This window comes from Megalops cyprinoides, chromosome 17 (assembly GCF_013368585.1).
Source record: "Megalops cyprinoides isolate fMegCyp1 chromosome 17, fMegCyp1.pri, whole genome shotgun sequence".
Taxonomy (NCBI): Eukaryota; Metazoa; Chordata; class Actinopteri; order Elopiformes; family Megalopidae; genus Megalops; species Megalops cyprinoides.
This window is the reverse complement of record NC_050599.1, coordinates 27,961,061-28,022,008: the sequence shown is the minus strand read 5'-3', so window position 1 is coordinate 28,022,008 and position 60,948 is coordinate 27,961,061. Positions and strand designations below refer to the sequence as shown.

Below are 60,948 nucleotides of genomic sequence, written 5' to 3'. Positions count from 1 at the left end.
GCGGACAATGCAAGAAATGAATCATAAGGCAGTCAAGGTGAAAGAAGACACCTAAGGCCTGCAGTGTTCTGTAGATCTTGCTGGATTGTGGGAGAGCTCTCCTAGTTCGACCGACGTACAAATTAGTCGCCGCGGGATACAGGCTTGATTCACAATGTTGCGGGTATATTGAGAGACATGCTAGCAGAACGTTTTGAAAAGTGGTGGGGACAACGACGGGTTCGACGTGTTCACAACTAACTAAAGGCTTTCAAAAAGTGGTGGGGACGAAATGGGCTACGACAAAAAGTGGTGGGGACAGCGTCCCCATCGTAAATGACGCATATGGCCATATCACTGGCACGAAAACGGGAGTGTCTATTTAAACAGTACTCCTTGACCTAATCCCTGGGAAAACATGACAATGTGACATCACAGGTGAGGAACTGGGATCACAACCAGGGGGTTGTAGGTTTGATGCAGGAACAGAAATACTACTGTGTTACAAAGAGGAGGAAGAAGAAGAGATAATAAAACAGAGAAATCATCCATCTGCATCCCTGTATCCCTCTCACGATTTGTGTCGATTGTCTTCATAAATCTAATCATAAATCAAATCATCGTGAGATTATGTGCACGTGAACTCCCACAATTGTTCTTATATGGACCGAGACACGCCTTTACTTCGTCGAATTAGCATATGAAAGATCCCAGGTAAATCTGAGTGAAAAATCTGATGTCGAGGATCAATGGCAGGACGTAAGAAAAGAAATTATTTGGACACGGAGATAGAGGTGATTGATGAGGTGGAGAGGAGAAAAAATATCGTTTTTGGAGGCCAGACTACTGGCGTTTCAAATCGACGGAAAAATGTGGAGTGGCTGAAAGTGGTGACTGCTATGAATTCAGTTTCACCAGAGGTGCGTACGGTGGAGGAGAAGAAAAAGAAGTGGTGGGATTTTAAACCTGAGTGTCATCGCACTCTAGGGAATCGCAGCACTCGGAACGTAGTTCTACAAGACGCAAAATAATATAATTTATGAGCAATTCTGACCACTGAGAGATGACTGCTAAAATCAACAAAATAATAGCCAACAGTGTCAGGGTCATTAAGTAAAAAAACAAAGATAATCAGATCATTTTGTCTGTCTTTCTGCTCATGCCATGCAGCTCTCTTGCTCGCTGGCTCTCTCTCCCTGTCTCTCGTTGACCGAAACTTTACTTCCCTGTGTCTTTTCTGTTTTAATACTGGCTTCACCACTGCTGTGAAATAAATATATTATTTGATTTTGAAACAGTAGTCTTGTGTTGTTATTTAGCCTTTCAGAGGCTAAATGAATTTCATTAAACCTACCACCAGACCAATCTTAGGTGGTGACCTGGCAATCTTCCCCAAATATACCTTCATACTTTCATATTATGGCCATGACGCACAAACACATGGAAAAGGTAAGTTCGCACCTAGTCAAAACGCCACTATATTGCCACCCGCAGGATGAAAAAAATGCAGAAATAGGCAATAGTAAGATGATAATCTACTGTTTTACTATATAAAAAGATTTGCCCCCTCGCCATTTAACTGCCCCCTTAGTCACTTCATCCTGGCGCGATAACGCTCATCAATGATTGACACAAAACCCGTTTACTTGCATCACCGTTAGTTCCTCTTGGTGTCGCCAATCTGCAAATTACAAATTTTATGCGTACACCACCTCGAGACCATGCGCGGAGGTACGCATGTTTTCCCAGGAAGTGTCTTTTCATAAATACCGTTTTACGTGTAGAAAAGTGTTCAACACGATTTTAGTGCGTACGCATAGTTGATACATGTGGCCCAAGGACTCTTAAAAAGAGCATTTTGCAATGTGGAAGTTTAAAAGGTTTAGTTTTTAAAAATGTGTCCTAGCATATGTTGAGCTTGCAAAGAGGCAACAAGAAGCTCTACATTAGCAGTAATCAAAGAAAGCTTTGACAATGACAAAAGAGTGAACAGTCATATCTACCACGGTCAGACTGACCTAATTACAGCAGAAACCATATGGTCTTTTTAATTTTTAATTAATTGATGTATTTTATCCAGACTACCATGTGTATAGTTGTACAGTTAAACAAAAATAACACTAATTATCCCTAGAACCATACAAAAGACAGCAAAATTCAAAACAGCTCTTAATTATGCAGAAATAAAGAAATATGTCCATTGTTTCAAGAGCGCTAGGCTAAGAAAGCTTTTGTGGTTACCATGGCATTTCTGTGGGTCATTTTTTCAGTATAGTTCTGTGGGAAAAATACATCGAGGGCCTTTTCATGGTTGGTTTCTGAGAAACAAACTTTGAGTGTAGTTTCACATTTTGCTTCTCACCGAGTTGACATCTACCACTGACATTCCAAATAAGTGACGATTACTGATACACCAATCATTGTTCGTGACATCACAATAATAACTCTAATGCTAAATGCAAAACACTAATGCAATGAAAGCAAAACAAATTTCACGAGACTTGTGTTCAAGTATTAAAGTCACCTTAAACGCAATCTTTTTTTATTTTCAGATGAAGAACCTTATGATATGGGAACATTTGAGAACATCAATAACTTGGTATGCACAGCAAAAATGCCATTCAAGGCCTGTCTGCCCCGTTTCAATGTATAAGGCTGTGTGCTTCTGTCAGGGCTACACTGAGATGCAGAAAAGCACAAAAACCAGTCACACTCTGCTGCCAGTCAGTCTCAATGTAAGCACGCCGCTCTTTATTGAGTAGAGAAACATACAAGAAAAACAGAAGTCATGCAGTATAATGTAGATATAAACAGGAGACCTGTTGTTACATGGAGAGTTCTGGATCACGTCTGAGGTAGAGCGGAACATGGAACGTTTCCAAGGGAGCAGAGTTAAAGAACATTAACACAGCAAGGAACAATAAAATGACCCAATCTCAAAAATTGTACTTTTGAGTTGATATATACAGCACAAAAAGTGTCCTTTCCTGTGGGAAACCTACCAACTCTCTCTGTGTTTCACATATCCTTTTTAAGGCCTGTCTCAGGTTTCTGGCTCTAATTCTGGTTTCTAGCTTTGATTCTGATGTGTGGCTCTGTTTCTTTTTTCTTTGGCTCTGTTTCCCATTTCTGCATGGCGGTTGGCACCAATTTTCATGTCTGCCTCTGGTTTCCGGCTTAGTTTTTATATTACTCTGTTTCAACATTCTGGCTCTGTTTCTTGTTTCTCGCTCTGATTATGGTTTCTGGCTTTCTTTTTTGATTTTTGGCTCTGATTTCTTGCCTCTGTCCCTGGTTCTTGACTGTGTCTAGTTTCTGGCACAGCCCCGATATAATGGACCCAACAAACACCCTGGAGGAGAGGAAAGTCAGCTACTCTTGCTCTCTTCCTCTCTCAATCACTAACCTGTGACATAATTATCATCATCATCAGTATCTAGTCTTAGTCCTCCTTTGGATCACAGCTTCAGATCTGGACTTAAATACAGTGGCTTGGTTAGAGAACCTTAAAAGGCACCTAGGGTGGTCTTAAAAAAGAAAACCAAGGGCAACCATTCAGTTGGACATGCAAAGCATTTAAAAGTCAGCCTTGGGATCTCCATTTCATCCATACTACCAACTAAACAACCTTGAGGTTCATTCTGATACATTTTTTAGGTAAAATTTGAAATTAGTTTTAAGATCCAAACAGGTACTGTATACACGTGGCACTGTAATAAAGTGTAAACTAGAGAGAAGCCCAAGGTGCCCTTTAAGTGCGTTTAGGATTGTACAGTCTGAAGATGGCATGGATCAGAGAATGCAGTGGTGAAAACAGCTTTGGGGGCAAGGGGGCTAATTTGGACCAGCCTCCTTTCACAATGCAGGCCATTGAACATAGAGAGGACACTGGCTGGACAAAACTCTCTACCAACAAACACCTGCTCAGGTCAACATGAACAGCTACCTCTCTTCAAGGGCTGGGCAGTGCAAGCTTCAAGTCAAACCTTCCACTGTGTTAACCATCAGGGACCAGTCATGTTACTAGGTCAATGCAAACTGCTTTTTTTTAGGAGATCTGATTGGTAAACAGGGCAATCACACACATACTCAAAATTCAATTAAGGACAGCAGGGTCAGGGTGGATCCTGTGCCTGCCATTCATGTCTTGTTTGTTAGCATGCTTAGAATATATAATGCGTAAATATACCATCAGTTTAACAGTCATCTTCAAAGCTGTCTGTCAATGGTCAATGTGCTTGTAATGTCAGCTGTAATATATGCCAATCACCAAATCAGTTGTTTTTTCTGTTATTGCTTTGGGAATATCCAGAAGTGGATGAGAATTATTTTCTTATGTTGCCAGACCAAGGTAAAAGTAAGGAACATCAATTAATATCAAAATGAAACATGAGAGGAATATACATGTGCTCGTGTTGCGTTTTTTGTGAAACAGGAAGGTCTTCTCTGGAAAAATTCAATCTGACCTCAAGTCCAGTGAAAGCCGTGAGTCTTGCCAAGTACCTAAAAAAAGGCAGGAGTGACACAAAACTCCCCTTTTCCAAAGGAGAGTCACCAAGCGCTCTGACTCACAGACTTATTCAGATGGAAAATTCAAGGTCTCGGGGCCCAAAACCTCTTTTTGTTGCATTTTCGGCTTCTCTGAGCCACGTGACAGCCCTGCCTTGCTCTGCCTGCTGCCACCTTTTGGGTTTGAGGCCAATGAAGCTACAGCTGTTGGACCATTAAAATCACGCTAAAGCCCCACAGTGGGGGCCTTCAGTTCAGCAGTGTCCCGTAGAGCTGCGCCTTGGTCAGACTGTCCTTGCGGGTCAGCCCCAGGGTGCCAAACACCTGGTATGGAGGCGGGGTCTTGTTCATGGGGGAGGGGCTCCGGTGCTCCATGGTGTAATCAGGCAGGTCGGCTGCCTCCAGCGAGTTGTGGGCGAGCGACTCAGCCGAGCTGTTGGGGCTGACATCCACATACTCCTTCTTGGCGCTGCCGGAGGTGCTCTCCTTGTCCCGGGAGCTGCTGGAGTGGAAGAGCAGGCTGTGCTCCGACTCCTGGCTGTCCTCCTTGGCCAGGTACATGGGGACGCCCTCCTGCGTCCGGAGGGCCCCCGGGTCCCGTTCAGGGCTGGGGCTGGGGCTGGGGCTGCGGCTGGGGGCACCGAAGCAGGGGTCCAGCACACCGCTGCGGTAGACATCCCCACCCTCCTGGAAGCTGCTGTAGAGTGGGCCCAGCTTGATCTTGGCTGGCCGGATGGCATAATGCTGCTCAGAGAAGCTGTAGGGCGAGACACGGCCAGGGCTGCGGTAGGAGCAGGCGCTGATGTCCTCGGCACTCAGCTGCCTCCAGCGGCTGCCGGGTTCCTCATCTGGGACATCCCGGTAGAGGAGCGGGGAGCTGACGCCACGGGATGGTGTGCGGTGCGGCGAGTGGTAGGGCTCGCTGAAGCAGGACGAGGCAGCGCGGGCGTAGACAGGGCCCGGGTCACCATTCTGGTGGCCAAGTGCCCCCTGCTGGAAGGCGTGCGCCTCAGCAAAGCCAGCGCCATCGTCCTCATAGGAGGAGTTGCTCTTGCGCTCATAGTCGCTGTCTCGCCAGTCAGCGTAGAGGGCCTGGCGGGGCGGCGGCGGGGGTGAGGGCGAGGCGCCAGCCCCCTTCTCGTCAGATGCACCACTGAAGCTGGAGTATGAGCTGGAGGCCTGCAGCGAGCCCACGAACTCGGAGAACTCGGCGAACTCGGCAAAGTGCTCGTGGGAGGAGCCAGCGTGGACGGCCTCATCATCCTCGGGGTTGCTCTCGGTGGAATTCTGGGCCCAGAGAAGGCCCTGCTGGTGCTGGTGCTGGTGCTGGTGGTGCTGCTGCTGCTGCCCGTGCAGGTCCACGCTCTGACGCCGCTCGCGTGGCCGTTCGTCCGGGCAGTACAGCGCTGTGTCGCTGCAGTACAGGTCCGACCAGCGGTACGCCGCCCGTCTCGTCAGGGTCTCGCCTCCACCCTCGCCCTCGTCGCCCGGGCTGGCAGGGAGGAAGTCAGGGTCCTGGGGCTGCGGGCTGGCGCAGCGTGAGGCCAGGCTGCTGCCCGGCTCTGGCTTCTCCAGCACCTTGGCGATGACTGTGGTGGGAATGGAGTCCGAATATGGAGAGTGGCAGATTGGCAGGGACTCCATGTGAAGGCTCAGACGCTCCTGGAAGTCAGCAGGAAGCTGGGCAGAGAGACACAGGGAGGGTGAGAAAGACAGGGAGAGTGTGAAACAGTGTGAGAGGGATGAGGAGACAGAGAGGGAGGGAGAGGCAGAGTGGGGACGAGTGTGAAAGGGAGAGAGAGAGAGAGTGAGAGAGAGGGAAGAAGATGGACAGTGTGACGGAGAGGGAGGGAGAGGGAAAATGTGACAGAGAGAGGGAGAGGGAGGAAGAGACAGAGAGAGAAGGAGAGGGAGAGAGAGAGGGAGAGTGTGAAAGAGGGGGAGCGGGAAAGATGGAGTGAAAAAGGAGGTTAGTAGACGGAAGCAAAACCCATGTAGTCTGATTGAAAGGGAAGGAAGAGACAGAAGCCTGAGCTAGAGGAGTGAGGAGGCCACCATGGGGAAGGCATGGATTTGGGGGTGTTTCCTGCAAGCCATGTGACGACGAGCTCATGCATAGAACATCAAAGCTAACGGACCCATCTGGCTCTGCAATGTGCACGGGTACAGCAGACGCCTCAGTCTTCTGCAGGTGTCACAGTCTGAGCTGTCACTCCGACTGATGAAGAGACCTTACAGAAAGAGGCACAGGTACTTGTACAAGCCACTCTGTCCTCTCTGCTGTGGAGCTCCAGTTGTCTAACTCTCTGGTCTATGATTGGTGCTTTAGGAGAGAGGGCTTTTCCAATGAAAAGCAAACAATTTCCTGACACTCTTTCATTGCACACATGCTGTGTCCAAGACACTGTTTTGAAGGTAATTGTGACATCACAGACAGAGCGAGTCACAGTCACAGCTGCACCACAACTACATCATGCTTCACAGTTCCCTCCTCTTCTTTCCCTCTCTGCGATGAGCGACACTTCAGCCAACTGTGACAATCAAAGCAACGTGTAATTTCATAATCACTGTGTCAGTCATACCTAGCAAGCACGGATGCCGACCCCTTGCTGTGACAGAGACAGAGAGAGAGGCCTCTTCAGGGACTTTAAAGGAGGGAAGCCGCAGTCAGTGGGGCCAGGCTAACACTCTTGGTAAATGCCAAGCGGAGCTGAGGAGCTTATCTCTGGGAGCAGACCTTTTCGCTGAAGATTCTGCCCCGCCCGCCCAACAGGCATCTGAGAGGCGTCTCTCTTTGAAGACCAGTTTCCACGTGTGAGCCAGGGGAATGAGAATGGGCAGATTTATCTTTGGCTATTCTGCAGGGGGGCACTGTGTCCCAGCAGCACTGAAAGCATAAACTCGGTGTTTGAGGTGGTGTGGCCTTGCTTTTATAGATCTCTAATACACACCTCCTGACCCAAAGTTCATCTGTGGCCACGTGTTCACAGTCATCTCAATTGCCATGTTTGGTACCCATACCAGAATTTTTTTTGGGGGTGGGACCTTTTGGACAGTGATGGATTCCTGTCCACTTGTTGTAGAAATGAACAGCTGACACAACAGAAATGAAATTAAACTCAGTGTACAGAAGCAAGAGACCTGAATGGCAAACAGCTGGGCCAGTGCAGAGTGGACTGCAGACGGTATCTGAATGTCCCCTGTTGCTGTGGAAGGCTTGTTAATACATGTGCATAAATCTGAGACAAAGAAATGTTGCTCTTTGTTATCATGGTCAGTCAATCTCTGCACAGCGATATAGCTAGAAAGGTTTTTCAGGTTGTACTGCATGCTATAACTGGTGTAAGTCCAACGGTACCTTTTTTCACTTTGATGTTTAATCACTAATGCACTTACCGCCTAATTTGTATTTAGCTGATTGATTGTTCTTTTTGCAGCCCTGACATGCACATGACAAGCACTTTTTTGTTTTTTAGTTACTCTAGAAAAGAGTGTCTCCTGCATAAAGAAATCAGAAGAAATGGTAATAATAAAGAGGAAAAGAATCGGAAGTAATATGTGATACCTCGGACAGCTTGAGAGCTCTGTGGTGGGCTTTGCTGCACTGGAGCAGCTGGGCAGCCAGGTTGCAGTCCTTCCTGTACATATCCTACAGACAGGAAGGGGAAGAGTCAGCTTTGGCACAGCCATGCCCATAGGTGGGTCCAATCAACCAACCAAATGATTACATTTTCTGTGACATAGAGTCCATGATAAAAGAAGTTGTCACAGAGTGCTTCACAGATTGCTTTCCATTCAAACAACTCCTACAGCATCACCTCACATATAAAAATATAGTATTTAAATGATATTATACAAAGGACATAGACATAAATTATGCTTTTTGTTTTTAGAAGAAGCACAACAAAGCCTTCAAACAACGGGAACAAAGGGAACATTTCCCCTCTGTCCGTGGAAATCCAAGGTAAATCTTTAACAGCAAATTTGCGTCCTCTGTGTGAGTAGATTATGTGGATTAGATCTCCCTGAGGGCCACTCTAAATTTTAACATAAACACAGTTTGCAGTATTCTCAGGTGTTCTGAGCTTTAGTCAATGAAAACAGGCACAGGTAAATGGGTTGACCCCTTTCCCTTAGGTGGTGACAATAGTCAGTGTGAGGAGCCCTCTGGGATTGTTACTGTAGGAGCAGCTGTGGCCCCCAGACAAACATTTATGCTTAACTCTAAGGGCTCATTACTGTTGTTTAAAAACTGGCTACCCATATGTTGCTGCGAATGGTGTATTGCTTTTAGTTTGAAAAGTGGTGGAGCAATAAGGAGGTGGTGAAATTCTGTTTTCCATCGAGAGGAGGCACTCACGTTGTCCTCACGGAGCTTTTCGATGGTAATCTTGGCCTCAAGGAGATGGTTGTTGAGGACAATGATCTCTCTGCTCAGGGCTCTTCTCTCGTCGTCATGGTGCTGAGACTGTGGGGGCGAGAGAGCTTGTGAGTGCCCACAACAACAGTAACAACAACAGCAGCAGTAACATTAACAGCAACAATACTAAAAGTGTCAACAACAGCAATACTAACAGTATCAACTGTAGTGACAGCAACAGTAACAACAGCAACATCAACAGCAACAACAATTACAATAACAGCAATAACAATAACAGAAAGCAACAGTAACATTAACAGTAACAGCAACAACAGCAACAGCAGTAACAGCAGCAACAACAACAATCTTCTGACATCAGCTACAGGCTACCTGAAATCAACACATTTTTATCAATCAACACGTGGTTTTTACCCCTTTATACAACCCTGTTTTGGAATCGACAATCCCATATTAAGCTTGTCTCAGCACAGCACACACTGCAGTTTTGCAGGGACGCTGAAGCAAGACAAATGCAATCCTTTGATTCACCTGGAGCAGTCCCAGAAAAGACCGTTGCTTCATTTTTTTGTTGTGAAATGCATAATTCACAGCAGAGCTGGGTTTGCAAAGAACAAGCATGGGCTAGTGGGAAGAACAACATTACCAAAGATGTTTTTCCACCAAAATTTAACCCTACTTGTGAACTAGAGAAAAAAAGGCCACCATGGTGCATGATGGCCGTGTTCTCAGCCACACCTCCCTAGTACCTACCCACACAGACAGGAAGGGGAAGTGCAGATGTGCTCCTGTGATCCAGTCTGATTAGATCACTCGTTTTCATGCTCTGGCTAATGACATGGTCCTGCTTTTTAAACTCAGAAAACAAGCGATCTGTCATGTAAAGTGGGTCTGCCAGGGCTTGACTCCCAGAGTTATTGTTTTAATAAAAATGTCTGCCTTCCCTCTTTTTTCCATTAAGCATTTTATTGCTTAAGCACTCTGGTGGGAGTCGTTCTTTTCCAAAGATTCTTGTGATGCGCTGTGGACCGACCCCAGAGTGTTTGCCGAATGTAAAACTTTTACAGTCCATGCTTTACAAAGGTTATGTACATTTCTATGTAATTACAGTGCAGTAATTACAGTTTTGCAGGTACAACCACAATTACATAGAGGTCTAAGCTTGGGGATAGGTATGCACTTGGAGTTACATTTAGGCAATGGATATGGCAATGAGTAGGGCTTATTCAGATAATCTGAGTAATTACATATTCTCCATTAGTATTAGTGTAAAAGGTTTCCTCTACACAACAGGTTAATCAATAGTAGTTACACAATGGCTAATGTAGTCCACACTGTAAACCCATAGTCAATACTGTAATATCCCTTAACGCACAAAGTTTCAGTTCATCATCTTCTGCTGCCACAGTAGTGGACTATTAAAATTGTTCAGAAAGAGCCCAAGGAGCAAAGTATCTTTTGTCCTTGCCAAGTGCTTTTCAAGGATTAGCACATGGAGTGACTAACAGAAACTCTCAGCTGTTCCACAGTTCCTCCTCTTAATGTCACCATCACTGTGTGACTGTCTATCGCCACATCTACTGTATGTCCCATCCCACAGGCTTGTGGTACCCAACAAAGGCAGACCAAGAGCCAAGACAAAGCGGCTCTCAACTGCTACGGTTGCATTAAAAAAAAAGGGGGGGGGGGAGTGGTGGGGGTTAGATTTGCATAAAGTGAAGGGAGGTGGTCACAATTCAAAGTGCAGGGACAATTTCTGACATTAATAGTCTAAAAAATGAAAACAGACATAAAGTCTTTGTCATGCACTACAGCATCGCTGGCCTTAATATTATTAAGATCCCCTTAGATCCAGATTGTTTTCTGTCTAGCCTACTGATTATACGTGTGCATATGGGACAATCTGTGTTATGTGGTTTTGTCTGCAGTGAAATAACAGCCAATATTGTGGAGCTGGCCGAAGATCCTAAACAAAAAAAATGCAGTGTTGTTCTATCTGGGATGTGGTTTCAACACACAAACCTCAGGCTTTGCGTTTTGGAAGAACTCCCTGGCGTATCAGCGTGTGGTTTCCGTCATGATAATCTCTCATTTAACAGAATATACTGTTAAGCGCTGACAGAACAATGGAAAAATACCAGATCTTCAGACTGGAATTGCCGACACATATTCAGCTCCTGCACTACTTAAACATTCTTTTTTTCCTTTTGCCTTACACCCTGTGGTACACTATTTTGCATAATTATCCAAAGACTAAAGACTTATCCTTCATTTCTGGTTCGCAAGCTCCCTCTCCCTCCTCTTATTATTACTGTATGTAGCTCAGCAGAAACCACTCTCTGCAGCGCATGGCACACATTACTACATACATGTTTACATAATCACAAATACAGACAAATCAATATCAATAACAGTAAAACATAGCATAGAAGGAAAACAAACCAGTATGTGAAGTCGTAAAATAAGACATGTGCACATGCACACACTGTATGTATCTATGTATGTACGCATTTATACATTTACTGTAAGTTCTGCTCTAGCAGACATGTATACATTCTTTTAGGCCTTTGAACGCTCACATAAAGAGGTAAGCTTGGGGTGAGATATAGTATAGTGCAAAATAGTATAACAAAATTTAGTACAGTGTAATATAGTACAAATGCAGCATATTATAGATTCATTGTGTGTCCCAGTTTCAGGCAGAACCAGGAGAGCGAGGCTTCATGAACCCCATGGGTGGGGCAGGGCAGTATAGTGTAGGGCAGTACAGAGTATATAGTGTAGTACTGCATAGTACATTATAGTGCATTAGCATAGCATATATGTGGATAGAGGGGAAACAGAGGAAACCAGGGCACAGTCATAAATCTGAACAGCAGTGCTGAGGCTGCCCTGGAGATGGAGTCTCCTCACTTACCAACCCACCCCCTGTGCTCCCCTCTGTGGAAGCCAGCTTCACCTGGTTCTGACACAGGGCGAGGACGATGGGCTACTCTATGAATTTAGAGAGTGCACCTGTTCTACAAAACACAGAACACCTGCTCCCTCCATAGGGGGTCCAGGTGAGCCTGGATAAGTGGGGCTGATGTCACAGTACAACCACATCACCAATGGACTAATGACCACAGTTCATCTTTTAAGCCAATGGCAAGAGTTTTAAGCTTCACAGACACCCAAAATAGGTGGAGCTATCATGTGCTATCAGTGACACACACCAGCTGATCCAGCCAGTGTTTTAAGATTGGCAAAGTACTTTGATATGGAGGGCTGCATTTGGATTGGTTTATTCAAATGAGTGGCAGCACATACTCCTCATAGAAGGTCCAGGTGAGCCTGGGCGAGTAGGGCCGAGTATCTGTCCCTGTGATCAATATCACAGTTCAACCACATTGTCGTCGTTTAAGCCAATGGCAAGAGACTTAGGCTTCAGAGACACCCAAAACAGGTAGAGCTATTACATATTATCAGTGACTCACACCAGCGATCCAGACATAGGTTTTTAATACAGAGGGCTGTATTTAGTTTGTTTCTTACAAGTGAATGGCAGCATGCAAGAGCTCCAGCCATTGTGGGGTTCACAATGCCTCTCTTCCCTAGTGCTGTCTTAAATCTGCACGCAGTAGGCACCTCCCAAGCACTCAGATGCTCTTCACTCTGACAAAGCCTGTGGCGTGGGCGTGTGGGCGCAGGCGTGGGCAAGCGTTGAGGGGGTTGGGGACTGGAGGGGGTGGGCGGGCAGGCACACGGGGGGGCGTTGGCACCAGGAGGGTGCGGCAGTTTTCAGATGGGAGCTGGCACTGCGGATGGCTGTCTCCACTAACAAACACAGCCTGATCCCTCAGAGACACAATTATATGGGAGAGCGAGTGGGTGAGGTGAGGACGCTGTAATGAGCTCTGAGGACAAACACGGATAAAACACTCCGTACCCTCTCAACAAAAAAAAAATCAATCAGCTAGGAGGTCCTAATTAATCAATCTGAAACAAAAAAAACCCTCTGAAAGACCTGAACATTAAAAGAAATCTCTTTCTGAAGTTTTATTCATTATGAGCCAAGCCAAACCAAAGGTGAAGTGACAAGAAGACTTTCTGGGATATATGCCTGAGGCAACATATATAAATAAATAAATAAATAAATAATTACATAACAGTTTGTCTATGAGTGGCAATCAGATGCACGCAGTCACGTCTGGAGTCTTGTCTATGAGAAGACAGATGTCGTTCTTTCCATCCCATAAGGACTCTATTGTCATGGAAAACAACAGATTGCTCCCCATTTCAAGTATAATAAATAATAATCTGTTTTTCAAAGCCCTGGGGGAACTGTAGTTTGTGTGCCTGGATGGTTATGGTGAGCAAAGCGCGATCTTAAACAACAACAGCACAAGAGGGAGGTTGTCACTGCAGTGACGTCCCCCGCATGTCGTGAACCCTTCATTGAAAATCTCTGGCTTTTCGAACAGTTGTGGGCGCTACTTTGGAGTAAAGTCATCTTGCGAGCATGTGTGTGCAATCTCATGCCCAAATGGGAGCAGAACAACTTCTTTTTGCTTTCATTTGCCATGGTAGTAGCATTATCCTTTACCATTTTCCAACGTCCAAACAGAGTACATATTATAACGATCCCTGTGCTTCACTGTTCCAGCAATGACATTTTACTTTCACCCACCCTTCTCCTACTGCCTGGCTACTTTACTGCCCCCTTTGGCTGGAGGCTGAATTACAGTGACTGGATGTGTGTTTGATGGGGTGGTTTTGAAAGAACTAATGAAGGCATAGTCGCATGATTTCCAACACAATAAATATTCATGTGCACATCCTCGCGTGGTAGGTGCTAAAACATAACTGAAAGACAAAAGATCCCCTCAGGACCAAAAACGATCTCCGTATTATTAGCATGCTCAACTAAAACCACATAGGAGTGTTAAAATACTGTTTTCTTTATTCCAATCATTCGACTTAACTTTTCTGTCTTCATGAATGGGTATACTATACTGAGTACAAAACAAGACATTAAAACGAATGAACTTAGGCTATGTGCTAAGTTTTTCCTGTGCATATAGCTCTGTAAAGAATGAACATAAGCACATGTAAACGCCAAAGCAGAGCAGTACCCAGGTCACAAAGGCGTCTGGGGGTCACTGACCCTGACCCCCTCACCTGGCTACCTTCTGTTATACATCCAAAAGACTGTAATTCAAAGGACGAGACAGATAAACTCATTGAAACTCATTGAATTTCCTGGATGAGGTTTGTTTCAATTCCACATCCTCCCGCTGCACCTCTGAGAGGCAGATCCTTGCAGCGTTTAACACCGCACGCCACCACCTTCACAGCCTGCAATATTAGACGCTTTTTATTAACGCCCACAATAGGAAGTGTTGATTTCAGTGTGGTGTGAAATAGCAAATCTCTCCCTTTTTCTCTCTCTCTCTCTCCTTCACATAGTCATCTTTGTTTGAAGGGGATGGGATGGGGAGTATAGAATGTACACTGTGTGGTGAGTTTGTGGTTGTCTGATGAAGAACCTATTTGGTTGTTTTTGGAAACCTTTTAAATTATACATGAAGACTTGAGAAGGTGCAGTAAAGAGCATCAAAAGTCAAAGTCTCCTCTTCTCCATCTCCCTCTCCTCCTCCCTTTGTGTCATGAAGCCCAGCAACATATGCCATTAAATCAACAGGCAGTGTTTAAACATTCATACTTCTGTTGGTAACAGAGACCCTTCATTGGGCTGAGAAACCTTTTGGGGAAAAGATTTCTTTCAGTTCTTTTCAAAATAAAACAGGAGCGATACTCTACATCGTGAACTGCAATGTTTATCAAGCTGAGTATGGCTTTGTGTGTACACAGCATTGAATAGCTCAAGCTCAGGTGGAAAAAAGAACAGAGCAGAAACGTCTTAAAAACCTGACTCAGAAAATAACATTCTTTCCACTTCAATGTTGCACAGAGTAATGAGCTGTTGCAATGCGTGTTTAGAACTCAGCCTCATTCCAGACAGAGATCCCTTTTAAAATCTGACTGTCAGATGCTGGGGGGGTAACGGTTTGGGGATGATCAAATCAGCAAAGGGCACCTCCCTGTATGAGCCATGGGTCTGTTTGTCGTTATTATTGTCTCTCTCGAAAGGGCAGGCTACTGCAATGCATCTGCCCAATGAGACACTTTTTGCCAGATCTATCGTGACATAAAGTTCAAGGCAAAAGTCATATAAATAGAGCCGCTTCCCAGAAGTGCAGACCCGTGACTGCTTTGAAAGTGGTCTGGGGCTGACCGAAGTTCACCACGCCACGGGGCTGCTCTCTGACCTTTGATTTTCGCTCCCACTATTCAACCTTGACACTCATGCATTAGTGAAGAGGACAGGAGCCGCAGCCTTTTAGGCTTTGTGAGCTGTTCCCCAGAAAATGGTGAAAAACTTCTGGACGTGGCTCGAAATGGACAGCCGTTGAATGCCACGGTGAGATACTGGCTGAGAGTCACCAGAATTGTACCCCTCATTCTTTTGTATAAAACTGATTTTGAAATTTGCCCAGGGATCAAGTAAATTGTTTCCCTGATGATGCTAGCGGTATTTGTGCTCATGCTGTAGCGGATGCTGAGAAGCTTTTTAAGATATGGATGAACCAGTCTGTGTAGCCAATGTAGCAAATGTACTTGTTGTCTACTGAATTTCCTTGCCATGAGATTTAAAATAAATTTAGCACTATTAACAGCACCAACTATCATCATTTATCTAAAACATTTTTTCAAATCAGTATGTTTTGGAATCTAGCTTGAGAGCTGTATTAATCTGCTATACTTTGCCATTTCTGTTGAGAGCATTACGTCCTCAGTTCACTCTTGCTCGTGGTTTAAGCATAGGCACTTATTAATGTGCACCTATGTGTCTCACATTTAGTTACTGAACTGTGAGCCTCACAGCTACGATATCTTCGCTGTCATTTATTACCAACAGCTAATACAGAAATGTGACTGGACCACAACCAATAAACCCACACACCCCCACACTGTGAAACAGTGCCTGTGAGACTGGGCACAGAGGGACATCTTTATGATTGGCTGGTCATTATGATTGTGTTTTGAGCTAGTTTGCATAAGAACACTTCAGCTAAAATATACAAAGATGTATTGTACTGTTGTGATGCTTTTGAATTGATATCGCAAATTTAACACTGGATGTGTAAAGAGGTTCTGAAGAGTGGCTGCAGAATTTACAGATATCGTTAAAGTTTCCCATTATGATGTCACTATAAAATGTGCAGCTTTGCAGAGGTCCCTCTATGAGGTCATCTTGAACAAATGAAATATTGTTAATGAAGCTGAAAACTCACAATCATTTTCAAGGCCGCACTCTACAGGCTTGACAAAATAGTGAGTTCATTTTCAGTTTTGAAATCCTTTAAGGCCTTTATACAGCATTATCATTGTGAGTCTCCTTTAGCCTGGCTGAGATGCTTAATAAGCCTCTAAATGTCAGACTCCAGCAGCTCTGGAGATCCGGCACTGAGCTCTAACTGCAGCTCTTTGAAACCTCAGCTGAGCTGACAAAGAAAAGGACAGCGCGAGTGACACACTGCCAGTGTTGGCAACTGTTCAGAGCAGACGGTCTCTGGTTGGCCCCACAAAGGGACTTTTTTGCGGCCAGACATGGCTGGTATTAGGGTTGAGGGTCATTCAGAGGGAAATTTAGTTCCTTTTCTTAATGTGTTCTGCAAGCTTTTTGAGGGGTTGCCCTGATAAACATGCAAAATCAGTCTAATGGAAGTATCACAAGGATCCTGAAAATAGCACCTCTAGATTTGACAACCTGACCCACTTCTGCTATTAATTCAGGTCCCACTATATTAGTTAGTGGAGTATAATAAACTGAGTTAAAAAAAAAAAAGAATGATGTCATAATGCATTATTTAATCACAATGTATTATTGTGATATCATAATCAAGCCCACTCACTGTCCTGTGGATCTTTTCCTCCAGGTCCTGATTGATCCTCTGGAGGGCAGAGTAGCCACTCTGTATCCTGGAAGGAGAGAGGACCTGTGTCACTGTGGTTGCAGAAGACAGGCACTGTGAGCTGGTTGCTGAAATTAACTACAGTTTAACAAACTTAACATGTATCTAGATAGAATTTGTTACTCAAAGTAATGAAAAAAAAAACAAGTTGCTGCAGGAAACTGGAAACTGCCCCTTAAGCACACACACACACACACACACACACACACACACACACATACCTCAGTTTGTTATGTCATGTGAATGCGCAAGTGTCAACATCGCAATCATGTCAAATTCGAATTTCCCCAGCGAACAAGCATCTACCGCGAAAAGAACTGTGCATGAGGTGAATAAGCTGATGCCGCTAGCAGGGGGCGACAGAGTCACACATGGGCATGTATCACGCCATGGCGTCGGGTGGCAGTGTTATCCGGTGGTTAAGGGTTAAAGACCTACGATTATAATCAAAATTGTGTAGGTTGGATTCTCAAGCAGTGCGATTGCTATGCCATTTAGTAGGCTACATACATCAGTAAATGTCCAGTTGTGGAAATGGATGCCGTGTAACGTCTAAAACTGATAGCTATGTGTGGTTCTCTTCATACATAATGCCCCATGGTCAACCATTGAGTGTGTTCCTGAGGCTTATGAGGCTTTTAGCGCAATCAACGTTCGTTGTTACACGTTTCACGACAAAACCATCTTCTAGCTACCACGTCATTGTTGTGTTCCGTTTCACTCCGACAGACTGCACGGTGATAACTTTGATATGAAACCCATGTGCGCATGACACCCCCACACACGATGGCTTTTAAGAAGATGGCGTTTAAGAAGTGTACGCATTCTGGGCGTAGGGAAGCTTCGAGCGCGCTTGGTATCCACAATCGCGCAACCAAAGCGGAGCATCGCATTGGAAAAGCCCTGCGGCGATTATTGCGGTCGAGTGAGAACGCATCGATGACAGCCAGGGAAGGGTTTTTAAATGCGCTTTTCACGACTGCACAGTTTTCCTGCTCAAACCTATTAGCCTCAGGAGAGTGCGAGACGAAGCGATTTTAATTAAACAAACCGTGAGGCACAACTGCAGTCAGCTTCTGTTTCAAGCGCCTTCACAATGATCTCCAAACCAAAAGTTATAACCACCAGTACCACCACCACTCTTCCCGATGTAAAAAACAAAAAAAAAAAAAAGGAGGAAAGAAACAGGAGAGTCGATGCTCATAGGGGGTACCCCCTTGGTGCTGCTCCCCTTTTTCCGAAGGATCGAGGAGGGGGAAGGGTCAGTTTAAACTTAAATATTTCATTACCCACATGTGGGTCATGGGAAATATGAACATGTGTCTAAATAATGCCAAAACTGGGAAAATTATATTTATCTATATTTCCTCAGTTTTTTTTCCTTCTTGAGCGTGACCCAGAAAAAAGAGGAAGTGATTTTTGAAAACCCATTTCAATCTTTTCCCTCTCTCCTTTCTTGGCGGTTTGGAATTCACGTTGCGTTGGGAGCGCGCGAAGCTCCTGAAAAATCAAAGGGATTCCGACCGTTGCTCATGCGGAAAAGAGGCTTTCCTCCGATCTCCCTGTAAATGAATCACAATGGGAACTGTCAGATGCTCCGGTCCTCGTCACATCAAAACGCTTCGTGCGACACAATCTTATCGCTTCCAGCCTCCAGTGAATTCACATCATATCACGTCAACGAAATCTTATGAATCCATATCACGTTAATTCGTATTCTGACCCCAGCCTTGGGTCAATTCTGATACGGTACTATAGAGCTATTAGTCACACTTTAAACGAAGTGTTGCTTATAAAGGCTTTTTGAAGCATATGTAAAGCCTTCATAAACACGACATAATGCCTTCATAAACCATACACAAGCAAATGTCATACTTCATAAATGGAGACATAACACTTTCTTATGCAACACTTTATGCCAAATGTAACATAACCAAGAATGTCACCTGCATTTAGCCTTTAGCCGTACATAAGCCGTTCTTACACTTCCTGTGATATGCGGCTAACATGCTTAAAAACTTTGCAATTCACTCAGGATATGAGGATTTGTCAAATAAATGACATAGGAATGGAAAGATCAAATTAGCCTCTCATGGAGTCATTTTCTAATAGGAGTAGGAACTCATTGAGATCAATTACCTACCGATAATCTTTATAGTTACATTATCATTATACTGATTGCATGGTTTGTATTGTATTGAGGTCTTCCCTCCCATGCAATTTAGATGGGTTTTTTTCACAAGATAAATTAGATAGTTTGGAAACTAAAGAGAAAATTCACATGAACAGAAAGGTTTTATGGTGAATCAAATGTGTCAAAGCGAGGATCATGCACAGACCTCCTGGTAGCCTTAGTCAAGGTGTGATTTGAGTTGAGGCAGTGTACTTCATACTGCATATTAGTTGCAGGTAGTAATGGGTTTCATAAAATGTTAAGATGTGATAGCCTGATAGGGTCTACAAAAATCTGTCTATCTGGCATCAACATTGATCTCCTGGTAGAGGGAAAATCGTGGGATCACAGCAGCTCATTACAAGCACTGGAGCCTTTATGTGACCTTTAAAATAATGTGTTCTTTAATACAGATCAGTCACTAGACTGTGAGGCATCTGAACATGCAGGCCCAGAGCAAAGCCTGGGCGCAGAGTTATCACAGCACCCAGCCTCACTCTCTCACTCCTGGGGTAGCATGGTGGGGGGAGAGGGGGACAGGGCGAGGTGGAACCACTCTGGACATACCGGCGCAGCTTGTCGGTGAACTTCTCCAGCTCCTCCTGGGCCCGGCGCAGCTCAGTCTCCAGGTATTGGCGGGTGGAGTCGAACTCTGCCTCCAGAAGCTCCAGCTTGTGGGTGGTGTAGGACAGCCGCTTGCGCAGGTCCTCCTTCTGCTCCTGCAGAGAGCTGGGCAGACAACAGGCTTGTAATTATCATGATAATTATTAATTATTATTATTACTACAGGAGAGCCTCACCATTTGTACAAACATTTGTGCCAAGCAGAACTCTGTGTTCCCACTCTGCAAAGTGCCGCACCAACACCTACAATGTCACATTTATTTTCCAGATGAATTAACACATATATATATATATATATATTACATATAATATTACATATCCCTTGCTTATGGCATTAGCAACAGATTCTGTTTGTACAGAAGAGAATTATTGGTCCAGTGCAGTATTTGCAGATTTTCCTGGGGGGGGGGGATATGTTCCTTCGATCCCTGCAAACTGCAAGGATCTCGAATGTTGTCACAAACAGAGAACTTTGACTCAAACTGTATGATGTGACCAATGAGAGAAGTTAGAATAAAAAAAGACTCTAAATATAGAATTCTAATGCAAATGTAATTCACATGCAATTAGTTTAATATACTGTGTTATGGAAAGTATCTTTAAGGTGAAAAAAGGGGATTTTAGAAGCAAAAAAAGGCAAGATAAATAACTTTGTCATTAAATGAAGTGTGAACAGAGAAGGAATCAGAGGATGGGGCATTACTGGGGTATAATTTTGAGAGGTAATGAAAGATGGATGAACAGTGAGACAGTTGCCATAACACCAACACCACTTGCATGAGATGAGTGATGAATAATGATTATGGGATGTATTAATATCACTTCCTTAACACACTCCTGGCCCTGGCAAACCACAGATGTTAGGGGTCATATAAGTACAGGATAATCTCAGTATTAAAGGTCACACTCATGCTGTATCCATATAGATGTTCCTACTTGTGCATGGCTGCTGCCACCAAAACCTGAAGAAGGTGGGGTCTACTACATAATGTCCCACCCCATCCCACCAACTATGCCCACAGTTCCTCCCTCCAGGTGAATGCCATTCTCTCAGGCTGGCCAGAAGGTTTGAGGCTGGGGTATAGGGGATTTACAAGGGGTATTCTTTGAGCTCGTCCTTTGGACTTGTTATTCTTTTCCAACATTTTCTTTTCTTGCAGTATTCAGTAGAAGCACACAGATTGGTTTCTATCAGGGCCACCAGCTCCTCTTTGATTTCTGTCCAAGTACTTGTCTTTTTTTAACAAAACGAAGTCAGACAAAGGAGTTGATGAAACAAATGCCTCAGTCTGGTGCTGTTTCTTCTGTTCTGTGTACTTCTTCATGCAGAGACACCTCACCCTAAATATAATGTCATTGTTACCCCACATTTCCCTCAGATATCTGATTGGCTCAATGACTCAGATGTGGCTCAGATGTCTCTTGACACCTCCCATCCACTTCCATGTACCCACACACATTGGTCTCTGATTGGTTCAGAGATGCCTGATACCTTCTTGACTTCTCCCAATGACTCCCGGCCGCCTGTGCACATCAACTTGGCAGGTCCTGACCACAGTCCTGCAGGGTGTGATGTAACCAGGCCTTAATGAGGATGTGGATGTGCTTGGGTGAGCACTAGCTGCAGCAGACTGCAGTGATGCCCTGCCGGAGTCACACTGGGCTCAAAGTCCATTCAGATAACATGATGCCACTGAAGTGCCTCACCTGCTTAGCAAACTGTTCTGTTTTCAATTACCTTTAACATCTGTCCATCTGGCCTCATCCTGAATAGTGCTTTGAGATTTCCCTGCACACACAAGTAGCAATTGGAGACTGAGGCTTCATTAGCAAAGGAAGGGTGAAAGAACAACTGGAGCTTTCTTGTGCTATCATGTGTGACTCACTGATTGTGGCCAATCACATCGTTTTGGCATGGCAAGAAACATCTTTTGATTGGTTCACCAGTGACTGACAAGGCATGCTCTCCCCTTTGTGGGGTTCATGAAGCCTCATTTTCACTGCATGAAGTGTGCTGTATAAATAAAATATGTATCACTCTAGTCACGAGGCACTGCAGACATTTCCTGCTGCAACGTTTCAGTCCAGTCCTAACTGCGTCATGGCTGGGTATCTTTTCCTCATCCCCTAAGCTTGTTGTGGGTGTTTGGATCTGAGGTGTCTTAATTTGATGGAGAGGGACATGGGGTTTTTGTGTTCATGGGTGTCAATGCCAGTGCACTAGGATGTGTTTAACACCTCAGGGTAAGCAGGAAAACATCACTGAATCTGGTGTACCTCCATCAAAACCCAGGTTTAGTACATGCTTGCACTTAAGTGAGAAGCAGAATGTGCTCATTCTCATAAGAACACATTTAAACTAGAGTCTGGAAATCAAGCTGAGTGCAGAGCTCTGAGTTACACTGGCAGACAAGACGCTTAGTTCTTAATTTGCCGGAAAATGGAATAAAGCAATGCTAATTTTTTGCATATCAGCATGTTTAAAAAAAAGTGCACAAAAGTCCAAAATGTGCTCAGCATAGCCCCAAACGCTCCAAATGCTTTAAATGAACTGATTATGCTACACTACTGATGATCTCTCTCTTTTATTCCTGTGAAAAACAGGGAGAAACGACAGGCCATTTACATCTTAATTGAATCTTTCTGATTGGTTGAATCAGTGTTTTTTCCCCTCCCGGTTTCCCAGTTGGCGCATAGCATCTCTTTCAGCTTTTTTCCTTCTGATCAGGTTATCCCTTTATTATCAAAGAGTGGTTGACAGAGTGGGGACCCTTGTTAAAGCCGCCATTACAGCTTTACCGCTGCCTAATGGCACTTCCACATTAGATTTTTACCAAAACTTCAGTTGGGCTGGAGATCCCTGCACTGAAGCACAAAACGTCCAGACACCCTGAAGCCAGATCTTCCTTTGCTTTACATGTTAAAACCATGCATCGAGTCAGTTTTGTTCCCTCCTACTGTGCTTCAAATGGCAGCAGAAGGAGCAACAAGCTAATCAGATCCCAAAATGAAACTCATTTAAGGGGTGGAGAATAGCAGGGACTGCCCTCTGGGCTTCAATCACACTTTTGCCAGTGTTAGCCGGAACTGTGGTGTAGAAGTACCTAGAGTCCCTTTTTGATTGCTAACAGGAAGTCACATCAAAAGTATATCCTTTCAAGAAAGCAGTTACTTTCCTGTAATGGGTTAGTCAAAGCAAAAAAGACAATATCCAAAGGTAATTTTCCTCCACTGCAGAGTATGTGCACAAATTTTATGATCACCTCAAGGACTAACTGCGTACATGATGAACTCGGGGTTTTGAACACATTCAAAACAAAGACACTTTGTAATGGAGAGAGGTGGGCGATAAAGTAAAATCGAATTCGAGCTTTCACAGAATTGCTTGAGGGGTCTGTATTGACAGATGGGGGCGGAATGGTATCGGGTTTCCGTCCATAATGACATCACAGACGGAGCACCCCCGGAGGCTGCAGTGAGGAGTACTAGTCAATCCTCTCTTTGCTTGCATGGATTCACTGAAAAATCAGAAGGGTTACTCACTAGAGACTTCAATTCATGCAGGAATGTGAGAATCTGTTTTGAACAAGTAAGTGCATTGTGCGTGCGTGTGTGAGCGTATGTGTGTGCGCAAGTGTGTGCATATATGTGTCTGTGTGTTTGTGTGTGTGCACACGTGCTTCAGTGTCTGTGCAGGTGTGCAAATCTCTAAGTGAGAGGTAATGTCTGAGCAATCCCTTTTTCGTGTGCAGTGAGCCGCTCAAAATTTTACCCTCTGCCACATTGATCACTGCAAACTGTTGGGATACCGAGCCTGGCTTTCTCACAGCCCTGATAAATGAATAAAACTGGAAGTAAGGTAACTGTGCTCTGGAGAGCAACACTGCAGTACTGATGAGCTCCTGTCTTCAGCTGTGGACTGAGGGATGTACAGACGTGGCTAATCACGCAAACGGCAACGTTAAAAAGGAAGTGCGGCGGGAGAGATGGGACTTTGAGGTGATTTTGAGGTGGAAATGACAGCAGTCATGCGTGAAGACTCCACGGCTGTTTGAAGTGACAGAGATGGGTGACACGATTACATGCGTCCGAGGGCCAACCCAAAGCTGACCCGCACAAAATGGCACCCAGGTGGCAGATGGCTCTTGAGCGTGCCTCTTACCTCTTCTTCTGATGCTTACAACCATTTCTGGAGTTTTTTAGCGCCGTTTTCCCAATGTAAATCTTTTTCATGTTTCTCTCTCTCTCTCGCATGTGTGATAGCTTATCTCTGTGGGACGGCGAGGTCCGTTCTGGCTTTTAAGTGGCGGGCTCCTTTGGCTAAAGGGGTTAAGTGTTCCCCGAAGCAAGAGAGAGGGGTCTACCTGCGCAGATCCTGTCAACAGAGCAGAAAAACAGGTTTGCAATCATCCAAGGCACCGGTTCACTCCACCGCCTCATGCAGACCATGCATTCAGCTGGTCTGCAACACATAAAGACACTCGGCTCTGCAGTTATATGAATGTGAACTGCCCAACTGCACTGTGCACCAGCATGCAGGAACTTCGCTTATTACATCAGTAGTGTACGTACACTTAGGGTTACCACAACATAAAATTGGTTGTTCACTTAAAGCCTCGGATTTGACAATTCAAATGTGGCTTGCATCGCTCGGATACAGCGCTATCAGAAAAAAGTAGGACACAGCGACTGGGATGAGAAAGGCTTTGGTACTAGCAAGATAAAATAGACTCCCGCAGCTACAAACAGAAATGCACTGCTATCTCTCAAAGAAGAGGAAAAAATAATTACATTGAAATGAGGCTAGTGTTGTTTTTTTGTATTGTAGAACACAGACACAGACCATCTAATTCAACTAACACTGTTTCCATAATTAGTCCCCTTATCAAAACGAATTGCTAATTATATGGTCTTGTGCTGACCTATGGGACTTCCCTCATAATTGATATTCATTTGATCCCAGCACCCAGTGGAGTGGTAGGAAGGCCTCTTCCCTTCGGTTGATTAATCCATCTCCTGTCTGCCAAATGCTATTAAAGTTGTCTCTTGCATTTTGTTTGTGTTGGGGGGCCATTACTGCCCATCAGAAGAGCTTATTCTTTTTGACCGCTTTATCTTCTTTTGCCAAGCTGGGGGTCGATGGCACCTCTTAGGAAACATGTCCTACCCCATCAATCCATCTTAGAACGTGGAACACAAGGGTCACAGCAATTCACCCTCGCCATTTACCTCGGCCAAAATATCACAAACAGGACTGAGGAATCTGGCCTACAAATTTCCCCTCAGTGGTTGAACATGATAGCTATCTGGCCTGACAGAGGCTTGAGGTGAAAAGACTCATGGAAAAAGAATATTTTGGATATGGTCAACACAGCCCCTCTCCATAGTGATGCTGCTGTGTAGCGAGGAGAAAGGCAGGCGAAAATGACTCCAGGATAGTGACATGGGCCAGAAACAATTGAGGCATGACCACTCATCTCCCTCTATCAGGAGAGACAGCACTTTCCGCCATGGTATTTAATTGTATCACCCTTTCCTTTTCAAGTCCCACGCAACAAGAGACTCAGCTTCGGGGAGGCCCAAGTCATAGGCACACGCAGTGCACAGAACTCAAACAGGGGGGAACCTCCTGGGTGAATGCTTTTATCTGCCGGCAAGTGCCAGAACCGCAACTAGTGGCCCGGACCAGGAGGAATAGCTAGTCTGTTTTATAACCAGATTTCAGCAGAGAGATGAGGCAACTTGCAAAAAATCATTGAGGGAGCCTCTAATTGAGTGTCATATTTTGATGATACTCGGTGAGGAGAAAAAACAGGTCTGCATATGCAAGCACAACTGGGACTGCAAGGCTGAGCGGGTCCAAAGAAATGTCTTTGCACTTTACGAGACTGTACATGGTGGTCCTCCCATGGCACATTATTAAAGAGAGGAATTACTGACATCACTCTGTTTTCACCATATCAGTGGATTCTTATGCACATTTATGCCAGGAACCCCAAAGGTCCAATAATGAGAGTAAATGGGACTCTCAAAATCAAATTAAACCCTAAGACCACCAAATCATCTTCAAAGAACACCCAAGTAAAAAAATAGCATTAGTAACCCTAACCAGGCTGCACTTACAAGTAGAAATAAATGCAATTGTGAATTGAAATGAGCTGGTTCTACAATACTAAACTCATAATGTCCCAAACAGCATATCCATTCAAAACCTTTTTTACCACAAACCACCATTGTGTTGCAGTCTATATAGAAAGTCTTTAACATTTAAACAAACTTCTGATTTCAGGAGTGCATTATTTTCATAAAGCTTGCTTTCAATACGAGCACCCAATGTCACAAATCTTCATTTCAGTATCACAAAATAACTATAACCCACAAACATAATAGAGAGTTACAACTGGCATATATTACACTCCCTTGAGACAGAGCCAATATACAGCTGGTGACACTCTTAAAAACACGACACACATCAGATAAATTAACTTTTAATGAATCAGAAAAGTATTCCCAACACACTGCAGAATAGTCTGTTCAAATTCCCATAAGAAACCTCTATCCAGTTTGCAAAAGAGCTGTTCTTCCTTGCACACATTGAAGGAGACACTGCCTTTAATCTGGTATGTGCCTCTGCTCCAGAAATGGTTTTCAGTTCTCTCAGCAAACTGTAGTCAACACGGTGTAGAGCTGCACAAGGTGAAGCAAGTAATGATACAAACAGGAGTAGTAGACTAAAGGGCTAAGCTTGAAGGCTAAAGGTGAGGGTTAAAGGGGGAGGGTTAAACGGTGAGGGTTAAAGGGTGAGGGTTGAAGGGGAAGGATTAAATGGTAAGGGTTGAAGGATGGAGCTTGAAGGTTAAAAGGTGAGTGATGAAGGGTGAGGGTTAAAGGTTAAATTGTGAGAGCTGAAGGGTGGAGCTTGAAGGTCAAAAGATGAGAGCTGAAAGGTAAAGCTTGAAGTTTAAAGGGTGATAGTTGAAGGGTAACGGTTAAAGGGAGGAAGGTAAATGGTGGAAGGATTGATGGGATGAGGAATTGACGCACAGGGCCAGGCCTTAGTTTCACACAGCTGGGGATGACTTTCCTGCCCACACCTGTTCCCTCTCTCTCCCTGGAATCCTTACAGAAAGCAAAAGCCAGGAAAAGCTACAACACGCACCCAACATCTATAAATTACCCATCCCGGACCCTTTTATCGGGTGAAGGATTGCTATGCCTATCTCAACAGTTTCCTTGGGGTTAATTTTCAATTAATTCTTGACTTTGTCCAGACAGCATGAAATGTATTCCAAGATCTAATCAGATTTGCATTTTCGATGATTACTGTGAAATAAACTGCTGATAATTTTTCAGAGAACAGCCTAGAGTGGTTCTCTTCACAATGTGCTAACAACGAGACAAGCCTGATTCTGCCAACAGCTGAGAACGTATTCCCAGACATAGGCTGTGTGTGCGCGTGTGTGTGTGTTTGCGTGGGCGAGTGTCCCTGTTCTTCTGGGGAAGTGGAGCTGGAATGAGCACAAGTACACAAACATCGGTTTTATCTGTGACATTTAGAAATGTCAAAAGTGTGAAGACTCATTCTACATAAAGATTGTGAATTTCAACATTCATCCATTTTTTTGGGGGGATATGTGGCTTTTCAAGCAGCTATCCATATCATCCATAAAGTGCAAATTGTACCACCACCTCTAAAGCCCACCTCCATACTCTATAATAAGTTGGGGGACAATTCTGCATTTCCTTGACAACAATGTTTATGTCTCAACATCTTTCAGAGATATCTGAATCAGGGGGAGGAGACAGGTGAACTGCTGAAGCTGACTGGCCAAGCCCGATTATCCTTTGTTGCTTGACCCTCCCCAAACCTAGCTGCTGACTACCAAAAGCAATTACTGACCAGTAAAAATCCAGTTGTATAATTGGACTGCTGAACAGGAAGGGAGCATTATAACTCACACCGGGTACAGGCACCCGCTTAGCAAGTAAATAATGGTAAAAACAATATCAGATACGAGACAGTGCTGAGCTCCTCTGAGCCATTTCCTCTGAAGGGACTGCAGCCATAATGAGACCCAGCCTAGAGGAAAAAAACAGCTCAATTTTCCTTTGCTGAGCCAAACAGCACAGCAGGGACTGCTCGCACCCCCAGAGCAGAATGGCTTTATTAAAAATTGATGCATAATCGGCAACATAAAACTTCACTGGCAAAATGGCCCCCATGTTCTGTAATACTCCCGAGCAGGAGTGGAGCGGGTGATAAACATTAAAGAATGATAATTGCCAGGAAGTGTGTCTTCCAGTGCGTGTCATGGCACATACGTGAGTTTGAGGGAGGTGGTTTGTCGCTGCATATGGCAGTGCAAATGTGTGCTCTGATTGGCTGGCCTCAGCACAGTTCGGATGGAGCCTAGAAGGGAGATTTGGCCTGGTGAGTTCAGACAGATGGTCACTCTCCAGGCAGCCCCTTGGCTCAATGAGACTTCTGCTGTCATAAAAATGCAAAAACTTTTATATCGCTTTCTCTGTGTCCTCTTGGTACTGCATGGTACTGAAGGAGAGGTATTATTGCACATAATCCTGTTATTTCGTGATTAATAGTGTTCCCTGGTGTAATTACATCACTTGACTTTACCCAAGAGGAGTCTGGCCAGACATTGCCCCCCAGGCCTCACAGCAACTGGCATTCCAACATCTGTTCACTCTCTGATTGGACAAGACAGGGTGTCATCAGCCATTGGGACCCAATCATAATGTGACCATACGTCCCCTTTTTCCCGGACATGTCCTCGTTTAGAGACGCATGTTTTAGGTCCCAAAATGAGGACATGTCTGGAAAAAAGAGGACGTATGGTCACCCTACCCAATCAGAGCCCAGACAGCTCACTTCCTCAAGGGAGAGATAACAATATCAGTGGCCTCTCCACCTGCCCACCCCCTTCCCATGTGTTGATTGTGAGTGTTTCTTTTTTTTGAGAGGAATAAAACCCAGATCTCATTAATGGCAGAGGCTGGCTACACTGGTGGGTTTTTTTCTGTGGTGTGAAAATTTGGATTGAGACCATTTTGCCCTTGGGCTGAGCATCTTTAGCGTCACGTACTTCTGGTCCTCTCGGTGTTCATCACAGTAAGGTAGTCAACATGAAGAAGATGACAGGCTCCATATCTGACCTATATAGGATGCTCTCATTGGCCCTCTAGGCCTCTCTGAGATGCATTCTAATCAGGCAAACTGTTGGATATGCATGTATGAGATGGTTGATGTGTAACCAAGCTGTGATAGATGTGATTCCTGTTGGGAACATGGCACAACCTCCTGATAAGAGATGCCATCAGCCTGTGTAGCTAAAGAATCAAGTCACCAACTTCACTGTGCTGTCCTAACTCTGGAGGGGGATTCTACCTCTGGAGGAGACTCACATTTACCTTTGAGCTCCACTAAGCCTGCTCAATGGCTAATCTCTTGGAGATGCATCCATAAGCCTGAGGGTGATGTCTCAAAATTGTGTGCTGATTGGCTGATACAACAGAGGAAGCATGCTGATATCTCAGAAAGCATGCTCATTGACTGATCTCTTTGAGATGCTGTCAAATAGCAACTGCTCCATTACATGCATCAGTTCAGGGCAGCCATCCACTGATCCACTGTTATTTATGGCATATGGATAGGCAGATGGCAGCCACCAATGATTAGACACAGCCATACAGTATACGATGAAGAACAGTGTATCTGCACAGTGCCTGCGCTAACAGATGTCCATAAATTGGGAGATGCTGTTGTCAGCCTCAGGGTACATGGAACATCACCTGGCCATATTGTAATGTAAATGAAGAATAACAGCAGTGCTGTTATTATTTGAATATCATCTAGCTGAGCGCTAGTACATATGTTTTGTGCCTCTCTGTTTTTCAGTCTTCCAAGGTGCCTTCCATGTTCTCTTTGTTTCATGTGAAGCTAGGTCAAGGAGATGGTTCTATGGGCACTCTGCTTAATGTGAAACCTTTGGGACCATGCACGTTCACGGTCAAACTCAAGGGAGTGAGAATCTGCAGAGACTGTGACCGCGTAAAGGGATTACTGCTGAAAAGCTACTGCGCACGCTCACCCCTTTAACATCCACCCACTGCCGAGTCACCACCTCTCGCCTACTGCAACTGCAGTCTGAGAGAGATGGGTGCCAGTACGGTGCAGACGTGGCGAGGGCGTGCGATCGCAAGGCCCGGCCTTAGCGCAGAGAGAGAGACCATTAATCTTTCACACCGAGGGTCTCTGAGCGGCAGCAGCGTGTAACACATAGCTGTGAGTCACTTTGCCTCATCCGAGCTTGCCGAAAATGACAGATGTTCCTCATTTGGACAAATTTCGCAGGTCTGGCAGCTGATCTCAGACCTGTTCTTCCCTTCACAACCATTTGCATTGCTGTATTCGTCATTTAGCAGACAGTCTCATCCAGAGTGACTTACATAGGTTACAGTTTTATCCATTTATACAGCTGGATATTTGCTGAGGCAAGTGTGGGTTGCTGGCCTCATTAAAGTGCAAATTTATCTTACCCAAGGGTATAGCAGCAGTTCCCCAGTGTGGAATCAAACCAAGAACCTTTCAGTTATGAGCCCTGCTCCGTACCACTACGCCACAGAGCACAAGTTCATAACAAACTGGTATCCTTCAACCTGTGGTAGCGCGTAGTAAGAGAAGGTGTGTGTGTGTGTGTGTGTGTGTGTGTGTGTGTGTGTGTGTGTGTGTGTGTGTGTGTGTGTGTGTGTGTGTGTGTGTGTGCATATTTAAATTGGATCAACAATGTTACCTTTATCAAAGATGATTGGAAGTGGGCGGCAGTGTAGCATAGTGGTTAAGGAGCAGGACTCGTAACCGAAAGGTTGCCAGTTCAATTCCCGCTGCTGTACCCTTGGACAAGGTACATAACCCACAGTTGCCTTAGTAAATATCGAGCTGTATAAATGGACAACATTGTAAAGAAGAGTCGCTTTGGATAAAAGCGTCTGCCAAATGAATGAATAAATGTCAATGTAAAATCATCAGCTTTGATCTTGTTTGGTTTCTTGTGCTCAGGCCCTTATGTCATTGGCAGGAGCTTCCAGATGTGGGATTAATGAGGCTGTGCTAATAAAAGCTTGTTGACTTCCCCCACTCCACAGCCTCACTGCAATCTACTGCAGACTACAACCTGGACATTATTCCTAGCAGAACTGTACATATGGTGGTTATTGCAACCTGTAGGATAAGGCCAAAGGACCAAGCCTGGATGCACCCAAAATTATAAACACACTGCAGGCCACGATAGCTTTGGCCATGTTTCCTCTGTAAAGATTGTCTGGAAAGCACTCCAAAGCTGATATCATTAATAGATTTTAGAAATGTTGTGAAAATGTTAGGAATAAACAAATGTATTAAGATGAGAGAACAACATTCATTAAGGACATGTGGTATCAATGGTGCTCTCTATAACTGTGATTCCTTTAATTCTTCTTTAATCTTCTTAATGATCCTAATTATATCACCTTCTTAATTATCTTTAATTTTAGGGTAACTGCTGTGAACATGTGTTGTGAACAGACTTCTGACTGGCAAATTCACTGAGCAGACGCACGCATGAAACAAAGGTTGGAAAAAACATTTGATATGTATAATTAGAAGATAAGATGACATCACATCTCTACCCAAGGACAGCCAATGAGGTGAGCACTGGGCTTTTCTAGTCTAAAAATGGAGCCTCTGTTGGTAAAAATAGCTGCAGTGGAATAAAAAAAACAGTAGTTCAACACGCAATGAAAAAGTCAGACGAATTTCTGGAACTGCTGGAATCAACCAATCAGCATTTTCCAGCTTGGGGGAGTGGGACAGACCTGGGAGACAATATCTGAATCAGAATATGTACTCCTTTACCCCCCCAGCAGCTTAGCACAAAAGTGGTCTTCTATTGGCATAACCCACACTGCTGAGTGATGAGAGTCCTTTCCCTAAATCATCACAATCCATTAGAATTTAGTACCAAAGTCCTCCTCCACTCCTATCTAAAACATATTCCTTTTGATTTAATCAACTGACGCATAAAAAAGACTTCACTCTGTATGCACGCATCACTGTATCCATCTTCTCCTAGTGTATGAATGAGAGAGAGAGACCATTATTGAAGAAAAGGGAGCATTCACACTAATTATGCAGAGTCCTAACTGAGCATGTGTGATGGTTGCTGGCCAAGGATCCCACAGATGTACAGATACAAGGTCCTCATTTTGTATTAAAAAATAGGCGGGACAGCACTGAAGTTAGGCCCCTTACTGGGATATTAATCTATAGCCCTGCGGTACCTGCAGATTTAAACACAAACTGCTTAATTCCTTTCCACAACTGTGAATCATTCCTGTCTCAGAACGAGCAGAGATTTGCGAGTGTATCGGAAGATTAAGATGTCTGGCCTGACTGGGAAAAGTGCCCATGAGTCACTGATGGGTTTGCAGCAGTCTCCAGTTCTGTTTTTGCAGCGGTGCGCTAAAGCACTTGTTGTGCTTTGGTGATGATTTGCTACATCAGAACGGCCGGTGCTCTATAGTGGCCCAACTTCTGCAGCCCTGTTGATATGCCAGCGATGTCACCCTAACTCACTGTCTTATGAGCGGGGTGTTTTCCCAGGATTCATTTCACCTCTCTGGGCTACTACTAATCATTTCTGCTTTTTTTCTGTCCTGCCCTCACCAGCTTGGAGGCTCTACCTGGTGGGCTTGTGGTAGCAGCCACTCCTTTGTCTTTAGTATCTGCTGGTGAAACCATTTAGTTGTTTATTTATTCCATTAAAAAGGGGGATTCAGTATGTATGTTTTGTACCAGTGGGTTGCCATGTTTAGGCCTAACACTGCCAAATTGAGCCAGGGTCCTCTGAGACTGGCAACCATTATGACTGATGCATGGATTATCGCATGGAGTAGCTGATGACACTTTGAGCCACTGAAATGATAACGCCGCAATTAATGAACAAGCTACCAGTGCAGAGACAATCTGAGCACTCCGCAAAGGAATGAGAATCTAAACTGGGGCACTAATTATGAAGGATTCCCTGAGAAGCACTTAGGAAGGACAACAAAGGAGAGATTTAAGGGTTAAGCACTATTAAAACAGCTGTTGGGAAAAATGAAGCTTGCGGTGGTGAAGGGCATTTTCGATGACACGTCAGTGTGTGTGAGGAGGGAGCTTTTGCCACAGCAGACCCTCTTTTCAGTCCCTTGGCTTTTCCCTTTTCTGCATGAAACGTGTAACTGACATTCACAATGATTGCCGCATGCTGCTAAAGGCCAAGACTCGTCAGTTGAGTCCACAGCAAGAGGGTACTTGTTCCTCACTCTTTACCAGTGGAACCAGTGGGGAGATTTACATGGGAGAGGAAGAGAACATACCTTTGTTTGGTAATCATCCCAATTTGTTTTCAATTTCTTTATGGAGTTATCAAGCGTAGGTAAACGAGGATCATTTAATTATTAGTCTATTCCTTTTTTTTCAATCGCATCTGTGAGGGTGATACCTTTGTGTACCTTCTGTGAGATTGCTTTGGTTGTTGCAGAAAATCACATTGGTTTTTAAGTTAAAAGCCCATCTCTGATCTCTTTGTTATAATTGTAAATATTTCTGTAATTGTTGTAACTGTTACAATCTAAATAGTTTAAAATGGAGGATCAGAGAGTTTATGAGACACTACAGCACTGGGCAGAAGTTAAAAGGGAACCAGCTACATGTCACATGATCCTTGCTAATATTAGCAAGCTTATTAATTATTTACAGGATAAACACAAGGTCAGTGATGGTGTGTACAGGAGTCAGTGTACTTCATAAAGAGGAAAAGAACTCCTGCACACTACTGTTGGGTGACTCTCAATTGCTGAGATTTTGGTAAAAGGAATTGAATGTTCCAGTGAAGGTCCTTTGACCGGAAGTTTAGCAGACAAAATAAAACTAGCCAGAAGACAGTCACTGGCAGAAGCTCTTTCACCTTTCTGACATTGTTTGCAGTGAAAAGCAACCTAACATGGTGGCAAGAATTTGCTGTTCTGATTTTGGTCAGTTTGTTTCCCTCACACATTTAGTTGCTCAGCATCTAGATGCTAGATGATCTAATCCAGAGTTTCCTACGTTGGTTGCAATTCTTACATGTCATCTATTTATACAGTTGGATATATACTGAAGCCATTTTCTAGACTAAGTACCTTGCCCAAGGGTACAACAGCAGTGTTCCAGCGCAGAATGGAACCAGCAATCTTTGGGTTATGACCCCTACTTTAAAGGGCACCCAGGAGCATTCTCTAAAAGTAAAAAAATTAAACCACTTGGTAGATTAGCTCACATTAACCAAACAACATGTCAACTTAACTCAAACCTGAAAATGATCTTGAGCTTTCAAGAAAAAAAGTCAAAAGTGTATTACGATACCTTTTTATACATACAGTTCTACATTCTGGAAAAAAAAATAGTGACAAAAAAACTGAGACAAATTCCCTTTGCATGGAAAGGACGGCGCGCCTCCCTTGACTGACAGGATGGGGAGTGGGGTGGGGGGGGGGGGTGTTAAAATAATAAAGCCTCTATTAAAACCCTGGGAGCCTCCCTGCCAACTAGTTTACCCCACCGCACCAGTGCTGCTTCAAAAGCTGCTGCCTTTCCCCTTCCTCCAAGCCTGGCTCCCTCACTTGCTAGAGGCGGAGCTGACAGCTGGCCTTGCCTTCCCATAACTCCCTGCCAGAGTGGTGGGATGTAATTGCAGGGGAACAGTAGAGCAGCCAGCAGGGCCTGTCAGTGTTGTACTGGGTGTATGTGATCAGAAGGGGGCCCCAGGGGGAAGGGGGGGGGGTTTCATCAAACCGAGATGCATCTGGGCCATTATCTAGTGGCTCCCGTTAGCCGCACAGGCACAGCCCGCAAGCAGCTCAATAACAGGGCAACAGCACAGCTGAGATGAGGAGGATCTAGCAGCATGCAGCTTAAGCTGCCCAAAACCAGTGTCACTTCCAGTGCACTCTTTAACTCCCAACTCAAATTCAAACCCTAACCGTAACCCTAACCCTAATCCTATCCAAAACCTGGTTCACTTCCAAAGCAACTCTCTAACTCCCAATTCTAACTTTAACTCTATTCCTGAGTCAACCCTAAATTCACTCACTTTAAGCCCAACCCTAACTTTAACCCTAACTTACTTTTAGAGTTTATGGTCCTAATGTACATTTCAAAGTGGAGGTCACTTCCAAAGCAATCTAATCCATGGGTTTTATGTGTATATACTGACCCTAAATTTAACTCTAACCCAGTTTGTAGAGATTAACTGGGAGACTGTCACAGTCCCGGTGGGTTTTTGGGGGCTGTCTTTGGAACAGATCCCTCTCTATCGTGTATCCAGCGCCTTCTGAGTGCATGTGCTGTTCCTGGGTTTGAGCCCAAAGAGTGGGCAGATTGAGCTGGAGAGGAATGAATGGGAGAGGAAATGATGGGGGGTAGAGGGGGGGAGTTTGAAATGGAAGGAAAAGATTGACCTAAATCTGACAACCTGGCATTGACTGCTGAGTCTACTCCAGCAGAGTAGAGCTGTAACCCGCTGTCTTCTTAAAGGGCACAGAGGAATCAATGATCCATAGTTTACATCCAAATTATCGTTAATCTGTACATCTGTCTGCAAGATGAAATTATTTTAAAGCCGAGGAGTGTTTCGTTCCACATACATGGCACCATTTCAGAGATGAAGACAGTATGTGGAAATGTTAGCACATGTTAACAAAGCATTTGAATGTGGATCTTTTATGAAAATAGTATACCATCACGAAAATCCACTTTGATCAGCCATTGGGGGACTTTCCAAAGCAAACTACCTACTCAGACATTCTATAATATTTGTTCTTTCAGAACAACTCTACAAACATAGGGCCTCTATTACAATTTTGCCCTTGTTAAATGCCAGCATGGTTACAGTCCTGGTTCTTACAGCTATCAACAGAAATATAAAGCTCGCTCCTAAAATGATATTTTTTGTTTTTGAAAATTCATAATGGGCCCATTAAAATCCAATCTAATCTGAATTCAAAGCCAAACAATATGTTGGCTATAAGGGCACTCAAGAGGGTCTCAATGAATTATCAAAATGTTAAGTTGGGGAGCTGGGGTCTGGCCTCTACGAAGTTTCTGTTCCTGTATGTGTCTCTGTCTCCACCTGGTGGCCAGAGAAGGACTGAAGCATACCACACAGCCCCTGTCATTACATAACTTATTGCTTATTTGCATGTTTAAAATTCCACCCATTGGAAATATACTACACTAGTTGTTGATTAGAAGTTGAAAAGTTGATTACCTCACCCAACGAATAGGGAATAGATGCTGCAACCTCTTGGCCCAGTTCTGTAAACACCAACCCCCACATACTTCATAAACCAGAGGCCAGGAGATGGCAGTGGCTGGATTTTTGTAAAGGCTCTCTCCTTTACCTTAGGCTCTATGAAGCTGCCTTTAAAGCTGTTCCTGATTCTCCCAGCACTCCTAGAGGAGAGGGAGAGGTGACTGGGCCTCTGCTCTAATGAAGTTAGGGCTAGCCAAAATCACGTCTGGACTCAACCCCGCTCTCGAGCGTGGCAGTCTCCTCCTAATTATAGGAGCAATTGTCATCACAGTAACTGGAATAAAACACACCACTTTAGATTTTAGTGGTTTGACAGCAGCGGCACACCTGGAATCGCAGGAGATGAGTCAGAGCGCCTCCACGGTTACCCCCCTCACAGCGAAATCGCCCCTCTTCTCTCAGCCGAAACCTACTTTTTGTTCAAAACTACGGGGGATTAGTGTATGTACAGCATATAGCCCCACAATTAACAGCAAGCTGACAGTCCTTTCTGGTGATCTTTTAAACACACGTAAGAACAGGGTGAAGACAACACACACACACACAGACACACACACAAACACACATGCATACACGCACACAGAGGAACACACACAGATCTGGCAGTTAAACAGTTGTCCCTATGCAAACCTGGTCCCTGTCTTCACATGTCCATCAGAGCTCAGAGCTGTCATCGCGGAGAGGTTTCAGAGCACAGGCAGCATGCACAGATCCCCCAATGATACCCACAGATCCCCCCAATTAACCACAGAAAGGTTAGAATCTAACGGAATTTCAGCCAATTTCTAGCTGTCTGACTGGTGAGAAGTGGTTGGGGGGCTTTTGCTGTGAAAGTGCACAGCCCCAGAAAAACACTACATCATTGGCAACGTATTCACATAGGAAAACAAGGAAACTGTACACGCACACACACATGCACATACACACATGCGTACATACACGCAAACATGTTCACTTACACACACACACACCCACGCATTCCCACACCGCCCCCGCACACATGCAGATACACATACACATTCACAGAAACGTACATCCACACATACACCTACACACTCTCGCACGAAGGCACACACACACACGCGCATTTACTGTACACACACGCACTCAGACAGCAGCGTAAACCGCGGTAAACAAAAAAGCTCATTTTTTGTTCGCCACATTTCTCCCACTTACCGTTTCTTAGCCTGAAATCTCATTTCCAGCTGATCAGCTCGCTACGGTCCTCGGGAATGATTCTCTCTTTGCAGCGTGAGTGTTCCCCGGATCCCGGCTTAACCAGCTTTAACAGGCAGCGAGCGCCACAGCAGAGAGGGAGGCGGGAGAGTGAGAGAGCAGGAGGAAGGAGGGAGCGAGAGAGAGCAATGGAGGGAGGGAGGGAGGGAGGGAGGGAAGGGGGAGAGGGAGCGGGGGGTGGGGGTCAGCACAGACAAAAAGTAGAATAAAAGTGTCTTACCTCATGTTGCGGGGCTGTCTGTTAGTTCCCTGGAGAGAGAGAGAGCAGGGTGAGTGAGTGGAAGGGGGATTTCTGCAGGATGGAGGGCTGTCCTGCTAGCCTGGCGCACTCAGAGGAGCTACACGCTGACAGAGAGGGGGAGAAAGCCCACAGATTAATGGAGGGGAAAGGAGTACACTGCAGAGGTGCTCTGTGCCACAGGGGCCCTCAGGCTCAGGCTAAGCCAGGACGCGCACTGGGCAGTGAGAGACACAGAGAGTCACAGGTGAGCTCATCTGTTGAACATTGCACCCATAAGCACACACACGCTTCAGTGAGCATGCTCAAGCACATGCCTGCACACAGGCAAACACACACACCCACCCACACACACACACACACACACAAACACACAAACATACGCACACACACACGCGTACACACACACACACAGCCACATGAGCACACACATATATACACACAAGCACATACATCTGCACACACACACACACACACACACACACACACACAAACATACAGTTATAAACAGATGAAGAAACATGTACACATATGTACATGCATGCAAACACAGCCACATACGCACACAAATGCATACACAGGCACGCACAGGCACAAAAATGTACACACACACACACACTCATGGGGTGGGTGCAGAGTGCTTGCCTGCTATGCTGGCTGCTTTGTGCTTATTTCAGGAGGTTCTCTCTCTCGCTTGCTCATGCATTATGCAAAGCACTGAGATTATGCAGGATGACTTTCCGCTCACAGCCAGACTCACACTGCTCTGTGCGGCCAGACGCTGAGTGCAGGGTCTTCCGTGCTTCCCTCAAAGAGATGGCCAATCATAAAAGCATAAAGCAACCGTGACCAGCTGCTGACGTTCAGAGATGGTTGGTTACCATGGCCTGACAAAGTGTCTGTTACCTGTCCCAGTGCTTCACCTGTTTTTGTAATACTGTTTTTATACTCAGCTTATCTCAGGACCATCAGAAAGTCTGCAACCCCCTCCCTGATCCACTCAGCAATGTTTTTCATATTAGCTTTGAACGTCTTAACTCTTAACAGAGTCTCACTTCCTGTGTAGACTACATTACCCATCAGTCCCCACAACCACTTCCATCATACTTGGAACTGCCACATTAACAGCGGGATGGACCAATCGGGAAAGAGGGAGGCCAGCAATACTCCAGCTCTCTTTCCAGTTCATTCAAAGGAAAACAGAGCGATACATGAAGCATGGGCAAAAAAAGGACAAATGTTTGAAAATAAAGAGAAAATTAGTTAGCAGGAGTGCAGTTGAATCCTCTCAGAGCTGCAAAGAACTCTCATATCTCCCAAAGCAGTGACATTCTCTCAGTACTTTAGATACATTTAATTTGTGTGGCCAGTACCAGCTTAGTACTGCTTAATACTAAGTTATTATAAATAAATTATAAATAAAAAGTTATGCTTTTTTGTCATTTGCATAAAACAGGAAATAGATATGAGTTTATCAGATATGAGTATGAGGATATAGGTCTCTTGAATGGTCCTAGAGCAGGAGTCTAAACTTGAGACTTGAGGTTTCTGGATATTATTTGTGTAATGAAGGCCTTCAAATTCCTTAACACGGCACAGAATTAATACAAACTGAGCAAATGAGGCTTCATAACTAAGGCATGGCAAAACTGCTCTGAGTGTGACTCACCTTAGATGTGAAATTAATCCCTCCTCTGGGCTGCAGAGAGAGGCCCTGCTGTAAATCACTATGGGAACTCCTGTGGCTCCTCCCCTGACTCCTACCCCTGACCCACCTCCTGTCATGAGTGTATGAGAAGATGACTCATCGGCTTGTTGTTTTTTTCACCCCCTATCGTAGGAAGGAACTGTCAGTCCTAAGGGCCCACACCTGCAAGTAGCCCTCAGAAAGCTGTCAGTGATCTGCTAATGCCACTCATGGGTTTCAGCTACAGGCCCCCTCCTCCCTCAGACTGCTTAAATTTGGTCTATCAGTCCTTCCATTATATATTATATATCACACCTGCAGCCCTTTCACACTGCAGACATCATGCTTAAACAACATGCTTTAAAAGTGCGTTTGATCAGTCATCCCTAATTTCCTGCGGATTTGTTTATGCTTTTATCTTATTATCCATGTCCTCAGGGAGAGGGGCTGAAATCTCATTCTGAGGAGAGCACTCATGCTGAGTATTTATTTATTTATTAAGATGGTGAAGATGGAATTCCGTGCTCCGGTGCTGCAGGAGCAGAGTGATGTCACAGCCTCTGTCGACCACTGGCGGCTCAGGCGTGAAAGTGCGTTATCAGGCGCCTGCCGTGGCGGCCGGGGCTGTGCCGACCGTGTGATTGATTCTGAGCGTAGAGCCTCACCTAGAGCCCCTCTGGGGAAACTCACCCTGCCCACAGAGCTAAATGAGTCCGGTTTCAAATCCAGTCAGCAAAACACTCTGCTTTATTTCATGCCTAGCTCCCCGTCTTTCCCTGTTCCGAAAGAACAGCTCTACTGCATTATAAAAAGGGGAAATTGAGTTTTCAGGTGGCACTGTTTGGGTCATGCTCTTCCAAACATATAGCAGATGGTAACAGACAGTTTTGATAGGAATGTGTCCCGCACCACCCTAATCCAGCTACTACATGTATTTTCATATATAATACTCTCATTTTACTTAATTTTGTAATGATTCTTATTGGATTAATTTTGCCAGACTAATCAATGCCTTACTGAGACAATACTTGGTACTCTTTGCTGGTTCATGTCACTGTTATTGTAATCTCAGTTCCTTTCATTTTGGAAAGATACCAGCATAATTTAAACCTGACTGCTTTTTATCAGATCAAAGTTGAGCTCCACATGTCCATGGGGACATATAGCTGCTCAGTCCCTCTTGTGGTCATTCTCATGTAAGTAGCCTATGGTCTTTTTTAATTGTAAACTTTTTTTAAGCAGAATATTGCACATGGCTATGTAGATTGGCCTTACATAGTGTGGGTCTCCCGTGTGTTCCACAGCATTAACAATACACTGAACAAAGAGAACCACCTTGTTTTTATTCAACCGACACGACGCTACCTGAAGGAGTGTGTTCAGGTTGGGCTGGATTGAAGTGACCTGTGAGCTCTGACTTCTGCGTGAGAATTATCAGCGTGTGTAAATTTAATCGGTCCCCGCGCACCTCGAGAGAAAAAAGGCTAAGCCTCGCACTGCAGTCTGGAGGCTGTAGTGACAGAGCTGCACTTCTTAACGGAATGCACTAAATATGCTGAGAGAGAGAGAGAGAGAGAGATTTCCCCCTTCCTGATTGTTTAATGGCGCTTACGTTGTAAAGCACACAAATATACAATGACATTAGGTCTGGCAATACAATCTTACCCCATAATATCATTATATGATATGATTATTTCGCGGATAAACCCTGGTCCCCTACAAAGGGGGTCGGAAGTAAATTCCCTATGGAAAATAATGACTAGATCTGCCCCCAGTAACGGAATTTAATTCAAATAAGTAACCAGTGTCATGGTCAATTTCTCACGTTTATAACAAATCAGATTTCATGAAAATAGGTTCAGAATTAAGGGAGTTACAGTCTGCATCTCTCAATACACATTGTATTTGTTTACTAGTGGATCTTGACCGCTCCAATATGGCGACCACAGAGACGCACGTCAAATCGCAAACGCGGTATCTACATTTCGAATCTATGAAGACAACCCACAAGTTAGCTGCTATAGCGATAGCTGATAACGATGATTAGCCACACTCTAGCTAGCAAGGCTGGAGGGCGGGAATGAGAACGCTCCGTGGTTTCATGGGATGTGTAGTTTTTAGCCCCTGGTTGTACTAGCATATAAAATAAAAAAAAATAAATTATGTAAAATTTAGCTCGAAACAATTAAAATAAACAATATAAGTCGCAAGTTGGGAACACAGTATATAATCCGGAAATCAATGGTAAGCCATAAATCACTAGAAGTACTTTAAAAGTGCATTTTAAAAAATGTCTATGACTAAAATGAATGGGGAATTTCACTCCGACACCAGTGTGACATAGCCACCTTTGTACTGTATAAACGAGCCAACCGTAAAAACACGCTATGTCACCTGCCGGAGTTTGCGCGCTCCCCAGCCTCCAGCTGCTCGCAGAGCACTTGAACAACGCAGCCAGCTTGTATCGGATTGACAAAACAGCCATTAGCCACTTAAGCCGAGTACAATGAACGAGGCACAAACTGGAAAAATTAAACCTTTTATCATTGTTACCATTATCAAATTACACATAAATGTTTATCGCGTTTCATTGCACAAAATCATTATAATGAACGCTGCTAAGAATGCTTTCACTGTACAGTAACTCAAAATCGCAGATTTTACCTCACCACCTTAATTAGCGCTATATTCTCTATGCTCAGTGACAAAAAACGGCAACAGCATAACAGTAACGGTTCTAAAGTTCCAAAATAATTGCTTCTGTCATCACTGTTTTATCTCTGACCTGAATGGTTAGCAGCTAATTAGTAATCTGTTGTGTACTGGAACCTATTAAATAAGGCTGAATAACACATTAGGCCTTTTTTGGTTCTTCAATTCTGTATAACTGGTCACATACTGAAAGGAGCAAAAAAGAAGTTTGATAGTTTATTACTTTTTGTTCTTTAATAAGATCATCAATGGTTAATGTTTTGTTATCTTTGACAAATTTTAACCATCTATCTAGCACAGACAATTTCAAGCGGGTTGCAGCTATTTTAGGTAATGAGAGACAAGGCACCGGTAATGGCTGTTGGCCCCCTGTTTCTAGAGTGGAAGTGGAAGCTCATTTTCACAGATTGATGACTAATTATGCTTGACTGAAGCAACAAACACGGGCATGTACATCTCCTTCTCTGGTCTGATGGTTTATTTCAGCTTTTCTCTGGCTGTAGGGTGGCGGGGTTGAAAGAACAGCTTGTTTCTTGCTAGGTTCAGGGGGCGGTGCAGTGCTCTGTAGGGCCATGGCCAGAACTCTATTTCCACGAAACTCGTTGCTGCCAATTTTTCCCCTGGAGTTATTCTTCATTCTTAATCTCGTATTTTGAAAACACAGAGGTGTTGGGCTTACGTGCCTCAGGTGTGTTTTAAACACAAGTGACCTCTTAAATCTTAATCTTAAATCTGATGAGCAAACAATTATGGGAAAATGGGATATGGATTATTGATCGATCCCTTCGTTAGCCGACAGCAATGGGCTCAACGAGGGGTGTGTCCCTGCAGCAATGAATCTAGCTCTGGACCTAGCCCACAGGCACATCACCGCAGCGACGGTGCCCAGACTGAGAGTGCCCCAGCTGACCCCAGGAGGTTCTGTGCATCATCTCAGCCCCCGTCCTGCTGAAGCAGGATGCCCAGCTCCATTTTTTCAGTGCCCATCCATGAGGAACTGCAGCAAAATGGCTTATTCCTAAAGACCATGAGAGGATTACTGTGTCCTCTGTGCTGGGATCACAGTGTTTAACCCTTGAACGTAGCCATGGTATTTACCCTGTAATAATGCCATTACATATTTATATACAGGTAGAATAATGGCACAATGTTAAATATATGCATGTTTGGGGGAGTACATGGAAAGGAAGGTTTAGACATTATCCTTTCATATAGGAAAGAGATACCAAGGACAAGGCAGGTTTGAGCTACTGTTTTTTTCATTTCATACAACACTGACATGGGGTGAGCTGTGTGCTGTGGAAGCAGGAACAGCTTGTCCATCTCTGCACACGCTGTATAAAACCTGGGAGCGGAGGGCTGTTCCTATCCAACACAGGCAAGCACAGACAGGCATTCAGGCATGTATTCAGTGAGCTGTATGCATGCATATGAAATGTAGGCAGTTCACCTCAGGATGACACAGGCTTCGCATCTGAAACTTCATCTCAGTGAAATATATTTGGCAACGTTTTTTTCATTTCAACTGTTTTTTCTTTTTTTTGCTCAGTCTGTTCTCCTTGGATTGATTGGCTGACAGCACTTCCGTTAATAATGTCCACAAGTGCTCAATAAATTTCACACACATACACGCACACACACACACACACACGCCCGCGCACACTGGCCGCCCACGCTGCCTCACACAATGGTGTGTTTCCTGCATCCGCCCTCTTAATTAGAGCCCTTGGACACCTCAGCTCCCCCCTCCGGAGGCTCCAATCCGAACATACAGTTTGTTTTCACAGATGGCGAGCTTCTCTCCCCCCTTCCTGGCTGCAGAGAAGCATGGCGCAGCCCTGAGAATGGCATGTTCCCTAATCTGTCTGCCTTGCCAGTCACACCCCATTCCAGTCCCCCCTGTTCTTGTGCTGTTGCTAAGGTGATGGATTCAATTTTGACCCCCAAATGATGTAAATAAGAGAAATGGCAGGGGAAGTGCTTGGAAACACTATGCTGAGCCTAGCATTCAGAAACCAGCCTTGTCTATCAAACACTTTCCGTGGGTTTCACATTGCTAGTGCTGACAAGATTGTTCCAGGGAACTCGGAGATCTATTTCAAGTTGCAGGTGATATGCAAATGTTAAATGTTAAATGAAAATCATAGCAGGCTGAACTACTGGTCTTTTTTCTTTTCTTGAAAGAAATGCCCTGGGTGTCTGTTAAGCGGATCAAAAAGCGATGCTGCGCAGGCCGCATCTCTCATTAGCGAAGGTCCCGGCGTCTCTGCTGAGCCGTCTGGGTGACCCACGCCGCGGCTGATTGCCACCAGGGGGAGAGAGCGGGGGCTGATCGTGCATTAATGGCGCAGGCCTCGCTCAAGGAGTCAGATGGGAGCTGACAGCCGTGTCCGGATCGCTCTCTCCGCCTCCCCTGCCTCTCCCCGCAGCCCCCATTCCAGGAGGAGACGCAGCCAAGATGGAGGACTGCTTCAGGGCCAGTGTGTGTGTGTATGTATGTATGGGTTCCCTGTCTCTGGCCAATGGGAAACCAGTGGGAACATGAAGAGGGGCTCCAGGAACCCTAAAGTTGGCAGAGCTGACATAAATGTGTTTTGCCATGCCAACCTGTGTTTTGCTGTGGAGAGCAAAGCCTTCTGATTGGCTCAGGGAACCGGTGATTGACATCATGCAGGAGCTCTGTCCATTGCGGGTGTTCATGAAACCTCAAACGCCAAATGGGAGGTCAGCTTGCGGGCTGAAGGTAGGTGCTGTGTCACTGCCAGACTCGCAAGGCTGAAACAGGGGAGGCTGGAACCTCACCTTCCCCGCTTGAAATCATTTTGCTTGATTAACAAGCCTGCCAATTTAAAACATGACTCTGCAGCGAGCAGCCGACTCCATTTTATTTAACTGGGTGTAATTTGTTGGCATTTAGTGGCGGAAAGCACAGATGCTGCTCAAATTACATTGTAAACTATGTCAACAAGCTCGCTCGCTGTGAAGTTTGAATTAAATATTTACCCCTCCCAGAGAGGGAGAAGGGGAAAAATAGACACAACACTCACTTGAAGAGGACCATTGAGTTATTTATCCAAGTCTTTGAGACACTATAAAAATAGAATGTGGTTGAAAATGCTGCACTTAATTCATCAGATTCTTGCTTTTAAATTTTAGGTAGCACCTCAGCTGGAGTTAGGAATTCTTGACCAAAAGAGAAAAGAATGGTGATGTGGAAATTTGGGTGGCCACAGGATCGGATATTTCTGTACAGTCAATCAAAATATGTTTTAAAAATGTGCTTCAAGGCAACCACATATTTTAAAATGCCATACCTTAAATGAAAGCAGTGTTTATTCAGTGAGAACACTGAGTGTTCGAGTTAGGAAACTTGTAATATCTTGGTTGTAACTGCAGTTTGAACAACAAAGACCACAACAGTGGTAAGTAAATGGCAAATGATGACCATAGCTCAGTCAGGTATGATTATCAGTGATTGCTTGCATTTGAGAGCCCAGAGGGGTATTAGGGTACTCACCATGAATATGCCCCAGGGCAGAGAGATGCTCCTGAGGGGGGATTTGGGGAGCACTTGGTCCAAACTGAAGAAGAATCTGGGGGGCGTTGCCGTGGCGACAGTGACCCGTAGGGTCTGGGGGTGGGCCTCTGTGTGTGTCCTCTCCTCCTTGGGGCATGTTTCCCTCTGCGTCTCTGTGGGGCCTCCTGCGCCCAGCTCCTCCTCTTCCTCCTCCTCCCTCCTCACGGAGTCGATGTCTGTCTCGGTGTAGGCCTTCGCGGGCTGCGGGAGGGCCTGAAGCTGCTGCAGCCTCCTTGCCGCCTCAGTGCTGTCCAGAACCACACAGCTGGGTTGGCTCCAGGTCCACTGGTATGCAGGCTGGAACCCAGCGCTCTGCCTGGCATCTGTGGTGGGGGGATCAATGGAGGCAGAGTCTGTGGAGGGAGCATCCACTGTGGAGGCATCAACAGAGGGGCTGGCCCCAGAGGGGGCGACGGTAGGGAGGGAGTCAGAGATAGCGGTGGCAGAGAGAGCAGTGGAAGAGACAGCGGTGGCAGAGGAAACTTGTATGGTGGGAGCATTGACGGAAGGGGCTATGATGGAGGGGACGGTACTGGAGAGGGTGGTAGCAGGGACCTCAGCTCCAGCACTCTCTGCGAGTGAGATCTCCCTCGGTACAGGCATCCCAAAGGCCTGCAGGCTGTGTGGCTCCAGCACGCTGCATGTCACCTCATCCAGGAAGCGCGAGAAGCTCAGCAGCACCTCGATCTCCTGCTCGATCTCAATCTCTGGGGTGGTCGGAGGCCTGTGGCCGGGGGCAGGGCAGTGCATGGTACCCTGTCTCCCGGCCCGCGTCATGCGCCCTCCCTCTCCCTCCCTGCCCCCGGCTGCCTCCACCTCCACACCCGTCACCTCCACGCTGATGCCTGATTGCAGCTTCGCCCGGATCACCCGGCCGCCCTCGCCCACGCCAGGCCTGCCACTGGGGGCGCTGCGCAGTGCTGGGGAGGACAGGCTGCAGGGTGGAGCGGGCGGTTCCTCTGGGTCACTCCGGCTGCGGGAGAACAGGGGCCAGGACCCTGTAGCAGAGCGCACCGTCCTCCTGTGCTTTTGTGACCGGGGCGGGGTCCCGGTGTCCGTCATCCTGCCCGTCCGTGCCGGGCCGCTCTCAGACTCAGGGCCAGGAGACGTGCTGCTGCCAGCGGTCCCAGCTGACAACTGAACCATGGTTCACTGTGCTGTGGATTTTAGGCGGTTTCAGCCTCAAATTTTCACTCTTGGCCTGAGCACACTCCCCCCCGCCCCCCCCATAGCTGGGTGCCGGCCACACTGACCCCTGCCATGTCCGACCCAATTACAGCCACTTTCCTCTCTCCAATGCATCAGGCTTGATGGGAGTGTAGAGGTGTGGACTTGCCCATGGATGCCAAGGCAGAGTGATCGGCCCCTGTTCCCTTTTAAAAAGGCATTAGCCACAAATCAGTGCGCAGCCCATGCGTGTTAACTGGGACTTTTATCGGTAGCTTGCAATGGTGGAAAATGGTGAGCTTTTCCAGGTCAGTGGATCCTGGGTGGGGGTAGGTGGGGAGGCGGGGGGGGACGGGGGTGCGGCAGATTGATCACCCATAACCAAGCGCCAATGTCACATGACATCTAATGGACAGGGATGTTGGGTAGAAGCAATGATGAATGCAATTGCAGCCATTTAGCAGTACTTGGTGAACATCTCTGCCTGCGATTAACACATTAGCTTTACTTACACTGGAGCTGTGCATGAGAGCAAAAGGCAGGCAGTGCAAAAGAGAAATTATCAGCAAAATTGATATATTGTGGTTGATTATGTTTTTCAGTACATTACAGTCTCAGATTTTCCCTTACATTTCTGCATGCTTCATAAAACCATTTTTCCTTTGTTAGTTTCCATTTGTTAGTTTTCAGTTAGATTTGCTGTTGTTGATGCTCATTAAGGTACATTTCATCAATTTGACTAACCACCAGGTCTACACCTGTTGTGTCTGGCTGGAACTGTGTTGAGGGGAATGTGTTATTAAGGTTTGCGATCCCTGCAAATTGGATTGTATTGACAAATTTAACCACAGTTAGAAGCCCCTTTGTATATTTGATGTAAGTTGATTAGCTTACAGGGCTCTGTCTGCATGTTCTTTGGTGGTCCAATTCTTTTTGAGAAGACATTTATGTGGCAGTGGTCTGATAAAGGTGATTGTGGCCTGACAGTGAATGCACTAGATCCGTGTAAGAGATGGCATAGTTGACTACACTATTCCCAAGAGCTGAACAGTAAGTGAACCGACCCAAAGAGTCCCCTCTGATCTTGCCATTAAGCATGTGCAGGTCCTAGGCTAGACAGAGGGGCACTAACTCCTTACCATTCTACTTTACAACATGGTCAGGATGGTTTCTTCTTGTTGTGGGGTTGAGGTACAGTGTGGGATTTCTGAACATGTGACAGTTTCCTTCAGTTTCAATACAGTCAGTCTCAGCACCTGTCCTGGCATTAAATTCCCCACACAGCAGCACATTCCCCTGGGGCTGGAAATGGCTGCTTTCTGTGTGGAGTTTAAGTCAAATGTGTGTTGGTGTTTTTCAAATTGTGGTTAGTTGAGATGCGAAGACCTCTCTATACCATACAATAAATCTACTAGAGTCATCAGTGCTTGACATTCTTATTGTCAGAACTCAGGGAGGGACTCAGGCGCAGACAGCGGAATGGGGTGCACAAAGCGAAGTATAATTAAGCCAATACGGGGAATCCAGAAAACGTAGTCAAAACAGGCGAAGTCGGAAAACCAGAAAAGCACGGCTAACAGTACCAAACAGATCCAAAAACACAGTCGAGGGAAACAGGCAAGATCGGTGAAACAGGCTGGCAGGCAGAACAGGAAAAACAGCTTGTAGCGAAACAGATAACTGAGACGAACTAGTGATGATACAAGAACCAAGCAGGGAAGATATAGGGCAAGGTTGATGAGGAGATGGGATGCAGGTGTGCAGGCAGGCAGGTAGAGACAATCAGGTGGGCGGAGACAGGGCGGAGAGCGGGGCAGGGCTAGAACACAAGGAAAAACAAAAGCACATGGACAGGGAAAAGAAAACAACCGGCTAAGACGCCGCAGTCATGACACTTATTCTTAAAAAAGGTAGTAAAATTTCTCTGTAGCCTTAGGTTATCCGCGTTTGCATGACATCATGTTTGTATCAACACAATCATATCTTGAACATTAATATTTATCAGAAGATCTGGGCTACTGCTTTTTGGTATGAAGACAGAGGAGTATTAACCCTGGATATTTCAGGAGGTTATTGTTACTTACCTCATCAAAAAATTTAACTAAAATGCAATTAAAATCAGTACATATTAATGTGTTTCTTTCAAAACAGAGAAAATAGTAACAATAGATAAATGTAAGAGCTAAAAATATTTATATTTTCCTATGATTTTGTATATAAGTTACAGCAGTTGCCACAGCTCTCCCATTTCAGAGTAAGCTGGGTGTTTTTGGCTGGTCGAGGTGTACAGAAGGGAGAGTCGAGGTGTACATGGTTATAGAGATGATCATGAGTCATAATGGGGTTAACATTAGTCAGAGAGGCACAGTGTTGATTTTTTTTGTCTTTCTTTGGCAGTAGGGTGGAGACTGTGAAGTTTGCTCTGGGAAATTCTCCTTGTACCTTTTGCTCCATGTAGCTCTGCCCCCCACCTTAGATCACACATCATTTGTGCCAGTGTGACTTCACAGGTGTTTTCAGGGTGCCAGAGTAATTGAAGCACTTGAATTGTAGTTTGCAACGCTATATCAGGAACCTCCCGGCTTGCAGCCTGGCTGAGTGGTTGCTCTGCTGCTGCTACTGTCACTCTAAGCAGTGGATGCGTTTCTTTCTCTGCTCCATCTCCCTGCTCATTTTGTATAGCTCATTTGAAACTTGTTAGTCTGACGCAGCTGTCCAGTTGTGATCCTGCATTCGTCTTTAAATTGTCTCATTTCCTCTTTCATTTGCTGGACAATGTCTTCATGAATTCATTCTCCTTACATTCAGTGATCTCTACGTCTAAAAGGGAGAAACAGTCCTGGATGTGTTACACAAACACCGGTGTTCTGGAGGTCTGTCTACATTAGGGGAGTGTGCTGACATTGTGGACTCGGGGCTGAGATCCTGTCAGGGCTGGTATGACTTTTGGGGTCAGATATGTTTTCTCTACCTCAACAAGAGTTTTTAGTTGTTGAAACTCATTTTTAAACCACCCTAGTGTTGCTTCTGGGCCCGGATTAATCACAAGTGTACTGTTATTGTTTATGTTTATATTGATTTTTGGGGTTGTACTGAGGTGTAGTTGTCTCATTGTCTTATTGCCAGCCATTTTCGGCTCTTTATTGGCAATGCGGAGGGCTGTGTGCTAGGCAGTTGGACGCTCTGTGTAGAGGATTGCTCTATCTACTTTGACTCCTCTCTGCTGTAGAAAGTCTTCTCATAAAATTAATTATTAATCTCATAGAATTATCTCAGTATCTTGGTTTTTTACTTTTTTCCCAGCCCCACTTATGATATCATATGGGTATCTCATTTCAAGGCTGCTGAAGCCCCACCCCTTTTGCCCCTCTCAGAGAAATGTATCCACTGTCATAATGCCTGCCTCTATACAGTGCTGGGATTATAGGCAGCCTCTTAGCCACCTAGCATTAACGAGATGTAAAAGAAAAACCTACCACCCTTATCTTCTTATGTCCCCGAATGAGGATGTGGTTCTTAAGGGGTTTGTATGTTCAAAGAGTAGCCTTTTACTTTTATTTCTGTAAGTCTCTGCTCTTTGTCCTCTTAAATTTAATTGGTCAGCTATCTTACTAACATTAATTTACTTTGCTACTTTGATATCTTGTTCATATGATTTTAAAGTAACTACATGCTTCCTGTGAAGATGTTCAGCACATTCTAACTCTATCCCCTGTGTACCACAGTATCCATGTCTTCTAGCTCCGCCTCCCTGTCTTTAATTGAGACAAACAGGACAATTAGAGATCTTTCTCACGCTTCATCAGAGACCAATAATTACTGGTAAAACCCCACCATGTCCCGAGTAATGCTCCAGCCTCCTCTGCAAGGGTTAGGATGTTGCCCACTCTGTGAATATTCATGAAGCAGAGATCCCAGGCCAGACTGTGGTTCCCAGTAACTGGCAATTACAATAGTTCTGTGGAAACCCATCGCAATTAGAACTGAACAAGTAACACAGTTACTCATGAATATTCATAAGCAGCTGCTGTCATTGCAACTTTCTGGGCTTGGCAACGGAGGGACAGAACTTTCAGTCCAGAGCATTCGACACCTTGTTACTACGGATACGGTATCTACGGTTTCATAATCTGTGAAGCATCTGAAGGTTGGATGCAGAGAGGCCACACACATGTGTTGCTCTGGTGGTGGCGCTACAACGCAGCTCACAGGACATCGCGACTTGGAGCGAGTGATGCGCAGTGCGATCTCTATCTTCGAGCAGGCAATCTTGAACTGCAGTGATAGTGACAGAGACTGGCATTCAGGGATGGAACTGCAGATGCACAGCAGTCAGGAGTTAAGGCTGTAAGATGTTGCAACTCTTGGCTTTGTTAAAGTAAACTGCTGGTCCGGGAGGTTTAACAGTACGTACTGAGAACGCCAACGTGAGGCAAACTGTGTGGCTGACGTTCAAAGAGACCTTCAGCAAATATTGGAGATTAATATGGCTGCTGTCTAGTTCATTCATTGCCAGACATACTTCTCATAACAAGTTTTGCATGTTTAAAAATATCTATTCCTTTGCCAAGTATCAAGACAATGTCACATGCCCCTCATCAATGTAATAAGATGCATCTGCTGCATATTTAACTTCCCTGCATCTGTAACATCCGGTTGATCTCCATTCCTGCTTCTGTGAAAAATCATAATTCAATTACACAACTACTTTAAGAATTAATTCAAGTTACAATAAATTACAATAAATTTAGCTCACTCAGAATTATTCACTCACTGAATAATGTGTCACTTTGAGTCACATAACTCAAAGCTCCAATCAGTGTGTCTGGTATTCTCAGGGGGGTGGGTTAAATTTACTTGATGAGTTCCTATCATCTTGGCCGCTTTATCTATATAATGTTCCTTCAACTTTGCTGCAATACTACAACCTCAACAAATAGAACAAATATCTGCTGAAATTGAAAAAAAAGAACCTGTTCTCCTGTGGAACATGGGTTAAGCACAGTCAGAGTCATTATCAAAGGCCTACTCAATCCTCTCAAACATATTCTGCATTTTACATACTGAACCCCAGAATGCTGTCACTTGATACCAACCAGACGAGGTGTTTTTTTTTTTTTGTTAAAAGGGTGTTAAGAATCCATTCTGATTGAATGAGTCATACTCTGTTTCCCTGAGGATTTTCGAAAGGGTCTGCTGCATGAAAAGCTATTAAGTCTGCAAATGAGGAGATTTGCATACGGATTAAAGTCATTTAATGTCTTCCAAAGGAAAATGACATTGCTGCTGTAATACTTTCTAAATGCTTTGAGACAGGACTGTGGAACCCAGACTTTAGGTGGAAAAAGACAGATTGGGCCAGAGGCAGCTAGATGCTATCAAATGGAAGCTAGCACAGAGGTTTGACAGAGATGAGGCCATTGCAGTATGGCAGTAACATATGGGCATGCTTAAGATGTGTCCTCATTGTCTATGAACCTTGAACTGCATGAAAAGATATAACATAATGTAATGTGAGTGTGTTAGTACCTTAGTACTAACACACTCGTTACGGAGTCTCTTTGTGTATGTATGAGTGAGTGCGTGCATGTCAATGCCATTTAATGGCATCTTTAGCAAAGGGCCAGAGCCATTAACACATGATGGGGACTGTGTCTGAACTAATATAACTTTAACTTGGAAAGGGCTCATTGATTTGGGTATTCCCTGTCTGCGGCCCCATGGTGACTCCAAGCTGTCGCAGTGACACTGCTAACCAGCATCATCGATCCTCCTGGGAATCTAATCTGAGACCAGCTGCGTAGCTGTTACACTCTGCTGCATGTTAAGCATATCAGATTGGATCATCAGTGTATGTAGTTTATCTGCCTTTAGTAAAGAGGTGCATTCCCAATGGGATCTGTTAATTAGACTTAGGGCAGAGGTACATTATTGCTGTAGTTTAAATGCACCCTCTCTGCATACTGCTTCCTGGCTCATCAAACCCAATCCCAGGAAGTGCATCGATTTCCGTATCAAAGGGTCAGCAGTGACCGCCACTCTGACCTCCATCCAGAATGCAGCCAGCCCCGGGAGGTGTCAGACACAACCTAGCATCCCCCACCCCCCCTTCTCCCTTTCACCACAGTGCTCCAAATCCACCCCGCGCAAATGGCTGTAGGCTCCCCGGCTCCCCCACCCTCTGCGCCCCCCCACCCACACAACAGATTTCAGCACCGCGGTTTATCTGTCTCGACAGAAGCTGTGGATCATTAGCATCGATGTGTTGGCAAACTGCCGATCGATAGCCTGTCGGACAGGGGCCGCGCTCGTCTGCGAGCAGTAATGGGGCTGGGTGTGTTTTTTTTCTGTGAAATACCACAGCAGAGCCCAAAAAGACTGGAAGAGGAAGTAGACAAGAGGAAGTGACACACAGAGAGGCACAATCAGTGAGGTGGTGACGGTATTGTTGTGGGCTCGCTGTGTGCAGGGGAACTCCTCCAGGCGGGTCACGCGGCTGACGTGACCTGAATGCGGCTCACCCGGGTCTCTTTACGGCCTGGCAGGATCCTCCACACAGATCACTGGGAGCTCAGCGCCACCCTCTCTCCCCATCCGCTGAGCACCTGGGCCACAGCAGCCACCACCCGGGACCATAGTGCATTCATATTTATGAGTGGCAGTGCTTCACTGTAGATAGTACAGATGCACACACACTCACACACACGCAAATGCAGATGAACATGGGTACACACACACATGCAAACACACATATACAGTATGTTGGTACACACATTTACATTTTACATTTATTTATTTAGCAGACGCTTTTATCCAAAGCGACTTACAAAAGTGCATACAGCAAGTATAGTGACAGTACGGGGACAGGATGTGTACAGTTCCACAATGAGACAGTTCTCAGCTGAGAGCAGCGTCTGTTTGAGGACACAGTACTATTAGATTTGTACAATTACAGCCTATAGGGCAACTAATACAATACACTTTCAAACGGCGGACTTCGACAACATCAAACGGCGCAATGAGCGTCAGGGTAAAGGCGGCAACAAGAGACAATTTAAAAGCACAATTTAAAAAGCACAGCAATTTACGACAGCACTGATGGGCGGGGGGGCAGCAATTGTGTGCTGGGTCAGTCCAGGTAGAGTCTGAAGAGGTGCGTCTTCAGGCCCCGTCTGAAGGAATGGGGTCAAGAAGCTGTCCGTAGCGAGACCGGGAGTTCGTTCCACCACTGGGGAGCGATGTAGGTGAAACGCCGATGTCTGGCAGAACGAGCACCTCCTGCCTTGACCATGCAGGGAGCAAGGCGTCCAGTTGCTGCTGAGCGCAGGGGCCGGGCTGGTGTGTAGGGCTGGATGAGTTCTTGGAGGTAGGCAGGGGCTGTCCTGTTGATTGCAGAGAAGGCGAGGGTCAGGGTCTTGAATCTGATCCTGGCAGCGACAGGAAGCCAGTGACACACCCATATGCAAACACAGATGGGCAAGGACACACACTCATATGCAAACGCAAATTGTACATTGGCACAAACAAATACATGTACAAACATACACATCAGTATACACACACAGGCAAACATATTTGCATCAGCACACACACATATGCAAAAATACCCATACATGGGCGCGCATGCACACACACACATACACACATAAACACATGCAGGCAAAGACACACACACACCCTGATCAAACTGATGCAAGTGTGCTGAGAAAATGTATTCCAGCCTGTGGGCTATAGGGTTACAATAGCTGCATTTATCTGCTTTTTTCTGTTTTTTTTTTTTTCTTCATTGTTTTTCACATATCCTTCATTACACCGTGCATATTGCCAAGTCTCTTTACAGAACAACGGGACGCTTTGTTTTTGTAATCGCTTGATATTAATTATCTCTTCAACAAACGGTGCCTCCTCAACTCCCCAGCGTCAGCAATGAAGTCTCCATGGCAACTGGTGGATGTGCCGGGCTTCGTGAAGAGACGGCGTCTGCTGCCCAGGAAAAAAGGAATCCCGATTGAAAACGCCACAGCGCCCTCTGGTGGTGCTTTCTCGAATTGTGTTCTACAGCAGGGTTTACATTTTCCTGACTTACCGTGATGAATCTGCGAGGGCGTTCTGTTGCAAATGAGCCATTAATCTTGCCATTTGTAACACTGTAACTTTACACAGGGCTGGGTGGTTTTAAAAGGGGTGATTCCCTGTGTGTATGTACGTCTGCGTGTGTGAAATTAGAACGCTGCATTACAGACGAATCACTTCACTTTTTTTTGCTTTCAGTGATGTACAGCAGGTCAGGGAGATGCCAATTAACAGGGAGACCTCACGCTAGATTTCAGTCAATAGGGAGACCCCCCCTACTACATTTCAGTTAACCATACTCTACATATCAATCAACAGGGAGACATCACCCTACATTTCAGTCAACAGGGAAACATTGCACTAGATTTCAAACAGCAAGGACACCTCACGCTAGATTTCAATCAACAGAGAGAACTCACGCTGGCTTTTCAATCCTCAGGGGGACCGCACAGTAGATTTCAAACAACAGGGAGATCTCACACATCAATCAACATGGAGGCCTCCTACTAGATTTCAGTTAATAAGGAGACCTCACTCTACCTTTCAATCAACAGGGAGGCATCACATTAGATTCAAGCTGCAGTCTGGCTGTAAGGAATAAATAGAATGACAGACAGATGGATGCATGGATGATAGATTGATCGATAGGCTCAATGAATGCATATGAGCTTGAAATAGGAGAGGCTGAAAGCTGAAAAATACCTTGAAACTGCTAGCTATCCTAAACCGGTTTTCAATTGTTTTATGCTATTAAAAGGTTTTAAAAAAGCACCACCCTCTTTAAACCGGATCGGGTTTTAGTCAGTTGTGTCCAGTGGTAGATAACGCAGCCTCTCTTATGTAACACCCCCAGGCTAAGACCAGGTCCAGCTCCGCCTCTACTTTGCCTGCCGCCTTCACCAGCACTCCCCATTGGCTGAGGTTCCCAGCCCTGAGTAGGGCCTGAAGGGGTGTGGCAGTGTGGCATTGATCCAGCCCCCCAACACTGTGATTCACCCCTTCTCAGACTGAAGCAGGAGGAACCTGGTGTATGTGTGCCTGTTGGGGGGCCAGGTGTGAGACCACAGATGTCTATCCATGTAGCAGTTCCCATTCTCACAGTAGCACACCTAACCCCCCTCCAGCTGTTTATTCTGTATGTGCTGTTGCATGAGCTTTTGCCTAGGCTGTAGCATGTTCCCATTTACTCATAATTAATCAATTGCATCTTTGCTGCAGTTTTTAATATGTACAATACTGCCCTCTTGTGGTCCAATAGGCTGAAAACCAGCCTGGGTTCGTCACTGGAAATCACCAGCTGTCTGCACAGGCATCTCGCTACTCTGTACACCCAGATCCTTCTGGTATATCTGCAAATCAGGGGCTGCCTGAAAATAAATTGCCGAGTGAGATTCTACTGGAATTCATAGGTATGAAAGGCTAAAAACTCAAGCTGTAAATTAAAACAATTTATAGAGAAAGTGATCTGGATGAATGATAAATGAGACCTTCCTCATTTTCTCAAAATTCAAAAAGCACTGTTATAGATGAATATAATATTTGTGGCTAGCCATACATTATGAAATTATAACTCTAGGTTTACCCTTAACAGACACATATGAGGTTCAAGTAAAGTGCATTATCTTAAATAGGTGCTCGTTAAAATTGATCCGTTATTTTAAACCCACAGTCCTCAGGATGTCAATTCTAAATGATTGTCAGTGAAGGTGCTGCCACATAGAATACACATATAACAATATTTAAGACAGATAGGAACAGTAGCAATGTGAGATGCTAGCCGGCTAGCAAAGAGTTTGCCTGGGATGCATTGTATCACAGTAATGTTTGGAAACATCAGGGAAGATGCTTTACTTGACTTTCAATGACTATGAGAGGTACTGTATGTGTGTGTGTGTGTGTGTGTGTGTGTGTGTGTGTGTGTGTGTGTTGTGCGTAGGGTAGTCCCAAGCCCCCACCCCCTGCTGGGAGCTCCTAGACCCACCCCACCTTTTTCATCTGCATTTAAATACACTCCTAAAGTCACCATTTTAGGAGCAACGGGACTGCCCACAGCACATGTTATTGTTATCTTGCATTTATGCCTTTCTCATATTATGTGTGCGAGGTGTTGCGTGCTGCGCTAAATATTGTGTACAGCAAACACCTAAAACAAAATTTCACAAACAAGATATAGCAAGAAAAGCGATTAACACTTCACATCTCCTTTTCCAGGAAACCTGTACCCCATGGCATATACTAATTTCGAGCTCAAGTGTCTTTGCTAACATAGTGACTTTCTGTGTCAGATGAACTAAGACGTCTTCTCGGTATTCCTCTTCTGCAGTAATTATACAGAGGGTAGTACCTGTCCTGATTGCATGACAAAAGTACAAGCTGTGTCTGCAGAAGGTCACTTTCTTGTAAGGCAGAGGAGTTTCAGGTGCAGTGTGGGTAACACCCGCTGCGTCATAATATCATGGCTTGTTTCACTTTGAGCTCGGTATTTATAACACCTCTTTGGGTTAATAAGTGCTTCTGCCTCCAACTGCTCCCTCCGACTGTGCTTCTAAAGACTATGGCTGCATCCAAATACTCAGTATGTACTAACTTCGGTTAAGAATGTACTACCCGACCGTTACTGTAGTATATTCTATGAGTATGCGAGCGAGTAGTAAGGACACAATTCAGACGTACTCCACCGCCATCATACCTGTCCTTTGACCTCTGATGTTTTTAAAATCAGTCTGCTTTACTTAGCTGACTGTCAACCTGAGGTAAAATGAAAAGCTAATGTTACGTAACAAGCTAATTGATTTGTTAGCTTAACCAAGCTGACTACAGTGCCGTCTTCTTTCTCTTTTTCGCGGGGAATTCTTCTTCGGTTATTCAGGCTCCAGCTGACTTATGGGTATAGGGTGTTGTAGTACTTTTTGCATACTTCAAAATTTCAAAGGATGTAGTAGGTCATCCGGGTACCGTTTGACTACTATTAAATGCCCACCGAGTATTCGGACACCTTATGGATTGTGACATACTGCTTTTTGCGTACTGTATAGTATGGTAGTATGAGTATTCGGATGCAGCCTATGATTGGCCGGCTGCACGGTGACAGAGAGCTGTCATCCGCTAATCAACAGATTTGGCCTGGTGAGAACTGGCAGTAACGAAGGAGAGTGGGAGAGCACGGACTGTTGCCTCTCACAAAAGATACTTCTCTTCCAGCAGCCACATCTGGCAACCATTTCTTAATGGAAACTATGACTCATGGGTAATCCCTCAGCTGGAAATCTCTGCCGGTTATGTCAGCTCTCTCTGCAACGCTCACAAGGCATCAGGATTCAGAGCTAAAACGCTCCAGGAGGAAAAGAACTACAGCTCACCTTATTTGACCTCCCAGAATTTTTCCACTGCTCAATGATGCTTGTTTGCATAAAAGAATACAGGCACAAAAAACCAAAACACGAAAAAACAGTGTATCTCTGTATAATCTGTATATATCTGTAAAAGTGCACCAATATGTTTGGTTCCCATTGACTGACTTTTTCAATGATTGTACAGGCATCTACAACCACATCAAACATGACCAATCAAATTGTGGTGTCACTGCTAATAAATGTTCAGGAGCACCTTCCGGCACTCTTTATGTTCAACCGCATAAGGCACAGAGTCATAGGCGCAAAGCAGACGGTACTGTCTTATTACTACAGAGCTACACCACAATCTGTGGTTTAAATACAGTTTCTGTGACTAAATGTATCAGTTGATCTGGGCAATCCACCAATGGATAGAACCTCTCTCAAAAGAGTGTTGCTTCTGCATTGCCGCCCGGACTCATACCTGCCAACTCCAAGATTATTACCCCCACCCCCCACCAATATAAAATTTATTCCTCCTCTTTTCCACTCCCTAATATTGACTTTGCCTTTATTATATTCATTATATAATATATATTCATTATATTTCATGGTAATGATAGCGATAAAGTCATGAATTATTCATACGCAAGCAATTAGCAATGTAGGCACTGGAATTCTGGAAATTAATTAAATTGCATTTTATGCAAATTCACTCTCCAGCTGAATCTATGCTGTGTTGACACAGCTGTGCCTAGTCCGATATCTTCTGTGTAACATTTAGATCTATTGATCGTGACATTTGTGGCAAGCGTCCCTGTAAGTGCTCAATAATCATAATCAATACAATGCTTTCCAGTTCATTTTCATCCCGCAGCCTGGTGATATCCCTTTGATGACCATCTCCGTCAGCCGTTTAATTACTCACCATTACTGTGTTAATGCCTTCAATGTACTGTTGGACAGTGTGGTGTCCAACCTTCTACCCCTGTTCAAAAAAGAATGGATAACACATTAAATTAGATGGCTGTCATCTGGTGTACAGCACAGCTTTTTAGAAAAGAATGTTCTACAGCATGGGAGAGCTCATTGTGAAAAACTCCCCGTTGAACTAAAAACTTTGAGTTCAATCAGCAGTTAAAACACATAGGCTCTTGCATCATAAATGCATACATATATGAACAAAATAAAAATCAACGACAAAAAACAGAGGAATAGATAAAACACATGTCATTACCTTAAGCTGCTGCATTAGAGTTATTTAGCTGCACATTATTCTTAATAACAACAACATACTCACAATGGCCATACATCTGCGTTGGCTGACCGCTATTGACACCAGTTGGAAAAGCTGGATCCATAGTCTTTAAAGCCCTATAGATAAACGTTTTCTTTAATTCATTTGAGAAAATACCATTGGGTCCACTGTGTGTCAGTCATCCAACACAAACTGAATAGAGTTAACAATAATCAGCCTGCCCCGGCTCAATTTCATCTGCAAACGTGTCGATACCGTTGGATCTAAGAAAAAAGTTTTTTTTTTAATGCGCAGTACCAATGACCTAGGATTTGACCCGTGATTGTGTTGCTGTCGCACTGGGCAGGAATTGACTCGAAAAAGATAAATGGTGGAGTTTGTTTTAAAATGGCACAATTGCTGGCAAATCCAACAGCAGCAACGAAGAGAACAGCTCAATGCTGCCTGACGGGAGCTGGCTCTTAGTACGATGGTAATCGAACCTGTTACCTCCACTTTTTCATCCACTATAGAAACATAAAAATGGCGAGAAATCGCCATCCCCTCCGAGTAACCCCTGCCAAAGTGTCGAATGTTTACATGAATAACCAGAATAGTCAATGATATCTGTGCTAAATAAGCCTGTGGCCCGGATGCTGCTTATCAAAGAATGCATGAATTGTGTTAAATTGTGCACGGTCCAGGAGTATGTGGACTTGTTAATACCCTATATCCGTATTAAGGTCAACCTTGCGCTTGGAGTAAACTCAGTGAACGCACCATTCAGTGTAAGTGGAATGCTAGTAGGCTGATAACAGCGGTGAAAAAGAGAAATACATTAATTAAAAATGACAGGAAAGAGTTTTTCTCACACCGTCTGTAGCACAGCACTGCAGCTCGCTGATTAAATGATGTATTCCACCGAAGTCCAAATCAAATTTTGAAAATAAAAAACTCCATAATTCCATAGGGGTGTACAACTGAGCAATCAACAGCGACCCAGCCGTTCAGGAGGTTGGAATGCTGGACAGCTCCTGCTTCGTCAGGCGACGCATCTGACAGACCCTTGTGTCTGGAGCTGAAGTTGAGATGCGTATAAAGCAAGAAAAGTCGTTCGCAGTACCGTCAAGGCTTAAAATGTCGTTTTTCCTCGCCTGAGGAGGAGACGGACAACGAAGCGTTGGGTAATATATTTAATCCTAAATCATAGAAAAAGTGTGCTGAAAGTTATTTTTACTAAGCCGTTGATTACCTTTGTGCTTTGTGTAGAGAACGGGAACAGGAATACATATTCTAAATCACTACATCTTAAACAGCTCTGTGTGCAGTTGGTGTCCATAGACTGTCACTAAAGAAATGAACTTAAGGGGGAAAAGTTGTTTTGAAGCAATGACCTTCGTGAAAGACTGTAAATCGTGCGTTCTAAAACTCCTGCTCTGAATTCGAAAAGATAAACCGCTTTTCTTGGGAAGATTATTAATCTATAACTTCTGAGGATTTCTTGCAGGACACTGTATAGGGAGCTTAAAAAAGAGACTTTCTGTCTCCTCGCATCGATAATTTGCCTCATAGTGTTCCTTGTCAAACGTGGTGTTAGCAGTGGTAAATATAATTGTTTAT

General features: G+C 44.8%; 1 protein-coding gene across 2 annotated transcripts; it reads right to left on the bottom strand.

Annotated features, from left to right (window-relative positions):
• Window positions 1-2,704: 2,704 nt before the first annotated feature.
• LOC118792046 (brain-enriched guanylate kinase-associated protein-like) lies at window positions 2,705-37,373 on the bottom strand. Of its 2 annotated transcripts, XM_036549741.1 has the most exons (7): window positions 37,246-37,373; window positions 23,844-24,056; window positions 19,625-19,786; window positions 16,825-16,891; window positions 8,849-8,956; window positions 8,054-8,137; window positions 2,705-6,168 (listed from the first exon to the last, which is right to left on the bottom strand). In XM_036549741.1, the coding sequence occupies exons 2-7, from the start codon at window positions 23,933-23,935 to the stop codon at window positions 4,738-4,740; spliced, it is 1,944 nt and encodes a 647-aa protein (XP_036405634.1). In that variant the 5' UTR covers window positions 23,936-24,056; window positions 37,246-37,373; the 3' UTR covers window positions 2,705-4,737. The 2 variants fall into 2 exon arrangements, with proteins under 2 accessions (XP_036405634.1, XP_036405635.1); XM_036549742.1 differs by lacking the exon at window positions 23,844-24,056.
• Window positions 37,374-60,948: the final 23,575 nt, after the last annotated feature.

What these genes read in the sequence shown, in the direction of transcription:
- LOC118792046 (XM_036549741.1), bottom strand. Translation starts at nt 23,935, where the DNA reads ATGCGAGAGAGAGAGAGAAACATGAAAAAGATTTACATTGGGAAAACG. An exon ending in TGTAAGCATCAGAAGAAGAG is followed by an intron (nt 19,787 to 23,843) that starts GTAAGAGGCACG and finishes TTGTCTGCCCAG; the next exon opens with CTCTCTGCAGGAGCAGAAGG. An exon ending in AGGAAAAGATCCACAGGACA is followed by an intron (nt 8,957 to 16,824) that starts GTGAGTGGGCTT and finishes TCGCCCCCACAG; the next exon opens with TCTCAGCACCATGACGACGA.